At 43.7% G+C, this 72089-nt stretch overlaps 3 protein-coding genes across 6 annotated transcripts in view; 2 read left to right on the forward strand and 1 right to left on the reverse strand.

The window, feature by feature from the left end:
* The first annotated feature begins 18222 nt into the window (after nt 1–18222).
* LOC311147046 (BTB/POZ domain-containing protein 2-like) lies at nt 18223–23308 on the forward strand. The gene is made up of 9 exons (XM_084183654.1): nt 18223–18888; nt 19053–19172; nt 19395–19551; nt 19790–19895; nt 20135–20332; nt 20472–20664; nt 20801–20888; nt 21219–21365; nt 21569–23308. The coding sequence occupies exons 1-9, from the start codon at nt 18248–18250 to the stop codon at nt 21728–21730; spliced, it is 1812 nt and encodes a 603-aa protein (XP_084039780.1). The 5' UTR covers nt 18223–18247; the 3' UTR covers nt 21731–23308.
* Nucleotides 23309–25509: 2201 nt separating this feature from the next.
* LOC311147043 (elongation factor 2b-like) lies at nt 25510–48788 on the reverse strand. Its single transcript, XM_084183650.1, has 14 exons — nt 48657–48788; nt 38384–38598; nt 36882–37063; nt 34939–35150; nt 34534–34712; nt 33145–33250; nt 32744–32996; nt 32365–32560; nt 32124–32247; nt 31673–31915; nt 30282–30635; nt 29884–30066; nt 29611–29743; nt 25510–26105 (listed from the first exon to the last, which is right to left on the reverse strand). The coding sequence occupies exons 1-14, from the start codon at nt 48657–48659 to the stop codon at nt 25912–25914; spliced, it is 2577 nt and encodes an 858-aa protein (XP_084039776.1). The 5' UTR covers nt 48660–48788; the 3' UTR covers nt 25510–25911.
* Nucleotides 48789–69166: 20378 nt separating this feature from the next.
* The window catches only part of LOC311147049 (cyclic AMP-responsive element-binding protein 3-like protein 3-A), a 17236-nt gene continuing 14313 nt past the window's right edge, over nt 69167–72089 (forward strand). The window contains exons 1-3 of one of the 4 annotated variants that reach the window (XM_084183659.1): nt 69167–69358; nt 70334–70462; nt 70562–70654. In XM_084183659.1, the coding sequence (XP_084039785.1) occupies nt 70568–70654 (87 nt within the window). In that variant the 5' untranslated portion in view covers nt 69167–69358; nt 70334–70462; nt 70562–70567. The other 3 variants (XM_084183660.1, XM_084183657.1, XM_084183658.1) reach the window with 3 other exon arrangements.

A 72089-nucleotide genomic window follows, 5' to 3' on the forward strand; every position in this document is an offset into this window, starting at 1 on the left:
GGGCATGAGGGAAGCCCTACAATCAGGGGCGCAACTTTCACTGGGGAATGGGGAACATGTCCCCCCCCATTTCTAAAACCAAAGTTGCGCCCCTGCCTACAATATTACGTTTTTCTAAGTAGTGAGAACGCAAGGGAGCAGGCAATGTTGAAAGACATTTTGTACTTTTCTTTAATTTAGTTTTGTAATTTGATAATACAAGCAGACAACAAGAAAATTGTGTTTGAAAAAGGTCACGTTTTTGCTGTGAGACAATGGGGTAACCTAGGTAGGCCTAACCATAGGTTGTTTCCCCCACAGGCGGGATTGAAAACAATGTCGAAAAGGGGATAATGTTAACTAACTTAGCTAGGTAGTTGGTTGGTTGGAGAAAAAAAGTACATTCGTTCTACTTACCACTATGTTTAGCCAACTGTACAACGTTTTTTACAATAGCTTGCAAAGTAAAAATTATCAGCTAACAGTAGGCTACATCGATGTTTTACAGTATCTATGTCTGTAGAACTATAGTCTGAAACTAGGGTCCGGGGACCCCTGGGGGTTCACAAGGGGGTCCCAGGCGATCTTTATACAGGGCCTATAGAATCAAAACAGGATAAATCATAATTAATCCACTACAAACTTCACCTTCATTTTCTCTCCTCAGTTCCTCCACCTGGCTCTGTGTTGGTTTTCATGGCTATAAGAGATGCTTCTTGGACTGAAATTGCAAATAAAAATATGAACTTATGTTATGGAAATAGATGAATAACAATCACTTTTTTTCATAGAAGAGCCTACCCATTGGGCACACACTGGTTAAAACAACATCGTTTCCATATCGTTTCAATAAAATTAAGTTGAACCAACGTGGAATAGATGTTTAATTGACGTCTGTGCCCAGTGTGTACCTTGATTCCTTCTCTTAAGCTCCTCCACCTGGCTCTCACTGTCTTTCAGTCTGGTCTCCATGGTAGTCAGGTCTGACATAGCTTGTCTCATCTCGACTCTCTGCTCCGCCATCATAGCGCTCATGTCTCTCAGCACAGTGGGGATGTCAGGCTGGCAGGTTTGTAGAGAGCGTGTCGAGGCATCAGTTAATTATCTCAGGTTTTCTATCTCTATATCATTCCCACTGCCTCGATCTTCAGTGTCTTTCTGAACCTGTGCCCCAGACACATAAGAGCACAGCATCGTCAGCAGAACCACAGTAATCTCTATTCTCTTCTTGAAGAGTTCTGTTTGGGTCTTAGTTCGCTCCTTTATATACCCTCGCCTGTTGAACCATTACCAGGTGATATCACTGACAAGTGCAGGAGATATGAGAAGATGGAGAGGTATATTAGTTTACGAGATTCAAAGTAAGAGATGTATTATGTTGCGGCAGTACATCGCTCATATTGACACTTGCACATAATACTGTATGGCGCAATTATGACGATCGTACTCACTCCACAAAATTGTGTCAGAGGGTTAATTAGTTGTCTTTGTCTTTATTACAGTAAATACATACAGTATTTGCTCAAAATAGACAAAGTGCATTCATTATATAAATTAATGTTGCTGTGCCTGGTGAGTAGATGGCAAGGCTTTGTGTGTACAGGCTTGTTTTTGCTTATCACAAAACTCAAAAGATTATAATAATTGATCTCCACAGGTGAAAACAAATTAAATAGTAATTATTTGTGAAACCAAGTAGTATTCTGTTGCTGAGTATGTCATATCATCGTCCTCATTAATTAATTAATTAATTAGCCTGGATCGGTCCCTATCAAAGGCCCTTTTGTCAAGACCTGATTAAAAATTATGTCCATAAATGATCTTGTCCTACTCACATCGTGAACAGCAGGTTGCCACTGAAGGTGCTCTAGCGGTTATAGTATGGAAACTACATCTCCCACCTCCAGCAGCAGATAATCGCACCAGTATCTTGAGCAGCATGTGCCATAAGTATATGCTGTCTATTCTTCATCAGAGCAGCTGCTGTGCCAGGTGACCCAAGCCCAGCAGCATAGAACTTCAACAGCTATGCATTGTAGATTAATTAACTGACTCCATTGAGATGCCCAATGTGTTAGCATTATAGCATACCTGTGTTTGAGTTATAGGCATTGCCAATATTTGTCCGTAGACCAGAGTTTTTACATATATATATATATATATATATATATATATATATATATATATATATATATATATATATATATATGTATGTATATATATATATATATATGTATGTATGTATGTATGTATCTTCTTTTGTTGTTGTACTTTTACCCCTTTTTCTCCCCAATTTCAGGATATCAAATAACATTTTATTTGTCACATGCGCCGAATACAACAGATGTAGACCTTACAGTGAAATGCTTACTTACAAGCCCTTAACCAACAATGCAGTTAAGAAAAAATAAAGTGTTAAGCAAAAAATAGATTAGAAAAATAACAAATAATTAAAGAGCAGCAGTAAAATAACAGTAGCGAGGCTATATACAGGGGGTACCGGTACAGAGTCAATGTGCGGGGGCATAGGTTAGTCCAGGTAATTGAGGTAATATGTACATGTAGGTAGAGGTAAAGTGACTATGCATAGATAATAAACAGAAAGGAGCAGCAGCATAAAAGAGGGGGTGGGGGGACAATGCAAATAGTCCGGGAAGCCATTTGATTAGCTGTTCAGGAGTCTTATGGCTAGGGGGTAGAAGCTGTTAAGAAGCCTTTTGGACCTAGACTTGGCGCTCCGGTACCGCTTGCCGTGCGGTAGCAGAAAGAACAGTCTATGACTAGGGTGGCTGGAGTCTTTGGCAATTTTTAGGGCCTTCCTCTGACACCGCCTGGTATAGAGGTCATGGATGGCAGCAAGCTTGGCCCCAGTGATGTACTGGGCCGTACGCACTACCCTCTGTAGTGCCTTGCGGTCGGAGGCCGAGCAGATGCCATACCAGGTGGTGATGCAACCAGTGATTGTACGTTGGCTAATAGGACTGATGGTAGAGGCAGATTACTTGTTTCAAAACAAGTACATTTTCAATTGACTGAGTACAACAAACATATTCACAAAGTCTCTTGTTCACTGCACCAAATCAATCCTACAATTGGCATACATATTACATCTAAGTATCTGCTTTTCACAATGCATTATTCACATCCCTTTTGATATGATTTTCTTGTGATTTGTTAAAATACATACAAAATATTACTTAATCAATTAGGTCAAAACTGATAACTAGTAAAACAAATTGTATAGTGTATACCAAAAGTAAATTGTCTAGTTGACATATGCACAGTGTACAAACCATTATGAACACCTGGGAAAACGTAAGAAAATTCTTAAGAAAAAAAAAAAGAAGTTCATAAAACTGCATAAAACACCCACATACACACTCCCACATACCCCTGCAATTCCTCAACAATACCTTAAGATTTAATGATTTTAATGGTTTAAAATAATAAATAATGAAACTTTCAGATGAAGTTTGTGAGTGAATTAAACATGTTCAATTGCTTGCATTAGCTTATTCTCTCACTGCCCTGAGTTTAAGACAAGGGTTTAGCTATCTTGGAATTAAGAACAAATCCAATAACTTTATTTTCAAGAATCTAGTTTCTTCTTATGTTTCTCTTTAAGCAAAAAGTTAAGACATTTCCAATAACCTTTTTGAGGAATAGCAACTTTGCTTAACTTTCTTTATAAGTCTATAGTTAAGGAAAAATTGGCAGCCAAGAAGAAATTCACAAAACCTTAAGAAGGTTTTGTGAATCTCGGCCCAGCTCTTTCCATTTCATACTGTAGACTGACCAGGTGCATCCAGGTGAAAGCTATGATCTCTCATTGATGTCACTTGTTAAATCCACTTATATCAGTGTAGCTGAAGGGGAGGAGACTGGTTAAAGAAGGATTTCTAAGCCTTGAGACAATTGAGACTTGGATTGTGTATGTGTGCCATTCAGAGGGTGAATGGGCAAGACAAAGGATTTAAGTGCCTTTGAACGGGGTATGGTAGTAGGTGCCAGGCGCACCGTTTTGTGTCAAGAATGACAACGCTGCTGGGTTTTTCACACTGAACAGTTTCACATGTGTATCAAGAATGGTCCACCACCCAAAGGACATCCAGCCAACTTGACACAACTGTGGGAAGCATTGGAGTCAACATGGGCCAGCATCCCTGTTGAACGCTTTCGACATATTGTAGAGTCAAATCAAATGAAATTGTATTTGTCACATGCGCCGAATGCAACAGGTGTAGACCTTACGGTGAAATGCTTACTGACAAGCCCTTAACCAACAATGCAGTTTTAAGAAAATGTTTACTAAATAAACTAAAGTAAAAAAAGTAACACAATAAAATAACAATAATGAGGCTATATGCAGGGGGTACCGGTACCGAGTCAATGTGCGGGGGTACAGGTCCATTCCCCGACGAACTGAGGCTGTTCTGAGGGCAAAAGGGGGAGGGGGAGGGGGGTGGGAGGTGGGAATGCAACCTCCTCTACATCTGTGCTGACCAAGCCATCACCAGCCAAAACTGAAAATGCTTGCTGGAGCTTTAATATGTTCTGCATTTTATTTCGGAGCAGCACAGAGGCACCCAGGTGAAAGCGTGTTGGCTCGGCCTCACACTGCCCAAGAGCAGCAAGGGCCTCTTCAAAAATCCCCAGCTCTCGCTGGCAATACAAAAGGCCATTTTGTAGGTCTGCCTGTATAAGGTGCCTCTCCTCCGCTGCCCTAAGGCACATGTTATGCAGCATCACTGCACGCTGCTTTGCCCGGAGCAGACTGTCCCCCAAGCTGTTGGACACCTGGGACCAGACTGGATGGTGTTGCTGGAGAACATCCTCATACTCCAGTCTTGGGGGGAGTTGAGGTGATTTGTTCCTTCAATTGTAGGTGTTGATCTGCTGTTTTATTCTCTCCGATGTCCGCTTGATTTTTCTGGAGAGCCGCACAGCAATGGTTTGTCCATCAGAATAAAATAAATAAAAAAAATGGTAAAGAAAATCTTCAAGTTTGATTGATAGAAATCTTTCATATAGTTCAAAGCACTGGGTGAATGAGACTTAGATAACAACAGCAGTGATATGCCAGGGTGTGATGCAGTGTTCAACAACACTGAATTGGCTGCAGTACCTGCATACTTTCTGACCAGGCCACAATAGAAAGAGTGCTCCAGGACAAGCCTATGGATTGTGGCCAGCAGACAGTGAGTCTTCATAGTCTGCAAACTTTCCAAAATTGCTGCACAGTGTTGAAGAGACCAGATACAATCAGGTTTCTCTTCTCCATGGCCTTCAACCTTTTCTCCAGGCTGAAAACGTGAACATTTATGTTAGAAGGTTTAAAACCTATATTGGCCAGCCCCAATACAGTGGGACAAATATGATGGAAACAACATCCTAAAAAAGCTATTTACTTCTCAAGCTGAGTAGTCAACTGAGCGTTCCTATCATCGGTGATTGACGGGGACATCATGTCAGACATATAAAATATTATACAAACATATAAGCGAAAATATAACAGTATGAAAGCATCTCAGCATAAGACTAACCTGTTAGGAAGGGAAAATCCATTTGAGTGTAGAGTGGATTACGCAGCGTGAAGTGCTGGCACACAGGTCAGAAGACTTCATGTAGAATAGATTAAGCACGGGAGGGGGAACTCATGTTTCTGGGATATGTAGTGGAAAGGGGAAGGTGACAGCAGGATGTGGTGATACTAGGCAAGTATTAGATGGTACATTATAACAATTGCAACAATAATCATCCATTAGCCAAGATGCCCAAAATATTCCTGTCCCATGCTTTTTGAAGCCCAAACATGCTTGTTGAAGCCCAAACGTGTCATCACCTGTCTCTGGAGGCATTTCACACTACTTAATGTCCATGCGAAGTACAACTTCCTACCCATAACCGTCTTTAGATTCCCTATAAGAAAATAATTGAGTGTAAGCAAAGTAACTCCACTAGTCATGCATTATGATACAGTAGATAAGTATGTGTCCTATGTATCAGATCATTTAAATGTAATTAATATTATATTTAGAATAAATCAAACTTAGTTGTCGTTGTCTTGTTTTTCTTTACAGATGTAATCTTTTAGAAGAAAAAGAGCCACGCTGGTTTACAGAGACCTGACTAGAGGCGTGATAGCACCTACACCCTTGCCATCAACTTGGATCGGTGAGAAAGTTGCTCTGTTCAGTTCTGTTCAACTTAATTTAACCAGGATAGTCCACTCAGTAACAATTGTCACTACTCTCTAGGGCAGGGGTGTCAAACGTACGGCCCGCGGGCTGGATCAGGCCCGCAAATGGGTTTAATCCGGCCCGCGAGATGATAAAAAAAAAAAAAAAATACACTTTTTTTTTTTTTTTTTTTTGGAAAGTATAAAAATGCGCTGCAATTTTTCAATAAAATAAACTGCTGTTCCAATTGCGTCCACTGGATGGCGCAATAGCAATTGTGTTAAGCAAGCAAACTGTTTATACCGGGGCAGAGCAAGTAGGTCAAGCACGTGCAGCCAATGAGCTACTTTGTTTTGCCCGCGATATTTATTACGGCTTCTACTTTTAACATTATGTGCTTTGGCACCCTCATTGCCCCAATATGTCTCTGTCAAAAAAGAGAAAAGTGGACGCAGAGTGTTCCAAGAAAAATGGTCATCCTATTTAATCACGGAATTGAATGGGAAAGCTGTATGTTTGGTGTGTTCAGAGCATGTTGCAGTGCTGAAAGAATATAACCTTCGTCGCCACTATGTGAGTCTTCATGCCGACAAATATGACAACTTTCAAGGACAGCGGAGATGAGAGAAGGTGAATGAACTGTTGGCGGGTCTGAAGAAACAGCAGTCTGTGTTTACTCACAGCCGAGACATCAGTGACGCTGCAGTGAAAGCTAGCTACCTCATTGCTAATGAAATCGCAGTGGCTTCAAAACCATTTAGTGAGGGTGAATTTGTAAAAACATGCATGATGAAGGCAGCGGAGATTGTGTGCCCTGAAAAGCGGCAGGCTTTTGCAAATATCAGCCTGACAAGAAACACAGTTGCAGACAGGATTTCCGATCTTTCAGTGGATTTGGACAGCCAGTTGAAGCAAAAAGTAAAGTCATTTATTGCGTTTTCGGTTGCAATTGATGAAAGCACGGACATTACAGATGTTGCACAACTGGCCATTTTTTCATCCGCGGAGTTGATGACACATTGACCGTCACCGAGGAGTTCGTGGAGTTGGTGCCGATGACAGATACAACGACAGCAGCTGATATTTTTACCGCACTCGTCGGCGCGCTGGACAGGGTCGGAGTGGACTGGTCCCGCGCTGTCAGCCTGGCTACAGATGGTGCGCCCTCAATGATCGGGAAAAAAGCAGGCGTTGTGACAAAGTTCAGAGAGAAAGTGCAATCTGCAAATGGAGGACGTGATTTTTTGACTTTTCACTGTATTTTGCACCAGGAGGCTTTGTGTTGCAAGTCATTAAAGATGGATAACGTCATGAAGGTGGTCATCCAAACTGTTAATTTCATCCGATCCAGAAGCCTGAATCACCGTCAGTTTGACAGCCTTCTCAGAGAGAAAGACCACATCTATGGCCTGCCATACCACACTGAGGTAAGATGGTTAAGCCGAGGTGCTGTGCTGAGGCGTTTCTTTGATTTACGAGAAGAAATTGAACAGTTCATGGAAGAAAAGGGCAAACCAGTGTTAGAATTTCATTCCGCAGAATGGATGCCGGACCTTGCATTTATGGTGGATGTTACAGAGCACCTGAATAACTTGAACAAACAGCTGCAAGGGCGCAACAAAGTTGTCACGCAGTATTATGACAGCATACGTTCTTTCAAGTTGAAGCTGTCATTGTGGGAGACGCAACTTGCCGGTGGTGATGCAGCTCACTTCCCCTGTCTGAAAAATGTGTGCGCGACCCAACATGTGGCAGACATGAAGCGGTTCAAAGATAAAATAACGGGACTGTTACGGGAGTTTGAGCAACGCTTTCAGATTTATGTTTATATGTTTTTATGTTGATGTGCTATTGTTTTTAATTGATTTTATTTTATTTGTATATTTAACCTATTCTTGACTCTGTGGTTCTTGCACTTGTTTGGGGAACAGGATTTCATAATTTGTATCTACATTTCTGCCTGAGAAATGACACCCTGATATAGTTCTGTGATCTGTGATATACTTCTGTGAATCACTGAGGCATTGTGTGTTTGTGTGTTCTTTGTCCTCAGAACTTTCAAATAACTTGAGGTGTTTTATGATTAATAGTGATGTTGTGCTTTTGGACACTGTCCTCAGGCTCCAGCTTTATGTTTATATGTTTTTATGTTGATGTGCTATTGTTTTTAATTGTTTTTATTTTATTTGTATATTTAACCTATTCTTGACTCTGTGGTTCTTGCACTTGTTTGGGGAACAGGATTACATTATTTTTTATCTACATTTCTGCCTGAGAAATGACACCCTGATATAGTTCTGTGATCTGTGAAACAGTTCTGTTAATCACTGAGGCATTGTGTGTTTGTGTGTTCTTTTTCTTTAGAATTTTCAAATAAACTTGACGTGTTTTATGATTAATAGTGATGTTGTGCTTGTACTATTTTGGACACACTGTCCTCAGGCTCCAGCTTTATGTTGTATGTTGATCGTATTAAAACAAAGAAAACAATCTGAAGTTGTTGTTTTTAAGTTATATATACAATGATTTTTCCGGTCCGGCCCACTTGGGAATAGATTTTCCTCCATGTGGCCCCTGAGCTAAAATGAGTTTGACACCCCTGCTCTAGGGTCAGATGGCTTTCATGATTAAGGAAGTCAAGGTTTATGGGTGGGGTGGGTTGTGGGGGCTAGTACCTTTCTGTTCAGCTTCCCACCCATGGGCCAGACTACACTCAATCATAGGACTGACAGAAGACAGAAGTCTTCAGTCTAGACTTGAAGGTCGAGACTGAGTCTGATTCTCTCACATCGGCAAACCATTCCATAAAGAGGAGCTCTGTAGGAGAAAGCCTCCAGCTACTGAAGCCCTTCTTCCAATTCATCTGATTGAATTAGCAGAAAAGGATCATTACATATTAACAAAAATGATGAGTAAAACACATGGAATCTAACCTGGAATGCTGTTTAGCAGCACCATCAACTCCTCCTTTGCCTCGGTTTCCACCTTCAGGAATTTCTGCCGACGGAGTTATATTGCTGGTACTATAACATATGAAGGTAAACATACATTTCATAGATTATTTAAAATACATCAGCGTTTTGTTTAGCAAAATGATACCAACACAATCCTGAACAATGGGTCGTCTCAATACTTAACTGATTTCCAGTTATACATGTATACCTTGCTTCTCCCTGACCAAGTACTTTTCCAACAATTGTTTACAGACAGATTATTTCACTTATAATTCACTGTATCACATTTCCAGTGGGTCAGAAGTTTACATTGACTGTGCCTTTAAACAGCTTGGAAAATTCCAGAAAATGATGTCATGGCTTTAGAACAGGGGTGTCAAACGTGCGGGCCGGATCAGGCCCGCAAACGGGTTTAATCCGGCCCGCGAGATGATTATTATTTTTATTTTTTTAAACAAAAACATTTTGGGGGGGGAAAGTATAAAAATGCGCTGCAATTTTTCTATAAAATAAACTGCTGTTCCAATTGCGTCCACTGGATGGCGCAATAGCAATTGTGTTAAGCAAGCAAACTGTTTATACCGGGGCAGAGCAAGTAGGTCAAGCATGTGCAGCCAATGAGCTACTTTGTTTTGCCCGCGATATTTATTACGGCTTCTACTTTTAACATTATGTGCTTTGGCACCCTCATTGCCCCAATATGTCTCTGTCAAAAAAGAGAAAAGTGGACGCAGAGTGCAGAGTGTTCCAAGAAAAATGGTAATCCTATTAATCACGGAATTGAATGGGAAAGCTGTATGTTTGGTGTGTTCAGAGCATGTTGCAGTGCTGAAAGAATATAACCTTCGTCGCCACTATGTGAGTCTTCATGCCGACAAATATGACAACTTTCAAGGACAGCGGAGATGAGAGAAGGTGAATGAACTGTTGGCGGGTCTGAAGAAACAGCAGTCTGTGATTACTCACAGCCGAGACATCAGTGACGCTGCAGTGAAAGCTAGCTACCTCATTGCTAATGAAATCGCAGTGGCTTCAAAACCATTTAGTGAGGGTGAATTTGTAAAAACATGCATGATGAAGGCAGCGGAGATTGTGTGCCCTGAAAAGCGGCAGGCTTTTGCAAATATCAGCCTGACAAGAAACACAGTTGCAGACAGGATTTCCGATCTTTCAGTGGATTTGGACAGCCAGTTGAAGCAAAAAGTAAAGTCATTTATTGCGTTTTCGGTTGCAATTGATGAAAGCACGGACATTACAGATGTTGCACAACTGGCCATTTTTTCATCCGCGGAGTTGATGACACATTGACCGTCACCGAGGAGTTCGTGGAGTTGGTGCCGATGACAGATACAACGACAGCAGCTGATATTTTTACCGCACTCGTCGGCGCGCTGGACAGGGTCGGAGTGGACTGGTCCCGCGCTGTCAGCCTGGCTACAGATGGTGCGCCCTCAATGATCGGGAAAAAAGCAGGCGTTGTGACAAAGTTCAGAGAGAAAGTGCAATCTGCAAATGGAGGACGTGATTTTTTGACCTTTCACTGTATTTTGCACCAGGAGGCTTTGTGTTGCAAGTCATTAAAGATGGATAACGTCATGAAGGTGGTCATCCAAACTGTTAATTTCATCCGATCCAGAAGCCTGAATCACCGTCAGTTTGACAGCCTTCTCAGAGAGAAAGACCACATCTATGGCCTGCCATACCACACTGAGGTAAGATGGTTAAGCCGAGGTGCTGTGCTGAGGCGTTTCTTTGATTTACGAGAAGAAATTGAACAGTTCATGGAAGAAAAGGGCAAACCAGTGTTAGAATTTCATTCCGCAGAATGGATGCCGGACCTTGCATTTATGGTGGATGTTACAGAGCACCTGAATAACTTGAACAAACAGCTGCAAGGGCGCAACAAAGTTGTCACGCAGTATTATGACAGCATACGTTCTTTCAAGTTGAAGCTGTCATTGTGGGAGACGCAACTTGCCGGTGGTGATGCAGCTCACTTCCCCTGTCTGAAAAATGTGTGCGCGACCCAACATGTGGCAGACATGAAGCGGTTCAAAGATAAAATAACGGGACTGTTACAGGAGTTTGAGCAACGCTTTCAGATTTATGTTTATATGTTTTTATGTTGATGTGCTATTGTTTTTAATTGATTTTATTTTATTTGTATATTTAACCTATTATTGACTCTGTGGTTCTTGCACTTGTTTGGGGAACAGGATTTCATTATTTTTATCTACATTTCTGCCTGAGAAATGACACCCTGATATAGTTCTGTGATCTGTGATATACTTCTGTGAATCACTGAGGCATTGTGTGTTTGTGTGTTCTTTGTCCTCAGAACTTTCAAATAACTTGAGGTGTTTTATGATTAATAGTGATGTTGTGCTTTTGGACACTGTCCTCAGGCTCCAGCTTTATGTTTATATGTTTTTATGTTGATGTGCTATTGTTTTTAATTGATTTTATTTTATTTGTATATTTAACCTATTCTTGACTCTGTGGTTCTTGTACTTGTTTGGGGAACAGGATTTCATTATTTTTATCTACATTTCTGCCTGAGAAATGACACCCTGATATAGTTCTGTGATCTGTGAAACAGTTCTGTTAATCACTGAGGCATTGTGTGTTTGTGTGTTCTTTTTCTTTAGAATTTTCAAATAAACTTGACGTGTTTTATGATTAATAGTGATGTTGTGCTTGTACTATTTTGGACACACTGTCCTCAGGCTCCAGCTTTATGTTGTATGTTGATCGTATTAAAACAAAGAAAACAATCTGAAGTTGTTGTTTTTAAGTTATATATACAATGATTTTTCCGGTCCGGCCCACTTGGGAATAGATTTTCCTCCATGTGGCCCCTGAGCTAAAATGAGTTTGACACCCCTGCTTTAGAAGCTTCTGATAGGCTAATTGACATAATTCAATTTGAGGTGTACCTGTGGATGTATTTCAAGGCCTGAAAAGGAAAGCTGCAAACTCTAGGAGCTCAGATGCAATAATTTAATATCCTAATAACCAACGTTTCAAGGCCTACCTTCAAACTCAGTGCCTCTTTGCTTGACATCATGGGAAACTCAAAAGAAATCAGCCAAGACCTCAGAATTTTTTTTGTAGACCTCCACAAGTCTGGTTCGTCCTTGGGAGCAATTTCCAAACGCCTGAAGGTACCACGTTCATCTGTACAAAAAATAGTATGCAAGTATAAACACCATGGGACCACGCAGCCATCATACCGCTCAGGAAGGAGACGCGTTCTGTCTCCTAGAGTTGGACGTACTTTGGTGTGAAAAGTGCAAATCAATCCCAGAACAACAGCAAAGGACCTTGTGAAGATGCTGGAGGAATCAGATACAAAAGTATCTATATCCACAGTAAAACGAGTCCTACATCGACATAACCTGAATAGCTCAGCAAGGAAGAAGCCACTGCTCCAAAAACACCATAAAAACGCCAGACTACGGTTTGCATCTGCACATGGGGACAAAGATCGTACTTTTTGGAGAAATGTCCTCTGGTCTGATGAAACAAAAATAGAACTGTTTGGCCATAATGACCATCGTTATGTTTGGAGGAAAAAGGGGGAAGGATTGCAAGCTGAAGAACACCATCCCAACCGTGAAGCACGGGGGTGGCAACATCATGTTGTGGGGGTGCTTTGCTGCAGGAGGGACTGGTGCACTTCACAAAATAGATGGCATCATGAGGAAGGAAAATTATGTGGATATATTGAAGCAACATCTCAAGATATCAGTCAGGAAGTTAAAGCTTGGTCGCAAATGGGTCTTCCAAATTGGCAATGACCCCAAGCATACTTCCAAAGTTGTGGCAAAATGGCTTAAGGACAACAAAGTCAAGGTATTGGAGTGGCCATCACAAAGCCCTGACCTCAATCCTATAGAAAATGTGTGGGCATAACTTACAAACCTGACTCAGTTACACCAGCTCTGTCAGGAGGAATGGGCCAAAATTCACCCAACTTATTGTCGGAAGCTTGTGGAAGGCTACCCGAAACGTTTGACCCAAGTTAAACAATTTAAAGGCAATGCTACCAAATACTAATTGAGTGTATGTAAACTTCTGACCCACTGGGAATGTGATGAAAGAAATAAAAGCTGAAATACATAATTCTCTCTACTATTATTCTGACATTTCACATTGTTAAAATGAAGTGGTGATCCTAACTGACCTAAAACAGGGAATTTTTACTAGGATTAAATGTCAGGAATTGTGAAAAACAGAGTTTAAATGTATTTGGCTAAGGTGTATGTAAACTTCCGACTTCAACTGTACATTATCTACATTTTTGACTGGGATTACATTTTTTTTGCCAGAAGTTGAAAGGTTTGTTGACAACATAAAATACATTACCTTCCATAACTCCAACTGGTGGACAATGTTGGGAGTGCTGTGTGTTCTCACAGCACAGGTGGCACAGAAATATTTATCTGAGCCACAATCCCCACAGCGTCATAGCTCAGCCTCCTCCAAAACTCTACACAGACTGCAGATGGCGTTGGGTGGAGGACATTCCTGCTCCTCTGCAGGCATGTGGAGTAGCTCCCTCAACCCCTTCCAGGCCTCAACATCCGCTGTCTTCCTTTTTTTTATGCTGGTGGAGGAGGTGCATCACTACAGCTGGGCACAACTTCTGCTGCAGAGGGAACCGGCTCTGTTCTCCCAGTACTCCCTAGAGCAGGGGTGTCAAACTCATTTTAGCTCAGGGGCCACATGGAGGAAAATCTATTCCCAAGTGGGCCGGACCGGAAAAATCATGGTATATATAACTTAAAAACAACAACTTCAGATTGTTTTCTTTGTTTTAATACGATCAACATACAACATAAAGCTGGAGCCTGAGGACAGTGTGTCCAAAATAGTACAAGCACAACATCACTATTAATCATAAAACACGTCAAGTTTATTTGAAAATTCTAAAGAAAAAGAACACACAAACACACAATGCCTCAGTGATTAACAGAACTGTTTCACAGATCACAGAACTATATCAGGGTGTCATTTCTCAGGCAGAAATGTAGATACAAATAATGAAATCCTGTTCCCCAAACAAGTGCAAGAACCACAGAGTCAAGAATAGGTTAAATATACAAATAAAATAAAATCAATTAAAAACAATAGCACATCAACATAAAAACATATAAACATAAAGCTGGAGCCCGAGGACAGTGTCCAAAAGCACAACATCACTATTAATCATAAAACACCTCAAGTTATTTGAAAGTTCTGAGGACAAAGAACACACAAACACACAATGCCTCAGTGATTCACAGAAGTATATCACAGATCACAGAACTATATCAGGGTGTCATTTCTCAGGCAGAAATGTAGATAAAAATAATGAAATCCTGTTCCCCAAACAAGTGCAAGAACCACAGAGTCAAGAATAGGTTAAATATACAAATAAAATAAAAACAATTAAAAACAATAGCACATCAACATAAAAACATATAAACATAAAGCTGGAGCCTGAGGACAGTGTCCAAAAGCACAACATCACTATTAATCATAAAACACCTCAAGTTATTTGAAAGTTCTGAGGACAAAGAACACACAAACACACAATGCCTCAGTGATTCACAGAAGTATATCACAGATCACAGAACTATATCAGGGTGTCATTTCTCAGGCAGAAATGTAGATACAAATTATGAAATCCTGTTCCCCAAACAAGTGCAAGAACCACAGAGTCAAGAATAGGTTAAATATACAAATAAAATCAATTAAAAACAATAGCACATCAACATAAAAACATATAAACATAAATCTGAAAGCGTTGCTCAAACTCCCGTAACAGTCCCGTTATTTTATCTTTGAACCGCTTCATGTCTGCCACATGTTGGGTCGCGCACACATTTTTCAGACAGGGGAAGTGAGCTGCATCACCACCGGCAAGTTGCGTCTCCCACAATGACAGCTTCAACTTGAAAGAACGTATGCTGTCATAATACTGCGTGACAACTTTGTTGCGCCCTTGCAGCTGTTTGTTCAAGTTATTCAGGTGCTCTGTAACATCCACCATAAATGCAAGGTCCGGCATCCATTCTGCGGAATGAAATTCTAACACTGGTTTGCCCTTTTCTTCCATGAACTGTTCAATTTCTTCTCGTAAATCAAAGAAACGCCTCAGCACAGCACCTCGGCTTAACCATCTTACCTCAGTGTGGTATGGCAGGCCATAGATGTGGTCTTTCTCTCTGAGAAGGCTGTCAAACTGACGGTGATTCAGGCTTCTGGATCGGATGAAATTAACAGTTTGGATGACCACCTTCATGACGTTATCCATCTTTAATGACTTGCAACACAAAGCCTCCTGGTGCAAAATACAGTGAAAAGTCAAAAAATCACGTCCTCCATTTGCAGATTGCACTTTCTCTCTGAACTTTGTCACAACGCCTGCTTTTTTCCCGATCATTGAGGGCGCACCATCTGTAGCCAGGCTGACAGCGCGGGACCAGTCCACTCCGACCCTGTCCAGCGCGCCGACGAGTGCGGTAAAAATATCAGCTGCTGTCGTTGTATCTGTCATCGGCACCAACTCCACGAACTCCTCGGTGACGGTCAATGTGTCATCAACTCCGCGGATGAAAAAATGGCCAGTTGTGCAACATCTGTAATGTCCGTGCTTTCATCAATTGCAACCGAAAACGCAATAAATGACTTTACTTTTTGCTTCAACTGGCTGTCCAAATCCACTGAAAGATCGGAAATCCTGTCTGCAACTGTGTTTCTTGTCAGGCTGATATTTGCAAAAGCCTGCCGCTTTTCAGGGCACACAATCTCCGCTGCCTTCATCATGCATGTTTTTACAAATTCACCCTCACTAAATGGTTTTGAAGCCACTGCGATTTCATTAGCAATGAGGTAGCTAGCTTTCACTGCAGCGTCACTGATGTCTCGGCTGTGAGTAAACACAGACTGCTGTTTCTTCAGACCCGCCAACAGTTCATTCACCTTCTCTCATCTCCGCTGTCCTTGAAAGTTGTCATATTTGTCGGCATGAAGACTCACATAGTGGCGACGAAGGTTATATTCTTTCAGCACTGCAACATGCTCTGAACACACCAAACATACAGCTTTCCCATTCAATTCCGTGATTAAATAGGATGACCATTTTTCTTGGAACACTCTGCGTCCACTTTTCTCTTTTTTGACAGAGACATATTGGGGCAATGAGGGTGCCAAAGCACATAATGTTAAAAGTAGAAGCCGTAATAAATATCGCGGGCAAAACAAAGTAGCTCATTGGCTGCACGTGCTTGACCTACTTGCTCTGCCCCGGTATAAACAGTTTGCTTGCTTAACACAATTGCTATTGCGCCATCCAGTGGACGCAATTGGAACAGCAGTTTATTTTATTGAAAAATTGCAGCGCATTTTTATACTTTCCAAAAAAAAAAAAAAAAAACGTGTATTTTTTATTTATTTTTTTATCATCTCGCGGGCCGGATTAAACCCGTTTGCGGGCCTGATCCAGCCCGCGGGCCGTACGTTTGACACCCCTGCCCTAGAGAGTAGTGACAATTGTTACTGAGTGGACTATCCTGGTTAAATTAAGTTGAACAGAACTGAACAGAGCAACTTTCTCACCGATCCAAGTTGATGGCAGGGGTGTAGGTGCTATCACGCCTCTAGTCAGGTCTCTGTAAACCAGCGTGGCTCTTTTTCTTCTAAAAGATTACATCTGTAAAGAAAAACAAGACAACGACAACTAAGTTTGATTTATTCTAAATATAATATTAATTACATTTAAATGATCTGATACATAGGACACATACTTATCTACTGTATCATAATGCATGACTAGTGGAGTTACTTTGCTTACACTCAATTATTTTCTTATAGGGAATCTAAAGACGGTTATGGGTAGGAAGTTGTACTTCGCATGGACATTAAGTAGTGTGAAATGCCTCCAGAGACAGGTGATGACACGTTTGGGCTTCAACAAGCATGTTTGGGCTTCAAAAAGCATGGGACAGGAATATTTTGGGCATCTTGGCTAATGGATGATTATTGTTGCAATTGTTATAATGTACCATCTAATACTTGCCTAGTCCAGTGGTTCTCAACCTTTTTTTGTCATTGTAGGCGCAACCACATCTTGCTCTGCCCATAGTGCCCCCAAAGTACCCCCTCATATGCATTTTAAATGTAGGCATATCATATGAAAAGAGTACCCACTTTGGATATTGGTTCCTGGTTATATGAATGGTGTAAGCATTGGCCATTACATTAGCTTTGTAAATCAGATTTAAAAAATAATGCAATTACGTACCTTCGACGAAAGGAAAGGACGTCAGAAGATCTTCTTCTAGTTTTAGTTCCAGCACAATAAAATTGTAATTACCGCCACCAACATATACGGGGTGTAATAACAGCCGTGATTGATGCTTTTTGCCTTCTCGGAAATTACGATATGAAATGTTTATTTGAACCTTCTGACCAACTAGTGGGTCAGGCGGCGCCCCACTGTCTGATCCATATCGCGTGATTTCTGATGATTTTTCTCGATGGGGTGCCAGATCAGAGGCAGTAGGGATGACCAGGGATGTTCTCTTGATAAGTATGTGGATTAGACAATGTTTCTGCCCTGCTAACCATTCAAATGTAACGAGTACTTTTGAGTGTCAGGGAAAATGTATGCATAATTTTCTTTAGGTAAAGTAAAAGTAGTCAAAAATATAAACAGTAAAGTTCAGATACCCAAAAAAAGGACTTAAGTACTACTTTCAAGTATTTTTACTTAAGTACTTTACACCAATGTAAATATGACATTATTACACCCCCCTCCCTCCTCAGATCATTGGCCACCCCAGAATATAGCCTCTGTCCCGGCCTGCGCTACTGGCAGGCCCAGCGGCGCTACATTGGCCAAACCGGCCGCGCCACTAGCAGTTCAAGGTAGAAAGAATGCTGTAGAGTGGATAATGCCAGATATTGGATAATCTAGGGTCAGTTTTACATTTCCCCCCCACATTCTGTGTCTACGGGCACCTTGTCTGGAGCCTCTGTTTCACCCGCCTGTAGGGAATACATAGAGTAGGAGGAATGAGTACGTTTCTAATATGTATTCCGTATAACCACATTTTGTTTAGGTCCGTGCTATCCGGGATCCTTGGGATGTCTCCCCCCCCCCCATTGAAGTTTACATTTAAAATGGTGAAGGTAAGGGTTAGCGTTAGGACCGTTTTGTTTGTCTACGTCACGCAACTCCCACAATCTGTCAGATTCAAGATGGCTGCCGGGGATAACAGCGGCAGGCCTCCCTGCCTAAATTTATCAGGCCCAGGGCCTTTAGGAAATGGTCAGCCCAGCAACAGTGCTTATTCAATGCCTACGTCCAACGGCGGGCCTGCTGGTGCGGCAGGAGGGGCTCAGGGGGCTGCAAGGCGCCCCAACCCGCAGTCGGGGCCTGGCGGAGGTGAAAGCGCCGGTGTTGTTGCTGGAATTCCACATAACGCGAATCAGCAAGCGCTAGTTCAAAGCGCTTCGGCAGGAGAGATGGCGACCTCCGCTACGAACATGACAGCGACTGCGGCATCGAATGCGTCCGCTGCGAGTATACCAGCGACCCATTCCTCGTTATCGTCAGCACCAGCGGCCGCTGCTGTTTTGGTGTACCGGGAGCCCGTGTACAACTGGCAGGCTACGAAAAGCACCATAAAGGAACGGTTTGCTTTCCTGTTCGATAACGAGGTTCTGAGTGACGTTCATTTTCTGGTGGGGAAAGGTATGGGAGTGCAGCGAATACCCGCACACAGGTAAGAACGAACGTGTCTTTCCCTTATTATAACTATAGTTTGTCAACAAAGGATGGTTAGTAGAAGGTTCAGAAATTCGTTTTGTGTTTGTTAATCCAAGCGACTTTGATGCATAGTGGTGAAAGGCATTGTTTTGACGTCTTTTCGCTTTTTGTTTTGGTTAGATTCGTTCTTGCTGTGGGCAGCGCAGTCTTCGATGCCATGTTCAACGGGGGTATGGCGACCACCTCAACGGAAATCGAGCTGCCAGATGTCGAACCTGCAGCCTTTCTGGCATTACTGAAGTAAGAAATGCCTTCTGGTTTAGAGATGTTCCTATCATAATAGGCCAGATATACTCACATCCAAAGTGTTTTGCACAAAAAGTGTATTGGCATTATATAGTATGCAGAATGCAGCCTTACACTGACCTGGTATTGAACCCAGGTCATTTGTGCCACAAGACTGTTAGTCCACTGAGTGTATAGGTCCCCTGCTATCAGTCATCTAATCTTGTACCCCTCCAGGTTCCTGTACTCTGATGAGGTCCAGATAGGGCCTGAGACGGTGATGACCACTCTGTACACGGCTAAGAAGTATGCAGTGCCAGCCCTGGAGGCCCACTGTGTGGAGTTCCTCAAGAAGAACCTGCGGGCAGACAATGCCTTCATGCTGCTCACTCAGGTATTACTGTAATGTCTGTCTGGGGTGCAGTGTCTAAACAAGTCAATCACCAGTGTCTGATTGTGTGGCCTGACCCAGTATCAAAATTACTCCACTACAGTCTCTCTGATTGTCTCAAAACAATAGCACTCGTCAGTCCCAAAGCAGGATTAGTATAGATTCTTGGTCAGTTTATGTAAGTAAACTACTGTTTACTGGGTGTGAGTCTCTGATCGATGTACAACCGTGTGTGTTTCAGGCTCGACTGTTCGATGAGCCCCAGCTTGCCAGCCTGTGTCTAGAGAACATCGATAAGAACACTGGAGATGCACTCGCCGCTGAAGGCTTCACTGACATAGATCTGGGTATTGTAGTTCACTCTGGATTTTGTAGTTCACTCTTCATATTGAAATGCATTCTTGAAATGCTCATGGCAATGTTTCCGTGTATCATGACGACTTCTCTTTCCCTCCTTTTCACTCTCTCACCCCTTCTATCTTTGTCATCCCTTCTTTCCTTCTCTTCTACCCCTCTCTCTGTCTTCTTATCCTCTTCTCTCTTTCCATCTTGTCCACTCCCTCCATCTTTCTACATCCTCTTTCAGATACATTGGTGGCTGTGCTGGAGAGGGACACTCTGGGGGTGAGGGAGGTGCGTCTGTTTGTGGCGGCGGTGCGCTGGGCAGAGGCAGAGGCCCACCGGCAGCAGCTACAGCCCACCCCAGAGAACAAACGCAGGGTCCTGGGCAAGGCCCTCGCCCTGATCCGCTTCCCACTCATGACTATCGAGGAGTTTGCTGCAGGTAACACACACTGTTAGTAATTTTTTGCACTATCAGAATACAGAACCTTTGCCATCCCCTGCAGGAGTTATGTGTATGTCTCTTTCTCACTACCTCACGCTGACGTGTCCTCCTTTCCCCGCTGTGTGTCTCCAACCAGGGCCGGCCCAGTCTAGTATCCTGACAGACAGGGAGGTGGTGAGTCTGTTCCTTCACTTCACAGTGAACCCAAAGCCCCACGTAGAGTTCATCGACCGGCCTCGCTGCTGCCTCCGGGGGAAGGAGTGCAGCATCACACGCTTCGGACAGGTGGAGAGCCGCTGGGGCTACAGCGGAACCAGTGACCGCATACGGTGAGAACACACCGACCCAAATTGAACTATGACCCACGCATACACACACACAGGGATACTAATTTAATTAGAAAAATATTGCCTCAGGACATCATCTATCCCTCCTAGCCTCACCTATCCTCTCCTCCTCTCCCAGATTTTCAGTGAACAGGAGGATCTTTGTGGTGGGCTTTGGCCTCTACGGCTCCATACACGGCCCCACAGACTACCAAGTCAACATCCAGGTAATGTCCACCTCAACTAACCAAATCAGTCAATCAATCACATTTAATTTGTATAGACCGAATACATTGGAACAAATAGACTCCCTTCTCCTCCCTCTCAGATATTTGTCTCTCCTAAATCATTGAAGAGAGTATATATGTTCCTGTGTATACGTGTATGTCAACTGTGTGTTGGGGCAGAATGTGTGACGTCTGTGTCCCAAATGGCAACCTGATCCCTTTATAATGCACTGCTTTTGACCAGGGCCCATAGTAGTGCACTATAAAGAGAATAAGGTGCAATTTGGGACTCAGACGATGTTTCTATAATGTGTCCCTCTCTCGTCCCAGATCATTCATACAGACAGTAACACAGTGCTGGGTCAGAACGACACAGGCTTCAGCTGCGACGGCTCGTCCAACACCTTCAGAGTCATGTTCAAGGAGCCGGTGGAGATCCTGCCCAACGTTAACTACACAGCCTGCGCCACACTCAAGGTACAGCCTTTACTGGTTTTGATGGTGTTATTTCCTCACTGGATAGCTGTGGTCCTGTTCTGGCTATGTGAGTAACCACAGTGACGCTTTTGGTATCTCTCTCTTTATTCCCTCTTCCTTCACTCTGTCCTCTTCCTATCTCCATCCCTCCCTCTCTTGTTCCCCTCTTTTCTCATTTCTCCCTCCCTCCCTTTCTCTCTCAGGGTCCTGACTCTCACTACGGGACCAAGGGCATGCGTAAGGTGACCCACGAGTCGTCCTCAACCGGCATCAAGACCTGCTTCACCTTCTGCTACGCTGCGGGCAACAACAACGGCACCTCTGTAGAGGACGGACAGATCCCCGAGGTCATCTTTTACACATAGTCCCCTCTGACCTGACCTTACCACCTCAGAGGGCTCGGGGATCACGGGACTGCTGAGAGACTCTGGCCCTGTTTGAATATGTATCAAATGCCTATCTTCACCCTGTGGACCTTCCTTGGTGATGTACAGTATATCTGATCGTAGGTGATTGTTGAATGTACTGTAGTATGGTGGAAGCCTTGCTTTCACACACCCAGACCTGTCAGTGGTGAGGGCACAGAGGTTGGGAGAAGGCATTTGTCAACTATTCAAACATGGTCTTTTTCTTTCTCTCAACTCCCCCTTCCGTTACCCACCGACTGTGGAGAGGAGCCTGTTTGATGTTGGGGGAGGGGGGGAGTAAATTCTGAGTCAGCTTGTTTAACTGTTACTATGACAATCATCTTGTCTGCTGAGGGAGAGAAAGGGAGGACTGGGCCTCCATACTCTGGCTTCCAGAGTCCTGGGGTTAAGCCCCAGAATGGACTCGGGGAAGAGTCTTAAACTGGTCAGAACTATTTGCATGGGAAAAGGAGGAACGCTTGACATGTATTTAAGTACCACCCCCTGTCTGCCTGTAGCCAAAAGCATACGAAGGAATGAGATGTATCCAGGGGCTCTAATGTATGTACAGACTGTTACACTACCAATCAGAAAGGTTTGTTCAAATAGGATCCATCTCTTAGGTCAGTGCTGATCAGTGACCCACCATACTTCACTGGCTCCATTCCAGTCCCTATACCTTTCCCCTTGACCTTCAGGGTGCACAAATATGAATGGACTGGATAAATGTAGTGGAAGTTCTCTACTCAGCCTATTGAAGGGCTGGTGGGAGCAATCACCAGCTTATACTTTTCCTATCTCTTCAGATCTGTACCACAGAAGGGAATAAGAGACTGGAATGGAATTGGGCCTCTTTGTCCATTCCACACTGGAGTTGTGATGGAAATAACCCAGTCTCTCCCAGCTCCAATGGGGAGTCACAGCACAGGGTCATGTGACAGTCTGGAGTTACACAATAGAGACTAGTGGCCAAAAAGCTGTATTAGCATGGCTTCCACCATTTTTAATGTAGTCAACTGGGTGGGACTTCCAACTTCATTGGCTGATCCTTCCTGGTGACCCTGTTGGAGTCATGTCCAACCGGATCATCAGGAGGGATCAGCCAATCGTGAAGAAGAATATTGACTACTTCAAAATGGCGATAGCATGGGCAGCGCCATTGAGGCTGTCATAGACGCTATAATGGCACAGATAAAGATGAGTCCTATCTATGAATTACACTAACAAAACGTGGGGAAATATCTGCACTCTCCACTACCTGATATTTTATAAAGACATTTCAACCATCAGGTCTCCATAATGAAATGTCTTCTCCCAGGATATTCAGCACTCAAACAAAGCTTTTGGATTTGTTTGTTCTGCCTGTTTCAACATGGATTTACAATAGCTCTTATTCATCTTAACAGCCTTGTCTTGAAATGTCCAGGTGGAAAAAGTATTTCCTTTCACAACAGAAGTTAATGGGTTGTATATTATACTGGCATTTAACATTAATGTAGTTTGAATTCACAATGGATTAAAAGACGTTGAAAAGTTTGTGGGATTGTCCCTTTAATTATTTCCATGTTCATTCAGATTGTATCAGGTGGAAGACACAAGGATACAGGATGTTCAGCACCTGGTAAGGCTTTGTAACAACTCTAGCCATTAAATGATTTACAAGTGCTTATACATAAACCTAGGGCTAGATTCTATCAGATCAGCGTTAGCCGACATCCGGATAGTGGTTGTTTTTGGCGGTGGAACTGTTTTAGACCTGTCAAATGGTGCGCGAGCGTTGCAAAATAAATGTACGTTTTTCAATCGTTGCATTCAAAGTGCTCGCGCATGTCTGCGTAGCCAGGCTCTAAAATATAACATGGTTCTATTTGTGACGCTTGACGAGCTGCAAGTCCCGCCTCTCCCATCTCCTCATTGGTTTTTAGGAGCATATACACACGTGGGTGATTGAAAGATGAACTGAGGTCCACACTCCAGTCCAGTTGGTGGTGGTAATGCACCTTAAAGCTGGTTGCCAACCACCATATAAAGTCCAAAGAAGACTGAAGGAGGATAGATTACTAGAAACTAACTCTGTTTACCCTTTTATATGTGGATTAATTGTTGGAGTAGAGGACCTTGTGCATGTCAGGTAAAATAACAACCCAATGTTTATATCCCAGGACAAATTAGGTAGAAACAGCAAGCTAGCTAAATTGCAATGAATGTTTAATGCTTTTCGACCTGTCCCCAAATTAATATAATTGGTTCAGAGTTCGTTTTGATATTTCATCCTGCCTGTCCTGATCGTGGATAGACAAAATCAACATGCGCGCACCCGGGCTAGTCAGCATGTTACCGTATCGCACACTGCCATTGGATGCAACGAATCCACACCAGATTTCATATCCCATGCAGCCGCGTTACAATTCAAACTCGAATGCGCGATGTTCTATTGTCAACGCCTTATTAGACTGAGGCTAAAAATCTCCCCATTCAAATTAACATGAAAACATGCCTTCGCTTGGCATTATTTCTATATCGAGACCCTACACTTTCTATTGCCATTTTTTACTTTAACGGGGTAGGGATACGGGAGTAGTTTGTTACAAGAGCTCACTGATTTGTCAGCTAATACCGTAGTTAACACTCGAATTGATTGAAACGAGGCCTTAGAGATCTATTCAAATCGGTCAGTGCTAACCCAAATCCTTAGGACGTCCCTACCCTAAATGAAGATCTGCTTAACGCGATTGACAATTAAAGGCAATGTTCTTTTGGTCGCGGAGACTGCGTTCACGGTTAATGCTGCATAGGTCGGCTCAATCTGAAATTACCTTCACAATTTACCTCGGCTCTTCCACGAAACTGATTGAATCCAGCCCTTAGTTAAAGCTTCAATCAGCCGTAGAAACAAAGCGTGCTGTGCCGGTTTCAGTAAAAATAGGGCTGGAGAAATGTGACCACTATGGATGCAAGGAATGACCATCCAGGATATGATAATAATAATAATAATATGCCTTTTAGCAGACGCTTTTATCCAAAGCGACTTACAGTCATGCGTGCATACATTTTTTTTTGTGTATGGGTGGTCCCGGGGATCGAACCCACTACCTTGGCGTTACAAGCGCCGTGCTCTACCAGCGGAGCTACAGAGGACCACATAGTTTTAACCATGTTAAGGCTATATAGTTTGTTTACAACCATTGGGAGGAAACAAGCTTATTTTGGGTTCTGATGGGGTACAACAGTTCAACTAAGCTCATGAGGCATTTATAAGTTTGATTCTTGAAGAATATATGGTACATAAAGTCCAAAAATGTTGTCCAAAAATGGATGTAACAGCGGCAGTTTGTCCCTTTAATCCTTTTTGTTCCTGAAACCGAAGTTGTCAACACAATAAGTCTCGGGCTGCTTTCTTTGCCTTTATCATGTGTTCATCAATGCAAGATGTAAAGTCTATAAAGTATAGGAATTCAGTGAACCAGAAATGGTGCAAACAGTTCTGCATAGACTAGCACTAATTAATGAACATGGGTGTCTGTGAAGATATGGAAATCAAATCACCATAAAAAGTAATTGATTGTATATGACAACTTTTGTTGCAACAAAATTATACCATTTATCAAACGTAATCTCTGGCAGTCCCGATCCACCATTTGAGAATCACTGTTCTACGAGTCAAATCAACTGACAAGTAATATTTTTTTATACAAATGTTAGATCACCATTCAACCGCCAATGAACAGAAGTCCACCCCAAGTACAATCTTTATTATGATTTACAGTTTTATCCTTGGTTTGTTTTCACCAAGTTTCCATTTAGGCAAGCGCCACTGCATCAGTACAGTCCCATCCCTCACTCGTACAGTGGTGGAATAGAAGGAATTAAGGGGGGGGGGGGGGGGGGGGGGGGAATGTTCAGACATCCACTAAATTCCAAACCAACCCCTAGTCCATTCCCTTGGGCACTGTGTAGATGGGAAAGAGACGGATAGGTATACCATAAGCAATATACTTATAGCTCCACGTTACCCTCTGATAGGCTAGGTGAAATCTGAAATCTTGCTTATTGCTTATGCCTAGCCAACAACTTTTAAAATGTAGTGCCTAGAGGGGGTCATAGTGGCTAGGGACCCATTTGGGATTCAGAACCAGCGTTTACAATTTGTCCAGGTAGTTGTCTAGGGCGGGGATGCCCTCTTTGAGCCCCTTGCGTTTCCTGGTCTCTGCCACCACAATGGCGGTCTTGGTGGTAGGGTCTTGGGGGTCCCCCTGGAGGATCTGCCAGTGGTCAAACACACACTGGGGGAAGGCCTGGCCGCCCGTGTTGGAGCGCAGGTCAGCTGTGAAACCTGGGAGAGGAGAGCGAGGGGGGTGAAGACAATAGGTTTAAAGCTTGAGGTCTATCTGCCAGTAGTGGTTGAACACAGTCTTGTATAACTAACCTTGTGGGGACACACAATTCAGTCCCATTCAAAATCCTATTTTCCCTAACCCGTACCCTAACTCCTTACCTTAACCCAAAAACTAACCCTAGCTCCCAACCCTAAACCTAATTCTAACCCCTAGAAATAGCATTTGACCTTGTGTGGGGACTAACAAAATGTCCCCAGTTGGTCAAATTATTGTTTGTTTACTATTCTTGTCAGGACTTCTAGTCCCCACAAGTATAGTTGAACAGGTCCACACACCCGGGAAACTCTGGGTCCTAATTAGAAAACACAGACCCTGCAGAAGGAAATGATCATCTCCAGGTGCGTTTAACCCTCAAGCTACCGACTGGGGTCATTTTGACCCCAGAGGCATATTTTTGATCATAGCCGAAGGTGGTTAATTCAATTCTTCATCACTTGTCAATCAACTTGTTCTTAACAAAACTAAATTCATTGTTTAGTGTTTTTGTATCAATATGGACAAAATACAACAAAAAAATCTTACAAAAAACATCATTTGGGGTCATTTTGACCCAGCTAAAAAAAATACCTAATTCCACCTATAGTAATTTGATTAATACTACCTTTATTTTAATCTAGGTTTCTCTGGAGACAAGTTATCCATACTACCAGAGGGTGGAGGGAGACCTGTATCAGTTGACCAGATAGACAGATCTGCAGAGATAAAGTTCCCTGTGTACTTGCCTAAGATTGTGTTTTCTATACCACATATCGTATGACAAGTGTACGAAACCGAAATTAGCTTATTTTTGTGCATAAAAGTCTGCCAATGGTATAAATTCTTGATAGAACTGCAATACAGAACTCAGATATATTACAGCTCTATGTAGATTCAGTGTGTATTCTCCGATAAGTAGTTATTCTAGGGCAAATAAAAATAAATAAAGGTATTTATTTCAATCCAGGTTTATTTTACATTTTAGTCATTTAGCAGAAGCTCTTATCCAGAGCGACTTACAGTTAGTGAGTGCATACATTTTCATACTGGCCCCCCGTGGGAATCAAACCCACAACCCTGGCGTTGCAAGTGCCATGCTCTACCAACTGAGCTACAGGATGTAACATAATATTAAAGATTAACATAGAGGATGAAGGGGGACCCGCGTCAGTGATTTTGACCAGATAGACAGATCACCTTCAGAGATGGAGCACCTTATGTACACGCTAGGGATGTGCAGCTTTCCTTTTCAAGATGATTCGATACATGGGCTCCGGAACAAGAACAATACGTTTTAGTTTTAAACAACTCGGTTTGTCCTCCCGAGTGGCGCAGTTGTCTAAGGCACTGCATCGCAGTGCTAGCTGTGCCACTAGAGATCCTGGTTCGAATCCAGGCTCTGTCGTAGCCGGCCGCGACCGGGAGACCCATGGGGCGGCGCACAATTGGCCCAGCGTCGTCCAGGGTAGGGGAGGGAATGGCCGGCAGGGATGTAGCTCAGTTGGTAGAGCATGGCGTTTGCAACGCCAGGGTTGTGGGTTCCATTCCCACGGGAATGAAAAAATATAATGTATGCACTCACTAACTGTAAGTCGCTCTGGATAAGAGCGTCTGCTAAATGACTAAAATGTAAAATGTAATTAGAGAGCGAATCGATGTGACTCGGTTCGATGCGATGCGCTAACATTTGTTGCATAAACACATTCATTTTCCATTCTAAATTAAAATCTGCTGCTGATGGAGCTCAGGAGCTGGGCCTCTCTGAAGTTAATCTGTCTGAGCTGACGTGTGTGTGTGTCAGGGTTTCCGTTATGAAAATGTGGCACTGGACATTTGACCGGCAACATTAAATTTACCAGACATTTGAGAAATTTACCGGTGCTCAAAATGACAGAAATCACATTTAGAATATGGGTCATTAATATTAACAGAACATGCAAGTCGAGGATGTAACAATGTGCGGTCCTTCTTGCCGAATTCTGATGTGCACTTTGAACACGTTAGAATAACTACACATTTACTATTCCTCAGCCAACAAGACGAGCAACAAACAACAAAATCAGTAGCCTATGTCAATCTACTACAGTAGAAAAATGTAGGCTACCTATTCTATTGGTCAGCTTGTCAAGAAAGAAAGCCTATTCCAAACAGACTCTGGGACAGTTGATCCCAAATTCACACAACCAGTAGGCCTAGACTACCCCCCCCCCCCCCCCCCCCCCCAAAAAAAATGAAAAAGCAATGAGTCTGATGCAACAGATCAGGACGTTTAGCTTAAAATGTTGATAAACTATTATTTCTTCACATTATAAGCGCAGCAATGCGCACAAGGCAGTCGGCTACACGCGGATGTTCGTTCCATAATGCAATTAGCGGGAAAACACCATTGTCAAAAAGGGCACTGCACATGCAAGCGATTTCATGTGACAGATGAAAATATCAGTTAGAAAGACAGGAGATCTCATAGGCTACTTTGAACAAGTGGTGTGTGACGCGCTGATGAAGCCTGCCTTCCGTTGTCGTTTGATGCCGCGTTCAAAACAACTGGGAACTCGGAAATCTCTGACTTCCGACTTCAGTGCGTTCAAGACAACAGGGGGAAAAAACTAGCTCCGACCAGGAAAAATATTTTTGTACGGTCATCCAACTTGGAATTCCAACTTGGGAACTCTGGCCTCTTTCTAGAGTTCCGACTTTCCGACCTGATGATCACTAACGTCATGATTTGACCTTGTATTTTTCAGAGTTCCCAGTTGCCTTAAATCAGCACCACAAAATGCTGCAGCAGCAGCTCATACGTGGTCTGACAGATTTTCCACTCAAAGGCTGGGTATCTATATGCGTGTGATAAATAAGATCCATAATATATACTGTACATGCGGCAATTTAAATTTCACCAAATTATGCAAATGAATCTATTGACCGATAAGCATGACCAGTCAAATGTATTTACGTCGACTGGTATGTCCATCAATGAACAGGCTAAAAAGTATTATTTTACAATGGGATTTTTTCTTCTGTTCCCGGTAAATTGGTCGGCGCCAATTTTATTTATCGGCTTTTCTATTTATTTTAATCTGAAAAAAGTTGGCTATTACTGGTTAATGGAAACCCTGGTGTGTGTGTGTAAATGACGTGGGTCTATGATGTATGTACTATATAGGCACTAGGGGTGTAATGGTAAATAAGTTGATATGTTGCTGTGATTCCAATAGTTTCTTGGGGTACCCCAGTTGGTAATCGTTGTATGTAAAGTAAGTTGGTAGCTTGAGAGTTAACAGTGAAATGTTCAGAAGGTTGTGTCAAGGCAAATGGGTCAACTCTATACATTACAGTTTACATTACCCATCAAATAAGAATAAATGTTCTACACAGGGTTGGGGTCAGTTCCATTTCAATTCCGTCAAGTAAACTGAAATTCAAATTTTCCCTGGTAAGCCCCAGATAAAGTTAACTCTCACTCACCAAATGACTCGTTGACAGGCAGGTAGGCCTTGACGATGAACATGGGCGTGCCCATCACTTGGGACTCCTCGAACACGTGACCTCGCTTCCTGTTCAGCACGCCGTAGATCCCGCCCACTACCTGCTCTGGGCACTGCAGAGACAGGAAACAGGAAATACATGGCTCCGACACTTGATTCCAAATAACCCCCAATAGCCTAGCATACAATTTAATGTAAGAGTGGTCGAGTTCAAGTGTCAAAGTAGTCGCACACCGTACGTATGCACACACACCTGGATTTCGACCAGGTAGACAGGCTCCATGAGTCGTGGCTGGGCAGTGAGCTGGCAGGCGTACAGCACTCTGCGGGCGGTAGGGATGATCTGTCCGCCACCGCGGTGAATGGCGTCCGTGTGCAGGGTCACGTCGTGGATGTCAAAGCGGATCGCACGCATGTTCTCCTCGCACAGCACACCCTGTAGGAGGGAAGAAGGAACAACACTTCACAACTCAGGATAGAAAAAAATACTATGCAATCTTGGCATGGCCTAAACTGCAGATTCAAGTCTACTTACAAACTGAAGTCATGAATGCAGATTTGAACTGCAATGCTTCAATGAGCTTTGGCAAGGAAAATTATTGACGGTGCCTTAGTTGGTTGTCAAGCTTAACTAACTAAACCGAAACCCACCTCCTTGACGGCCCACTGGAAGCCGGCCACCACGCTGTCCTTTATCTCATTCAGGTACTGGACTCCCTTGGTCACGTCCATCAGCAGGTTGGGCCCGGTGCCGTCGGGGCCGAAGCACCAGATCTTACGGGCCTCCGACACGTCCCACTCGTACTTGTCGGCCAGGAAGCGGGCGCGGATCTTGAGTTCCTGCCGGGGGCTGACGTCACCCTTCTCGATGTCCTCAGCCAGGCCGTCGGGGAATGGTTTCGCCCGCATGTACAGGCGGTTGTGCTTGTTGGGGGACTTCGACAGGCACATCACTTCAGACTCCTCAGACACAGTTTCCCTGTAGGACACCACTGGGTCTGATTTCTGTTAGGGGGAGGAGTTGTGAATCAAGTTAGGACTAGGGATGGGCATTTTAAATAATTTCACTGATCCAATAATATATTGACATTTCTTCAGATAACCAGATAGTCCCCCCAAAATTAAAAAGTTTAAACTTGGGAACTGGCTTGCTGCCCAGCCTGCGCGACTTGGAAGAGGTGCCGCGTTGCTTGCTTGCAGATGTGCGGGGAATGGGCAGTGGCTCATGAGTTTGATATGAGAGCGAGAGTAGCCATACAGATAGCTTATCTATCGTCCCATCTGGTAGTGCCCGTCTTGACTGCATCAAATCAATTTAAAAGAAGCTAGCCAGTTATGTTAGCCAGCTAGCTAGCTACAGAGGCCATTTTTCTGCGCTTCCCCATCCTTGTCTACAACTCCATTTTAAACAGCCTACCTGATGGTTGCTCGTTGTAGTCTACTCCTTCTCATTTAACTAACTTAATTGATTAGATTTCCCACTTTGCTTGCTACCCATGGAGCCACTGAGTGTATAGACAGCGCCACTTTGTTTGGCCGACAATAACAAACGCATTAAATCCGAGGCTACGGTATGTTTTTTTATGGGGCACACGTCCTAAAAGCTACATTCAAACGTTTATTTTATTGAATTAAGATTTTCAAATGTCATGGTATATCCTTGTGTGTAGCAATGTCACAATTATTTAGACAAAGCCTTTTTATTGTTAAAATAGACCTTTGATTTCCCCCCTCCCCAAAAAATGAATACTCTCGCAAGTATTAGAATATTAACGTCCGTTTGGATATTCGAATAACCATGCCCATACCTAGTTAGGACAGTGCATTCGTCTACATAGACATATTTCCATAACGGTAGTCTTGCTATGTCCTGTAATGTCTACAGAGTAAAGACACGCACTTCCTATTGCAGATTCTCTTTGTTAGGCAGTGGAAAACAAATCACCTTCTCGATGTAGTGTACCATTGTATTGTACTTGGAGAAAGCACATTGTTCAGTAACACCTTATCTCATACGTAGTCTGTTCCTTCCCCTCCCTCACCTTCAGTGGAATGCCGGCGTGGTCCTCCTCCAGATCTTTGAGACAGATCTCCAGATGGAGCTCTCCGGCTCCAGCGATGATGTGCTCACCAGACTCCTCGATGATACACTGCACCATGGGGTCAGACTTAGCCAGACGCTTCAGGCCCTCCACCAGCTTGGGCAGGTCAGCAGGGTTCTTGGCCTCCACAGCCACTCTCACCACGGGGCTAACGCTGAACTTCATCACACGCATGTTGTGGGCCTGTTGGACGAGCATACATGACGTGAGAAATATTCATCTATTGTTCATCCAAAATGGCACCCTATTCCCTATATAGTGCACTACTTTTGACCAGAGCAAAAGTCTAGGAGTGCAAAATAAATTGAATGAAAATCCTTCTTTGTCATTAAAAGTCATTGTGGCCTTCAGAGATTTCCTATACTATAATGTGATGAGATGTACAAGCCACCTGTTCAAAGGTGGTGATGGTCCCTGTCTTAATCAGATACTGGTCCACTCCAACCAGACCAACAATGTTCCCACATGGCACATCCTCAATGGGCTCCACGTAACGCCCCATCATCAGAATGGTCCTACGGAGGGAGGGAGGAAGAACAGATTGAGGGGAGGAGAGAATATACAATACTTAAAAGTTTGAAGTCACACATGTATCTGCCGCTCTAAATGGTACTCCACACACACACACACACCTCTGGATGGGTTTGATGTAGAGGTCTTCCTTCTTCCCGGGGGTGAAGTTTGGTCCCATGATGCGCACCTTCAGGCCGGTGGCCACGCAGCCAGAGAAGACACGGCCGAAGGCGTAGAAGCGACCCTTATCTGTGGTGGGCACCATCTTAGAGATGTACATCATCAGAGGTGCCTTGGGGTCGCAGTTCTTGATACCTGAGAGGAAAACGGTAAGTATGATATTAGACTTTATATTAATTAGGAAACGTGTTGGGTCTAAATTGTCCTCCTGACAGAAAGCCATCCTTTGCTAGTTGACATGGACAGGCACAGTGTACTTTTATCTGTCCCCGGTCAGTTGTTCAGGGTCTCGGTGTGTGCACGTGCGCCTGTCCTCACCCATGGCGGCCTCGTCGTCTCCTGGTCCCTCGTAAAGCAGCTCACAGCGGTACTTCTGGGCGGTGACGGGGGAGGGCAGGTGGATGGTGATCATCTGAAGCAGAGCCTCTCCGGCTGGGAGCCAGCGACGCATTACTGCCTTCAGTAGGGGCTTGCCCTCCTTCTCCTTGTCCTCTGTGTCCAGCTTGATGTCCAGCTTCTCTATCAGCTTGGCCGTCTCCTCCTTCTTGAAGTTCATGACGGCATCGAATACCTGGAGGGAGGGAGAACGGGGGAGGGGAAGACAGACAGTTGCTTTTCATCCTTTAAAAAAAAACATTTATAAATTAATATTGGTCAATGCATTGCATAAATTAAATCAATGAATCAAAACACTTTAGGGGCGTCATGTCCGGTCTCACCTTGAAGATTGGGTCCAGCACGAGCTGAGAGAAGGTGCGGGGCAGCTTCTTACCGTCGGGGCCAGTGGCAGTCTTACTGAACTTCCCAGTGGCTGGGTCAAAAAACCTGCCAGTTGTATAAAACAAAAAAAACACACGCTTTAATATTCTCATTGACAGTTCAGTCATTTAGCAGACGCTCTTATCCAGAGCGGTGCATATTTCAACAAAACGTGCATTCAGTGCATTCAACTCAAGTTCCAAGCATGGTTGAGGTCCATTCCAATTGAAGTCTCTATTCAGGAAGTGAAGTTTACTTCATGAATTAACCGACTTCAATTTCACAGACCTCGATCCTGTTTGATAACAAAGCTGAGTAAAACCTTCTTCAAAAATAGCTGCCATCTGCAAAATTAGTGCTATTAAGAGTCAAGAAAAAAGACAAGTGCAACAGTTAACTACATTTCATGTCACTAGGACAGCCAGGAACTCGCAAGCATTTACATACAGGACGATACAATCAGCTGTAACAAGTCAACAGCCAAAAACAGGACATTTTTGCAACATGTCAGATTGTTTGCCAGCATAAGAGAAGAGTGCGCACCTGCGATTTAGGCTCCCAAATGTGTTTACTTTGTCTTCAACCCTTTGGTCTTCCTCAGGTCTCCATACAGAGAAAAACCCTGTACATATAGGGGGCTGCCCGTGTCACGTCACATACCTGCAAACACTTTTCAATATTGCCACGCCCTCACCTGTGTGCGTGTGATTGAGAAAGCGAGAGAGAACAGGCACACTTAATTTATTCAGTCCGAAGTGTCGGGGTTGGCGGCATCGTCCCCCTTGGAACCATTTCATTGGTCCTAAGGTTCAAGCTACACCTACCCAACACGACAGGCGTTCTAAATCAAGTGCACCCAGAGAGAGAGATAAAGTGCATTCCAGATACACATTTTCAGTGCAGCTCTGTAGAAATTATAGGATTACTTCATCACATTCGTGTGATTCCTGAGATGTTACACTTCAAGACATTGTATAGATCTGACAATCTGTACAGACACCAGAGAATGTCTATCTGGAATGCAATCAGAGTAAGTGTGTACCAGTCTACCTGCAATTTCTACATGGTGTTCTTCCACCTCTGGGCATACCTGTGTAGCTCTTGCCTCACTATTCTCTGTCGGATGCATAGACCCGTCTGTCCACAGATTCTTCATCAAGTCCTCCATCTTCTTACACCTCTGTGTGTGTGTGTGTGTGTGTGTGTGTGTGTTTACACATGTACAGTATGTGTGTGTGTGTGTGAGAGTACTACGCAAGTACATACAGTGTGTGTATGTAAAGTAAATGTGTATGCATGTACAATGTGTGTGTAGTGGTATTTATATATGCGTGAGTGTGTGAGCGTACCTCTCTCCCCACAGCTTCTTCATCATGTCCTCCACCTTCTTACACCGCTCTGCTGGTCCCAACTGTGTGTCTTTGCCGGCAGAAAACTTGGCCACGTACATCTCAGCAAACTGCTTGAGGGTGAAGGCCCAGCCGTGGAGACCAGACCCAAACCCTACGGTACCGATCACAGGGTCAATCTGAGGGACGACAAGAGGACCATGTCGTTGTCTTAGGCCAAACATGTTTCCCTTTGATCACATCAGAGTTTGGGGACAAGTCCCATTTAAATCATTCAGTTGAACTGGACATGGATTTCCTCCATAGCGGTGCAACTCCACTCCTGAAATGGCTGGAATTTAGAAGGAATTCACTCCAACTGATCACTACTTAGATTTATGCTTGTCAGGTGTGTGTCCCTCTCACCATAATGGCGCCCATTGGTCCTGCTTCATCCTCTCCATAGGTGGCGATGATGACGTTGACGTTCTCCACGATGCGCTGGAAGGTCTGGAACAGATCCTCCGGCTCCAGCTGCAGCTCCAGCAGGGCACGGTCCATCTTGTTCATCATCAGCACCGGCTTGATGCGCTCAGCAATGGCCTGCCTCAACACAGTCTCTGTCTGCACACACACACCTGAAAAGGGGAGGGAGAATGAAGGTGTTATATTAAAATCCAAAGACAGAAATTGAGTGGGCAAGAAAGACTGCACTGAGAGAAAGAGGAGACCGGGACAATGAGTGAGAGTGAGAGTAGGAGTTAGAGTGAGAGAGAGGAAGCAAGAGAAAGGACATTGAGAAAGACCTGAGCGAGAAAGAAGGACACTGAGAAAGGACAATGGGACACTCTTTTGGGCAAAAGTCCGTCCTCCACCCTCTCTCCTCCGTAACCCGGAAACCGATAGATAAGTGGTCGAGGAGATGTCAATTCGTTAGTAAGCGAACAGAAGTGTCCTCCCCTCCTCGATAGCCACCTTTCATCAAGGATAGTCATGTGTATCCTAGGGCCCTATAGAATAGGTTATTTGTTCCCCAAATCCCATTCTCACTTTTGTTTTAACAGGTTTCCGCCATTCAGTTTGTGATATATATATATATAATAGAAAAACAACAACATTTAATGTCCACAATGCTTAAACCACATCTGGAGACCACTTGAGGTCTGGGAAAATCTAAGACATTTGGATTTTGGGGTGTAGTTATTACCCTTTCATTCAACTGTGCACCAGCCTGTTTTTGGGGGGCGTTAGCGATGTTTCTGTAGCGCTCATGTGATTGCAAAGTTTGCAAAACTAATGGCTACTGGAATGATGCAAATCATGATATTCTGCAAGGTAGGCATAAACTACTTTGTAGTTAACAGCTAATTGTGAAGGTTTTTGGGAACCTCTCCATCTACCAGAAGACGTCGTCATTACATTAGCATCGTCGCTAACGGCTACACAAAGTGGTAGACAAACACGCGCACACAGACAGGGGCATTCCTGTGCCATTGCCTCTTCAGAAAGTTGAAGGAAAATATGAATCACTGATGCATTTTGATAATCTTGGGCAAATTAATGTATATTCTAAATTCAACATTTAGTTGATTTCTTACTAGTTCAATATATTTTGGAATATTGTTGAATTCCGTTTTAATGTCTGGATTCAGTGATTCCATCCGTGTTCTATGCGACATGGATTTTAAAGGGCCATAATATCCTACCAGAGTCCTTTGCGGAATAGTTTTGAATCGGCTTTTGTTTTGTCGGAGAAGTAATGTGTGCACGTTAAAAAACAATAAGCTACTTATCCATTTATCTATAAAATGTCTTAATTCGTTTTTATCACTTTACTAATTTATTTTGGGATCCACCCCTGTAAAAGTAATTTGGCTTATGACGCGCGAGTGGGGAAGGAGATTCATTTCATACAAGCGCATTTTCGTCCACGTTCTCTCTTCTCGCTGCCTCGACTACCTTTGACTTTTTTTCAAAAGGAGGCGAGAGAGGACGCAGGAGTTGAGCAAATCCAATTCAGAAAAGGAAAATTAGTTAGTAGGCGAACGGAAGTATCCTCACCTCCTTGATCGCCTCCTCGATCGCCGAGGAATCACAAGAATATCCTACCAGAGTCCTTTCGTGGAAAAGTTTTGAAATCTGCAACACCCCCTTTGAATCAGCTGTTGTTTAGGAGTAAAGTACGCACATATTTAAAAATGATATGCTACCTATCCTTTTATCTATAAAATGTCGCACAACTAGCTAAAATGCTTTTTACTACTTTACACGTTTACATTTGGGATTCCACCCCGTAAAACGTCATTTGCAATTGAGAATCTCCCAGTGAGAAATGAGAGCGAGAGAAACCAAGACAGGAGAAAGTCTACCTGAGACACAGTCGACCACCACCAGCGCTCCGTCTGTGACCCTGAGGGCGGCTGTGACCTCGGAGGAGAAGTCCACGTGGCCCGGGGAGTCGATCAGGTTGATGAGGAAGCCAAGCCCATCTTTAGTCTGCTTGATGAAGGCCATGTCGTTCTCCTCCAGCTCGTAGTACATAGAGATGGCCCTGAGAGGAGTGAGGGAGAGGATAGGTGAATGGTAGGTGTTCCAACGTTGTTGTTAAATTATATATATTATTTCTTTTATATAGTGTCTGAAACCAAGCGTCCCTGTCAGCCGTGGGATGCAGACAGACAGGGATAGTAGGAAACTAGTTGATGTGTGCAGGGGGAACGACAGAACAGCACTGAACAAGCTGCACTGTAACTTATCCTGCATTGTTGTTTGTTATCCAAATCTCCAAAGTTTTCTACCTCTAATTTGGCATCTTCAGCTCAGGCATAAGTATATGCAGGGTTTTTTCAGCCATACACTTATTGATTTCACTTATTGGCCTCATGGTGAAATCCCTGAGCGGTTTCCTTCCTCTCCAGCAACGGAGTTAGGAAGGATGCCTGGATCTTTGTAGTGACTGGGTGTATTGATACACCATCCAAAGTGTAATTAATAACTTCATCATGCTCAAAGGGATATTCAATGCCTGCTTTTTATTTTACCCATCTACCAATAGGTGCCCTTTTTTGCTAGGCATTGGAAAACCTCTGGTCTTTGTGGTTGAATCTGTGTTTGAAATTCACTGCTCGACTGAGGGATCTTTCAGATAATTCTTTGTGTGGGGTACAGAGATGAGGTAGTCATTAAAAAAATTATGTTAAACACTACTGCACACAGAGTCCATGCAACTTACTAAGAAAATGTTTACTCCTGAACCTATTTAGGCTTACCATAACAAAGGGTTGAATTCTTGACTCAAGACATTTCAGCTTTTCATTTGTAAACATTTCTAAAAACACAATTCCACTTCGACATTAAGGGGTATTGTGTAGTGACAATCTCAATTGAATCAATTTTAAATTCAGGCTGTAAAAATTGGTCAAAGGTCAAGGGGTTCTCAAGTTCGAGAAACTACTTTAAAATAATGTACATTTATTCAGATGAAGGCCAACAGGTCGTAATGTCAATGATTTTAAAATAAAGTACTTTATTTTTATTTTTTTTATGTAAGAGTGTGAGCTGCTGCACCCCCCCCCAGCAACATCCAACCTACCAATTCCTATACTGTAGACGAAAGATCCAAACACACACTCCTGGGTTGTATTCCCGTGTAGCTCAGTTGGTAGAGCATGGCGCTTGCAACGCCAGGGTTGTGGGTTCGGTTCCCACGGGGGACCAGTATGAAGAAAAAAAATGCATGCACTCACTAACTGTAAGTCGCTCTGGATAAGAACGTCTGCTAAATGACTAAAATGTCAAATGTATTCACTACAAATGAAACAGAGGCAAACGGGCCCAAACTGGGACGGACTACATGAACTGTACTACTTACGTGGACTTGATGGTAATACAGCGCTCCTGCTCGTCTTTGCGTGTGTCTGTGAAGCGGGTCTCTCCGGCGCGAGACCCCGCGATGATCCCAGCTTTAGACACCAGGGAGTCCGTCAGCGTGGACTTGCCGTGATCCACGTGAGCGATCACAGACATGTTACGGATGTTGGACTTCTTGTCCATGATCGCACGGATCTGGTCCACTGTAAAGTTCACCTGAAGAGCAAAGATCAAATCAATCAGGACATTATTGTAAAATAATATGTTCTCGTCTTGATGACTAGCCTGGCTAAATAAAAGGGTCAATTAATTCATTTGGGGGCGAACCCTAACTCACTTATGTCAAATGCTCACTTAGTCTTTCATTGACATGCATGACTACGGGACTTTTTACACTAATTTGATTACACAAACTACGTCCAGGAGAGATACTTGCGTAGTGTAAAGACACAGATCTAGATTCAAATCTCTTTAAGAGATGTCTCCCACACTACCTCCAGAGGTAATGTGGGAGACATCGTCACCACACACCCTCATCTGAGGAGTAGTGTCAAGACAATTGCTCTCCCACATCACATGTCCCTGGAAGAATTACCTTAATACCAGTAGACAGCATTTTTGCTCTGTTAGCCAAATAGAAAATGAAAGGCTTTAAAAAAATAATCTCACTAGACATATTTTACTCATGTAAATTCACCCTAAGTGAAAATGAGTGGACGTTAAGATTCACTTTTTTATTTGTACTGTGCATATGCGTTTGACATTTCTTAACAGCAGCAACCCTGGTCTAAACCCCCCCCAAAACAACAATTAAAAGGCAACGCAGAAAGTGAAATTATCTTTGATGGACTGTCGATCCTATAGCAGCATACATTTTATTTGATAACCACAATCAGATTTGAAAAAAATATGTGAACCCCTTCAGTCAAAAGCTTGTGGCACCTCCATTAGCAGCGATAACTTAGACTATAGCCAGTAATCAGTCTCTAACATCGGTTTTGAAGGATTTTTGCCCACTCCTCCTTACAGAACTCAGCCAATTGTGTGAGGTTTGAGGGGTGTCTGGCATGAACTGCCCGCTTCAGGTCCTGCCACAGCATCTCGATTGGATTTAGGTCAGGACATTGACTTGGCCAATCCAAAACACAAATCTTCTTTCTCCTGAGCCATTCTTTGGTAGATTTGCTTGAATGCTTTGGGTCGTTGTCTTGTTGGAAGACCCATTTTCGGCACAGCTTTAGCTCCCTGACGTTGTGTTCAAGAATCTCCTGGCATACCTCAGAATTCATGGTTCCCTTAATGATGTGGAGTCGTCCAGGTCTAGAGGAAGAAAAGCAGCCCCAGATCTTGACATTCCCACCACCATGCTTGACTGTTGGGATAAGGTTATTTTGGTGGTAGGCAGTGTTGGGTTTTCGCCAAAAATAGCGGTGTTTATTGTGACCATAAAGGTCCATTTTGAACTCATCGGTCCAGAGAATGGACTTCCAGAAACCTTCAGGTTTGTCCAGGTGATCCCTGGCAAAGTTTAGACTGGCAGCTTGGTTCTTTTTTGACAGCAGAGGCTTCCTCCTCGCAACCCTCCCATGAATGGCATTTAGATTCAGTGTTCTTATTGTTGAAGCATGCACAGTTACCTGAGATGCAGCAAGGGAGGTCTGCAAATCTCTAGATGTTATGTTTGGGTTGGCTTTTACCTGATTTATTATTGATATTTTGGAAGGGCGTCCACTTCCAGGCCGAGTTGCTGTCATGTTAAATGCTCTCCATTTGTAAATTATATGCCACACAGTGGACTGATGGCGCTCAAATCTTTTTGAGATGATTTTATAGCCTTCCCCAGACTGATGTGCTTTCACTACCCTCGTCCTGATGTCCTCTGAGATCTCCTTTCCTCTCGGCATGGTGCGCTTTGCATTCACCTGGATGGGTAACACCAAACTGACCAGGTTTCTTATCTCTATTTATCAGAGTCCCACCCAAACTCTTTCCTAATGATCTCTCCTTTGATTGGTTCATTTGGTAGCTAATTATTTACCCACCTGATTCTACTTACCTACCTGATTTAACCAATGCAACTTGGGGTTCACTTATTTTAGCACCTGCACTAAATCCTTTTTTTTTTTTATGTTATATTCTATAACATGTATGATTTCCTCTACACCAACATATGGTATTGGTAAATATAAACCTGTTATGTCATATCAAAAAGACTGGTTATGATTTAAATGAAGATTTCATGGTTAAAAAAAAACAAAAGGAAAAAAACAGTAATTGCACAAGAGGTTCACATACTTTCAAGCAGCTAACTGTAAAGTAATGAGTGAACTTTTTAGAAAAATCATGGGACAGTCTTTGGTCTTATGCTATTTTATGCCAATCATATCGCTGCTTGTAGCCTAGAACTGATGCCTTGTGGTCTTATGCTGCCATCTATTGGTAATATTTAGCAATTAATTTACAGCAGACCGTAAAGACAATGGAGAGGCAACATAGAAATAAAGTAGATTTTTCGTATTAATTCCAGCGATCAGTTTCAAATCTGCCGGGTCTGTAGTGACGCCTCAAGCGCTGCGATGCAGTGCCTTAGACCTCTGTGCCACTCGGAAGGACCCTGCCCCACCTATCCTACACCAATTGCTGGACTTTCAGAGGTTACTAGGTCACACCCAGTTTAAATCACATGCAAAAAAATATATTTTTTAAAGTGGCTTGTTTATCAGGTGTTTTGCCTTGCAATAATAAATACCATCATTTAAAAAAAACAACGAATACTTACAGGTTTTTATAAAACAATAAATCCTATTTAATACTAGTATTTACTAGAATAATATTATTACTAAACCCTAGAATTAGGGTTATGGCTAAGGTTACTGTCTGTACAGGGTTAGAGTTAAGGCTAAAATAAGTTCTACATAACTAAGGGGTTTACCTAGGGTTAAGTTGAGGTTTTCTGGCAAAAAAAACTATGGTTTATAGCTCTAGCTCTAGTTCCTCCCTGTGGCCATTTGCGGGTACTACATACCTCATTCACGACACTCGCTGGGCTCATAATCTGAGGTAGCAAGTCATCAGATCTACAAATCAATGAGCTAGACCCAGCCAGTTGGTTTGCAACTCAGTGAACCTGCGCAACACACTCAATTCGATGCCTATGAACGAACAGATTGACGCATATCAAATTACAACGCTGCCATTTAAAAACAACAAAAAGTGTCAATTTATTTTATTTCTTAATGAAAAAAATTATGGCAGTTTAAAATTGGCCACATCTTGAAGATGATGACAGGGACACCCGTTTTGTTGAGGTTTTACACCTTTTTCGGAATAAATATGATTAACTATGACCAGAAAATGTTTAACTTTTGATGGGTAGGTGCCAGCCATCTCTGGCACCATGGGTCACCACAATGTGATATCACTCACCAAGTAGCCGTAAAAATGTTAATATTAAAGTAGAACTGACAGCATTTTAGCAACAGGAAATTCTTAAAATCTGTTCATATACACCCACAAGAAGAATTACACTTTTTTTTTTTTTTTTTTTTTTTTTACATTTTCTGACGCACGAGCGCTGATTGCATTTGGAAAATATTCAGACCACTTGACTTTTTCCACATTTTGTTAGCGTTAGCCTTATTCTAAAATGAATTTAAAAAATGTCCTCAATCTACACACAATACCCCATAATGGCAAAGTGAACAGGTTTAGAAATGTCTGCATTTACAAATAAAAAAACAGGAATAACTTATTTACATAAGTATTCAGACCCTTGAGATTTCTACAACTTGATTGGAGTCCACCTGTGGTAAATTCAATTGATTGGACATGATTTGGAAAAGGCACACACCTGTCTATATAGAAGGTCACACAGTTCACAGTGCATGTCAGAGCAAAAACCAAGCCATGAGGTCGAAGGAATTGTCCGTAGAGTTCAGAGACAGGATTGTGTCGAGGCACAGATCTGGGGAAGGGTATCAAAAATAGTCTGCAGCCAGGAACGCAGTGGCCTCCATCATTCTTAACTGGAAGAAGTTTGGAACAACCAAGACTCTTCCAAGAGCTAGCCGCCCAGACAAACTGAGCAATCGGGGGAGAAGGGCTTTGGTCAGAGACGTGACCAAGAACCTGATGGTCACTCTGACAGAGCTTCAGAGTTCCTCTGTGGAGATGGGAGAACCTTCCAGAAGGACAACCATCTCTGCAGCACTCCACCAATCAGGCCTTTATGGTAGAGTGGCCAGATGGAAGCCATTCCTCAGTAAAAGGCACATGACAGCCCACTTGGAGTTTGCCAAAAGGCACCTAAACGACTCTTAGACCACGAGAAACAAGATTCTCTGGTCTGATTAAACCAAGACTGAACTCTTTGGCCTGAATGCCAAGAATCACATCTGGAGGAAACCTGCCACCATCCCTACGGTGAAGCATGGCGGTGGCAGCATCATGCTGTGGGGATGTTTTTCAGCGGCAGGGACTAGGAAACTAGTGAGGATCGAGGGAAAGATGAACGGAGCAAAGGACAGAGAGATCCTTAATGAAAAACCTGCTCCAGAGCGCTCAGGACCTCAGACTGCAGCAAAGGTTCACCTTCCAACAGGAGAACGACCCTAAGCACAAAGCCAAGACAACGCAGGAGTGGCTTCGGGACAAGTCTCTGAATGTTCTCGAGTGGCCCAGCCAGAGCCCGGACTTGTACCCAATCGAATATCTCTGGAGTGACCTGAAAATAGCTGTGCAGTGACACTCCCCGTCAAACCTAACAGAGCTTGAGAGGATCTGCAGAGAAACTCCCCAAATACTAGTGTGCCAAGCTTGTAGCGTCATACCTAAGAAGACGAGGCTGTAATCGCTGCCAAGGGTGCTTCAACAAAGTACTGAGTAAAGAGTCTGAATACTTATGTAAATGTGATAGTTAAAAAAAAAAGATTAATACATTTCCAAAGATTTCAAAAAACTAGTTTTTGCTTTGTCATTATGGGGTACAGTGCCTTGCAAACATATTCATCCCACTTGGAGTTTATCCTATTTTGTTGCATTACAACCTGTACTTTAAATTGATTTTTATTTGGATTTCATGTAATGGACATGGTCAAAATTGGTGAAGTGAAACAAATAACTTGTTTAACAAAATTCTAAAAAATAAATAACTGAAAAGTGGTGCGTGCATATGTATTCACCCCCTTTGCTATGAAGTCCCTAAATAAGATCTGGTGCAACCAATTACCTTCAGAAGTCACATATTTAGTTAAATAAAGTCCACCTGTGTGCGCAATCTAAGTGTCACATGATCTGAATATATATATATATATAAATAAATATATATATATATAAATAAATAAATAAAACACACACACCAGTTCTGAAAGGCCCCAGAGTCTGCAACACCACTTATCAAGAAGCACCACCAAGCAAGCGGCACCATGAAGACCAAGAAGCTCTCCAAACAGGTCAGGGACAAAGTTGTGGAGAAGTACAGATCAGGGTTGGGTTATAAAAAAAATATCCGAAACTTTGAACATCCCACGGAGCACCATTAAATCCATTATTAAAAATGGAAAGAATATAGCACCACAACAAACCTGCCAAGAGAGGGCCTCCCACCAAAACTCACAGACCAGGCAAGGAGGGCATTAATCAGAGGCAACAAAGCGACCAAAGATAACCCTGAAGGAGCTGCAAAGCACCACAGCGGAGATTGGAGTATCTGTCCATAGGACTGCTTTAAGCCGTACACTCCACAGAGCTTGGCTTTACGGAACAGTTGCCAGAAAAAAAGCCATTGCTTAAAGAAAAAAAATAAGCAAACACGTTTGGTGTTCGCCAAAAGGCATGTGGGAGACTCCCCAAACATATGGAAGAAGGTACTCTGGTCAGATGAGACTCAAATTGAGCTTTTTGGCCATCAAGGAAAACGCTATGTCTGGCGCAAACCCAACATCTCTCATCACCCCGAGAACACCATGTTTTTCCCCCCCCATCGGCAGGGACTGGGAAACTGGTCAGAATTGAAGGAATGATGGATGGCGCTAAATACAGGGAAATTCTTGAGGGAAACCTGTTTCAGTCTTCCAGAGATTTGAGACTGGGACAGAGGTTCACCTTCCAGCAGGACAATGACCCTAACCATACTGCTAAAACAACTTGAATGGTTTAAGGGGAAACATTTAAATGTATTGGAATGGCCTTGTCAAAGCCCAGATCTCAATCCAATTGACAATCTGTGGTATGACATAAAGATTGCTGTACACCAGCGGAACCCATCCAATTTGAAGGAGCTGGAGCAGTTTTGCCTTGAAGAATGGGCAAAAATCCCAGTGCCTGGATGTGCGAAGCTTATAGACTCTATAGAGACATACCACAAGAGACTAAAATGGAAAATGTAATCCATTTTAGAATAAGGCTGTAATGTAACAAAATGTGGAAAAAGTCAAGGGGTCTGAATACTTCCCAAATGCAGTGTACATATGGTCATTTTCAAGTTGTCATAAGATTTTTGTGGAATTACATATAGTAAGGCATCTGTACAAATTCTATAGCAATATAGAGCGGGAAAGTGGCCGTGTGTTCGGACAATTAATAGACACTGCAGTAAATAAATAAAAACATCTGCCTTGTCCAGGACCGGAGTCTACGCAGACATGCTACAGCCAATCAGAGCTACAGTAGGCCTATATGTAAATAATCAATTTGCCACACGGGCATGCCATCATTCACTTTGAACTGAACTGTGCGTTTACAGGCAGTAGCCACAGCTAGACTTTAGATAATTGGAACACATTCGCCAAAAGCCACAATAAACACCTGAATGGATTTGTGCAAATATGTAAATACCAAGGGATTCCTCTTACATTTGGGAACGTCACAGTCCTATTGATCAAACAACCATGAAAAGGTAGGCTCTCTCCCCCTCCCTTTCTTATACACATCAACAAGATCAACAACTAATGCTAGCCAGAGCGAGATGAGCTATAAAAAATATTGCGAGGCAACCCTCAAACTTTTTCAGCTAGTTGGCCGTCAAAATTGCACTGATAAACGATGGGAAATAGTAGCCTGCTCGTCTTTCTGCAGCTTGCCCCAACCCATGTTTTCACAACTGAATGGGAACTTGCGCACAGGCCATACTGAAAAAACAATTACTTCGGTGGCCATTGTTTTATTAGAAAAAATATATAGCCCTTTATAATGTCCACTTATGTACATAGGATGCTATATATAGCATTTTAACATTAAAAAACAAGATAAATAATATTTGTCCAGGCTTTGGTGCTATGCTTGCAGATGTGCATAATATACTGTGAACCTAATCAAAAAGTATTTAACTCCAAAGAACAAAAACATAGCTATAGGTTGTAACATTTTTTATGCACATTGATCACCGGTGCGGTTGAATGCAGCATTGCTGTATGGTGCACTCAAAATGTATTGTAATTGAGTAGCCAACCTAGGCTACTGCTCAAATGTTGCTGTAATAGGCTTGCATGGTGTTTTGTTGCAGGTTGTTGTTTTTTGGTTATTCATTGTCAAGCTTTAAAAACCGAAGCCAGACTGCAACATTTTAGTAGCCTAGCTAGGACTGTGGCATGTGTCTGTACACTTTCCTTCTGCTGCGCGCTGTAAACGGGACACACGGAAGCAGCACAATTGAAGTTGAATTCACCAATGTGAGCGCATCAGGCTGTAATTAGATGACAACTGTTAACTCATTTATACTCGCTTCTGTGTCCTAGTGAGCCCGCAGGCCTTGTGTTTGACACGCGCGCTAGCATATTAGCCACGTTATGACAGACTTGTGATCATTGCCCTTGCTAGTTTGATTGTATTGACATTCCCAACCTAGTTAGTTGTCTGTTTTTGTTCAAAATATTGAGTCATTGAAACAAACGGTGCATGCCGAATGGGTGAAGGCAGCAAAAGATGTACCAGGCCAGCTGTGATTTATAACCTGATAGCAATATTTTTTGGACTACCAAGAAATGTATTGGTGAATTATATTAATCATGCATTGAACTGCATCCATCTATTCTGCCAACAATGCCTTACTGTACATAATGGAATTTTGAGTCCAATAGAACCAACCTATTTTTAAAACCTCTTATAAAGTTGGTTTTGAAGCATAAACTGGGAATTTAATATTTTTGACTGATATTATGATTGTCTGTTTCATATCTGCAAAGTAGTTAAAACACTGTCAGTTCCACTTTAAGTTACCTGAGGTTAGTTTTGGCATGGGTCCCCAGATCCTCAAAAAGTTATACAGCTGCACCATCGAGAGCATCCTGACCATTTGCATCACCACCTGGTATGGCAACTGCTCGGCATCCGACCGTAAGGCGCTACAGAGGGTAGTGCGTACGGCCCAGTACACCACTGTGGCCAAGCTTCCTGCCATCCAGGACCTATATACTAGGCGGTGTCAGAGGAAGGCCCAAAAAATTGTCAAAGACTCCAGTAACCCAAGTCATACTATTCTCTCTCTCCTACCGCACTGCAAGCGGTACCGGAGCGCCAAGTTTAGGTCCAAATGGCTCCTTAACAGCTTCTACCCCCAAGCCATAAGACTGCTGAACAATTAATCAAATGGCCACCCGGACTATTTACATTGACCCCCCCTTTGTTTTTACACTGCTGCTACTCGCTGTTTATTATCTATGCACAGTCACTTTACCCCTACCTACATGTACAAATTACCTTGACTAACCTGTATCCCCGCACATTGACTTGGTACTGGTACCCCCTGTATATAGCCTCGTTGTTGTTATTTTATTTAGTAAATATTTTCTTCACCTCTTATTTCTTGAACTGCATTGTTGGTTAAGGGCTTGTAAGTAAGCATTTCACGGTAAGGTCTACACCTGTTGTATTCCACGCATGTGACAAATACAATTTGATTTGAAGCCTACAAGGCAGTGGAGGCTGCAGAAGGGAGGACGGCTCATAATGGCTGGAAAGGAGCGAATGGAATGGCATTCAAACGCATGGAACCCATGTGTTTAATGCATTTGATCCAATTCCACCAATTGCGCTCCAGCCATTACCACGAGCCCGTTCTCCCCAATGAAGGTGCCACCAACCTCCTATGCTACAAGGTTTACGCGGGTAGATCTCATTGTAGTCCCGTGTATCTCAGTTGGTAGAGGTTAGCGCTTGCAACGCCAGGGTTGTGGGTTCGATTCCCACGGGGGACCAGTATGAAAAAATGTATGCACTCACTAACTGTAAATCGCCCTGGATAAGAGCGTCTGCTAAATGACTAAACATTTAAATTGCTAACAATAGCGAAGCTGGCATTGTGACGCAGAACAATTGGTTGGCATTAGAACGTTCGGAAGGCGAGTTGGTGCTAATAGATGGGAGGGTGAAACATTCCCTAAAATTAGGTCTGTTTTTTCACGATTACTTCAAAACTACGGCAAGGAGCTGGGACATACGGTTTTATGAAACTGGGCTCCATGGCGGATGCAATAAACTCATTTTAATCAGAAAACGTTAACATGTCATGTGTCCAGCCTACTATAATATAAGTCGTGAAGCACTACAGGGAATTGACAATTGTGCACAACTGCATCACTTGCTGGCTTACCTTTTAGCAATCCAGCACATACCCGTAGCTAGCCAATGTATCTAAAACAAAGTCATGACCTACATGCCACCTTTGACCAAATAACTGACGTTTTACTGCTAGGTGGCCAATTTACAAAACTTGAACATTATGTGCTAGCTAACGTACGTTATACATTTACAATTAGACACGGGACACAGTTAACGTTAGTTACCGTTACCAACTGTTTTGAATACCGATGCAATGACACTTGTGAACAGTGACTAAAGTTACTGTGGTCAAAAACACCAAAGTCCTGTCCTTCCAAAAGCACTGCGGGTGATAGCTAGTTAGTTACTGTATGTAGCGGCCCAGTTATACAAGACAGACTTTACCTCTAAAGATGGCTAACTTGATAAAAACCAACATGACCGCTGCGTAGATTCAGACAACCCTCATATTCCTCAAACGAAATTATTCTGAGAAATTGGAAGCTTTCAAATCACTATCTCAAATTGAGATTTATTTCGCGTTGTCCGCCGCGGTTTTCTAAACGTCGTCATGCCGTTCTCACAGATGGAACATCCATCTTCGGTTCGGAGGCTGCTTCACCCGGCCAGGTTAATTTCAACTGCTCACCGACAACGGAGAAGGACTAACTCTTTACCCACTGACAACACAGAATCTCCGGTTCACCGAATCATAGTAAAACACTTCAAACTCGACTTACCATTTTGCCTGATGTTCGTAGATGAACTTGTTGGTAAAATGAACACTGAGAATACACCGCCTATCTCGTCCAAGGATAGGCAGGAAAAACAGCGCTTATGACAGCCTACGCTGCATTGTATCACGTTCTTCTGATAAGCGTAGTGGAGAAGCCCCTCTCTGCAGCACACGGAACAGGGCGGGGTCGGTTATGGGCGGGTTCGGCCGGGCCGACCCCACCCACCACACGTTTTCATTTGCGGAGGCTTTACAGACAGACAAGCAATGGGAAGAGCGGCGCTCGAAAAGCTCAGTGGGTTCGCCTGGGCATCATCAGTACAAAAACGTTTTGGAACGTTGATAGAAATGTGATGAATTGATCTGACATGATTCATTAGATTCAGATAGAAATATATAATGTGAACAAACATGCCTCTCTGAACGTTGCGAATGTTGTGTCCGTCCTCCGGCTGAACGCGGCTCTGGTACCCGCTTGTCACTACCTATGTGAAAGTAGCCACACTAATGATTACCAACAATAGTGAAATTGGTGGTTTGCCTTCAAAATAAAAGTCCCTCATTGAAGGTGATGCAAACGGATACAAATAGTGGAATTGTGCCATATTTGAACAAGATAATGATAAACAAAGTTGGAATGTTGTTACATAATTAAAAATTAAATACAATAATTCCTTATTATGACAATAAACAGAAAAAGCTGTTGAAATCCCACTGTGGATGTATTAGACTCAGAGCATGCGCAGACCAGCTGGCTGATGTGTTTACGAACATATTCAATCTCTACCTATCCCAGTCTGCTGTCCCCACATGCTTCAAGATGGCCACTATTGTTCCTGTACCCAAGAAAGCAAAGGTAACTGAACTAAATGACTATCGCCCCGTAGCACTCACCTCTGTCATCATGAAGTGCTTTGAGAGACTAGTCAAGGATTATATCACCTCTACCTTACCTGTCACCCTAGACCCACTTCAATTTGCTTACCGCCCCAATAGATCCACAGACGATGCAATCGCCATCACACTGCACACTGCCCTATCTCATCTGGACAAGAGGAATACCTAAGTAAGAATGCTGTTCATTGACTATAGCTCAGCATTCAACACCATAATATCCTCCAAGCTCATCATTAAGCTTGAGGCCCTGGGTCTGAACCCCGCCCTGTGCAACTGGGTCCTGGACTTCCTGACGGGCCGCCCCCAGGTTGTAAAGTTAGGAAACAACACCTCCTGATCCTCAACACTGGGGCCCCACAAGGGTGCGTGCTCAGCCCCCTCCTGTACTCCCTGTTCACACATGACTGCGTGGCCAAGCACGCCTCCAACTCAATCATCGAGTTTGCAGACGACACAACAGTAGTAGGCTTGATTACCATCAATGACGAGACAGCCTACAGGGAGGAGGTGAGGGCTCTGGGAGTGTGGTGCCAGGAAAATAACCTCTCACTCAATGTCAACAAAACAAAGGAGATGATCGTGGACTTCAGGAAACAGCAGAGGGTGCACCCCCCTATCCACATTGATGGGACCGCAGTGGAGAAGGTGGAAAGCTTCAAGTTGCCGAGGCGGCGAAAGTCCCGAATTAGGTTGGGGTCCAGAACGTCCCCAGCCGGAACTCAGCTCCTCTCCTCAGAACCATACCCCTCCCAGTCCACCAGGTAACAGAGCCGTCGCCGACGGAACCTGGAGTCCAGCAGGTCCCTCACCGCATACGCTGGACTCCCGTCAATGTCCAAGGGCGGAGGGGGAGTACCCCGGGGGACAGCATCTGCCAGAGGACCAGGAACCACCGGCCTGAGGAGAGACACATGAAAAGTGGGTGAGGCACGGTAGTGAGGGGGAAGGAGCAGCCGGTACGATACCTCATTTATCCACCGGAGGACCTTAAAACGGCCCCACAAACCGGAGGCTCAGTTTCTTGCAGGGCAGGCGGAGAGGGAGGATTTTTGTGGACAGCCAGACACGATCACCAGGCTGGAATACGGGGGCCTCACTGCGGTGGCGGTTGGCATGGTCCTTCTGCCGATGAATGGCCCTCTGGAGATGGACATGGGCGGTGTCCCAGACCTGTCCGGCCCTACGGAACCAGCCTTCCACACTCGGGAGGTGAATTTGGGGCCACGGTCCGAGACGATGTCCTCTGGAAGTCCATAATGCCGGAAGACCTGTTGGAACAGGACCTCAGCGACCTGGAGAGCAGAAGGAAGACCAGTTAGTGGCAAAAACAGCATGATTTGGAGAACCGACCTACGACCACCAGCACTGTGGTGAAGCCGTCAGAACGTGGGAGGTCGATGACAAAGTCTATGGACAGGTGTGACCAAGGTCACTGAGGCACTGGGAGAGGAACTAGTTTGCCTGTCGGGGCGTTCCGAGGTCTCTTCGTTTGGGCACATACGGAACAGTAGTTGATATAGAGGGAGCATTAGTAGCCAAGGTGGGCCACCAGTATTTTTGTGAGGGAGAATGTAGGGTGCGTGTCATACCGGAGTGCCCTGCCATAAGGGTGGTGTGCGCCCAGATCAGCAGGCGGTCACTGACCCTGGTGGGTACATACACGCGCCCTGGAGGGGCGTTGGCAGGCGCTGGGTCCTCCTGAGCCGCCAGGCGGATGTCTTTGTCCACATCCCAAACGACAGGTGCCACGATGAGAGACGGAGGCAGGATAGGACCCCCAGATCCTTCCTTTCTCCGGTATGATGCATTCTGGAGAGTGCGTCGGCTTTCACATTCTGGGATCCTGGGCGGCAGGACAGAATAAACTGAAAGCGAGTAAGAAATTGGGCCCACCTGGCTTGACGAGAGTTCATCCGTTTCGCTGCCCGTATGTGCTCCAAATTCCGGTGGTCAGTGAGAATCCCGAATGGATGGACTGCGCCCTCCAGCCAGTGTCCCCATTCCTCCAGAGTGAGGACCACCGCCAACAGCTCCCTGTCTCCAACTCCATACTTCCTCTCTGCGGGGGTAGGCTTTTTCGAGAAAAGGGCACAGGGATACATTTTCTCTGGCTTACCTTGCCGCTGAGAGAGGATCCCACCCACACCCTCCACAGATGCGTCCACCTCCAGGATGAAAGGACGAGCTGGATCTGGGTGTTTTAGGAAGGGCGCTGTGGTGAACCTCTCCTTCAGCCTTTTGAAGGCAGCGTCAGCCTCAGGGTTCCAGGCCAGCTTCTGAGGCCCTCCTTTAAGGAGAGAGATGAGCGGGCGGCTATGGAGCTGAAGGACCTGATGAAACGCCGGTAGAAATTTGCGATGCCCAGGAAGCTCTGTAGGCCCTTGATGGTGGTGGGGACTGGCCATGACCTGACGGCGTCCGTCTTCGTTCTTTCCATGAACACCCCCTGAGGACTGATCCTGTATCCCAGGAAGGAGATGGCCTGTTGGTGGAATTCGCATTTCTCCCCCTTCACCAACAGGCTGTGTTCTCGGAGTGGAGTAGGACCGCTCTGACGTCCCTGACGTGCTCCTCGAACGTAGCTGAGTAGATCAGGATATCGTCGATGTACACCACCACCTGTCTACTCAGCATGTCTCAGAACACGTCATTGACGAAGAACTGGAACACGGAAGGTGCGTTGGCGAGGCCGTAGGGCATGACGCAGTATTCATAGTGGCCTGATGTAGTGCTGAAGGCCGTCTTCCACTCGTCTCCTTCCTGGATTCGGATCAAGTTGTAGGCACTCCTCAGGTCCAACTTGGTAAAGTACCGGGCCCCTCACAGATGCTCGATGGCCAACGGAACCAGAGGGAGGGGGTACCACGAAGAAGAAGCTGGCGGAGGCAGGAGAGGTAGAGCGTCTGATGAACCCCTGTTTCAGGGTCTCCGCCTCATACTTCTCCATGGCCTCAGTCTCCGCTATGGAGACGGAGTAAATGCGACTCTTCGGGGGGTGTTGTCCATCCAGCAGGTCAATGGCCCAGTCCCAGGGCCTGTGAGGAGGGAGACACTTAGTCTTGGAGGCAGAGAAGACATCAGAGAGATCTGCATACTCACGTGGAATGTTGGGCTGTAGGGCGGACTCCGGACTCTCCACTGACGTGGAACAACAAACCACCAGCAGGCAGGTCCTCCGGCATGAGGGGGACCAGGCTGTGATCCTCTTGGTGATCCAATTGATGGTGGGGTTGTGTAGTCTGAGCTAGGGCAATCCCAAGATGATCCGGTGAAGGGGTGACGTGACGATGTGGAAGGACAGCTCCTTGTGGTGCTCCGGTAGTGTGGGAATGGTGATGGTGATGGGGAGAGTGACGTACGTAATGGTGCCTGATCCAAGTGGTTTATTGTCCAGCGAGGTGACGTGTAGCGGAGAAGGCAGTGGCACGGTGGGCAACCCCCATTCAGAGACCAGCTCCCTATCTATAAGGTTCCCCGCTATAAGGTTCCCCGCTGATCCGGAATCTAGAGAAGGAAGAACCATTCACCGTTAGGGGAACTAAAAACAATGGTTTGGTGACAGGTGATGACGGAACACTCACGGAGCGGCGACGGGAGTCATACCGCCTAGATAGGGAGCTGCCAGGAGATCTGTGGTCCGTGGTGGTGTAGGGGGTGCTGCCCACCTCCATGGGTGAGGACTCGGAGGCAGTGCGGCTTCCATAGCTCAGATGGGGTGAGCGTCAAGGCTCTGGGAGTTGTTGGGAACGCCGTCGGTCTCTCAACAGGTCGTAAAGACGAATGGACGTGGCGATGAGGGTATCAAGGTCCATTTCGTCGTCCCGACATGCGAGTTTCGTCATAATATCCTCCAGTAAGCCTCTCCTGAAGGCTGTGTGCAGAGCACGCTCATTCCAGCCGGAAATGCCGCCACCGTGCGAAAGCTCAGGGCGTACTCGCACGTGGCCCCCACTCCCTGTTGTAGCCGGAGGAGACGCTCACCCCTGTCCTTTCCCTCCGTGGGATGATCGAACAACGCCCTGAACCAAGCGAGGAAGGTGGAGTAGGGAAGCGCCGCGGCCTCACCTCCTTCCCAGACTGCCGTGGCCCAATCCAGCGCCTTTCCCTTCAGTAGCGAAATCACCAGCACTATCCTGGCTTGGTCCGATGGAGATGCCCCACGCTGACACGCCAGATACAGTGAAACCTGTAGCCGGAAGCCTCTACATTTCGTTGTTTTCCCATCATAGCGCTCCGGCAGGGCGAGGGGTCCCTCAGATGTTGGTGATAGCCCGTGAGGAGGTGGACTGGGTGCACTCGCCGCTCCCTTAGGTAGAACCGGAGCGATGGTCAGTTTATGCAGCGTTTGGAGCACTTCCTGCATGGCGGCATTCAGCTGGGCAATCTGCTGCTGGTGCTGGTCGAGGCGCTGGGAAACTCCAGGAAGATTACCTGCTGCATCCATCTTCGTGATTGGTGTGTGATTCTGTGACGAGTACTGAGGATACGAAGAGGCAGGACGCAAATGCAGGAATCAACAATGTAAAGGTTTACTAAACACTGAGCAAGAGAACAACAAAGAGCATGACAAGACACTAACAATCACACACAACACAACACTGAATAGTCCAGGGCTATATAGGGGTGTTGATGAGATGATGAGGTGCAAGTGCGATGCAGGTGATTAGGGTGCGTTGGGTTTCCATTCCGGTGTTGCCGAGGTGGTGCGCTCAGACCGGTGGCTCAGTAGACCGGCGAATCAGAGCACCCGAGGGGAGCAACGGGAGGAGACGTGACACATCACTAGCACATTAGAGGCTGCTGCCTATAGACATAGACTAGAAATCACTGGCCACTTTAAGAAATGGAACACTAGTCAATTTAATAATGTTTACATATCTTGCATTACTCATCTTATATGTATACAGTATACTGTATTCTATAATATTCTACTGTATCATAGTCCATGCCGCTCTGTCGTTGCTCGTCCATATATGTATATATTCTTAATTCCATTTCTTACTTAGATTGCGTGTATTGGGTATATGTTGTGAAATTGTTAGATATTACTTGTTAGATATTACTGCGCTGTCTGAGCTAGAAAGACAAGCATTTCGCTACACCCGCAATAACATCTGCTAAACATGTGTACGTGACAAATACAATTTGATTTGATTTGATTTGACTGCATAATTGCATTGGGGGCATACTTACCCTAAAACTTCAATTAAATGTGGTCTCAAATAGCAGCCTGTCCCTTTTAGCTGGGCAATGGCACACATTTCAGCAAATAAAGGCCTGTTTCAAATATACGACAGGTCAAATAAAATTACATTTTATTTATCACATGCACCAAATAAAACTGGTGTAGACTTTACAGTGAAATGCTTGCTTACGAACCTTTCTCAACAGAGTAAAAAATATATTTATACAAAATAAAATAATAACTAACACAAGGAATAAAATATTGAGCTATATAGAGTGAACAGTCTATTGCTTGGGTGTCTGGAGTCTTTGGCAATTTCTTGGGCCAGTCAAGATGCTCTCGATGGTGCAGCTGTATCACTTTTTGAGGATCTGAGGGCCCATACCAAATATTTTCAGCCTCCTGAGTCTAAATGAATTGTTTACGAGGTTACCATGAATTACCATTAATTGTTTAAGAGGTTTAATGTTTGATTTGTTACATTAAATAATTCAGTAATGACGCAACAAAAATGATGGCAATCATCCGTTTTCATCGCCAGTAAGAAACTGCTAGCCATTTGCTAATAACAGCTGGGAACTGCTAGCTAACTGGCAAATATAAAAACAGTCACCAACTTCAGGGGTACAGACCCACAGAAATCGGTCAATCGCCTCCTAGTGGCGAAAGTCAGAACTGCCGTAAATGCGAGAATAATTATTCTGTCATGGAAAATATTTTTATTTTTATTTTTAAATGGAGGCATAATAAGACAAATTAAACGGGGCACAGTGTGTAAATGATAACACATTAGTGGAGGAAATGAAGAAATTGATTAAAATGCTGAAAGTGAATGCTGGAATTAAACAATTAACTATGCAAATGAGCAAAAGCTGTGTGCATTAAAGAAATAGATGCCTGGCTCAAATAGAAGCCTGTCTCTAATAAGCACCTGTTGTATTCAGTGATTTAAGCAAATAAACACCTGGGCTATTAATTGAAGTTAAAAGAATGTGGCTCATTTCAGTGTTTTCAGAGTCCTGCAGTGAGAGCTATTACGTTAATATTTGTGTAAACTCTACATAGTTGTGTTCTGTGGGTGTCACTGAGTAGGCTGATATCCCATTTCATGGGTGCACAATCCATAGGAAGGGCTGTAGAATTCAATATGATTGTTCAATGCACGTAATAGACTGACTGGGACATGAGTAAGACATTTAAGCATGTTAACCCCCGCAAGGCTGCCTGCCCAGACGGCATCCCTAGCCGCGTACTCAGAGCATGCGCAAACCAGCTGGCTGGTGTGTCTATGGACATATTCAATCTTTCCCTTTCCTAGTCTGCTGTTCCCACATGCTTCAAGATGGCCACCATTGTTCCTGTACCCAAGAAAGCAAAGGTAACTGAACTAAATGACTATCGCCCCGTAGCACTCACTTCTGTCATCATGAAGTGCTTTGAGAGACTAGTCAAGGATCATATCACCTCTACCTTACCTGTCACCCTAGACCCACTTCAATTTGCTTACCGCCCCAATAGATCCACAGACGATGCAATCGCCATCACACTGCACACTGCCCTATCCCATCTGGACAAGAGGAATACCTACGTAAGAATGCTGTTCATTGACTATAGCTCAGCATTCAACACCATAGTATCCTCCAAGCTCATCATTAAGCTTGAGGCCCTGGGTCTGAACCCCGCCCTGTGCAACTGGGTCCTGGACTTCCTGGCGGGCCACCCCCAGGTGGTGAATGTAGGAAACAACATCTCCACTTCACTGATCCTCAGCCCCTGTTCACCCATGACTGCATGGCCAAGCACGCCTTCAACTCAATCATCAAGTTTGCAGATGACACAACAGTAGTAGGCTTGATTACCAACAATGACGAGACAGCCTACAGGGAGGAGGTGAGGGCTCTGGGAGTGTGGTGCCAGGAAAATAACCTCTCACTCAACATCAACAAAACAAAGGAGATGATCGTGGACTTCAGGAAACAGCAGAGGGTGCACCCCCCTATCCACATCGAAGGTGGAAAGCTTAAAGTTCCTTGGCGTAAACATCACTGACAAAGTGAAATGGTCCACCCACGCAGACAGTGTGGTGAAGAAGGTGCAACAGAGCCTCTTCAACCTCAGGAGGCTGAAGAAATTTGGCTTGGAACCTAAAACCATCACAAACTTTTACAGATGCACAATTGAGAGCATCCTGTCGGGCTGTATCACCGCCTGGTACGGCAACTGCACCGCCCGCAACCGCAGGGCTCTCCAGAGGGTGGTGCGGTCTGCCGAACACATTACCGGGGGCAAACTACCCGCCCTCCAAGACACATACAGCACCCGATGTCACAGGAAGGCCAAAAAGATCACCAAGGACATCAACCACCCGAGCCACTGCCTGTTCACCCCGCTATCATCCAGAAGTCGAGGTCAGTACAGGTGCATCAAAGCTGGGACCGAGAGAATGAAACACCCGCAATAACATCTGCTAAACACGTGTATGTGACAAATACAATTTGATTTGATTTGATTTGATGGTGATGCAACTATGCAGTTTAATGGAATTTGAACAGTTTTTTTCTGTTTATTGTCAACATAATTAATTATTGTATAAGATTTCAAATTTTACAACAACATTCCAACCTTGTTTATCATTATCTAGTCCAGATATGGCATGATTCCACTATTTGTATCCGTTTGCGTCACTTTTAATGTAGGACTTTTATTTTGAAACCACACCGCAAATTCCACACATGGAGAATGACAGCCACCGGAGACCATGGACCAACAGGGTAAACAAACATTTTCGACGTGTGAAAAGTGAATGCTATAACTCCATCATGCATAAAAAGTATTTACAGTCAACAGAAATTAATAACACCAAAATCGATTTGTGAACAAAGATTTGTATTGTTAGCTTGAGTGGCAAAAATAACAGTTACATGATGCACTGACTGCTGAAGTATCACCATGAACGCTACGTTGCGTCGGGTGGAATGTGAATACACCTCAACCACAGCCGACTGCCCTGTTCAGTGTGCTGCGGTGAAGGGTACTTGGAGCAATGTGACGTACTTTTACCAGGCTATGACATGTAATACAGGCACGAATCCACAAGGAGGCACTATTAGTCCAAGAATATTTTGTCAATTCACATAGTTTCCAGTTATTGGATGGAACACAATCTGTCTCACTCCAATATAATATTTTGCATGGTAGATTGTAAAAATGGTCTACCCTCCAAAATCTTTATAAAGATTGGCACACACAGAAACAGCCAAAGCATAAATACAAGACTATGATTAAATCCTACTACACCGGCTCTGACGCTCGTCTGATGTGGCAGGGCTTGCAAACTATTACGGACTACAAAGGGAAGCCCAGCCGCGAGCTTCCCAGTGACACAAGCCTACCAGACGAGCTAAAGGACTTCTATGCTCGCTTCAAGGCAAGCAACACTGAAGCATGCATGAGAGCACCAGCTGTTCCGGATGACTGTGTGATCACGCTTGCCTTGGCTGATGTGAGTAAGATCTTTAAACAGGTCAACATTCACAAGGCCGCAGGGCCAGACGGATTACCAGGACGTGCACTCCGAGCATGCGCTGACCAACTAGCAAGTGTCTTCACTGACATTTTCAACCTGTCCCTGGCCGAGTCTGTAATACCTACATGTTTCAAGCAGACCACCAAAGTCCCTGTGCCCAAAAACACCAAGGTAACCTGCCTAAATGACTACCGACCCGTAGCACTCACGTCTGTAGCCATGAAGTGCTTTGAAAGGCTGGTCATGGCTCACATCAACACCACCATCCCAGAAACCCTAGACCCACTCCAATTTGCATGCCGCCCCAACAGATCCACAGATAACGCAATCTCTATTGCACTTCACATTGCCCTTTCCCACCTGGACAAAAGGAACACCTATGTGAGAATGCTGTTAGTTGACTACAGCTCAGCGTCCAACACCATAGTGCCCTCAAAGCTCATCACTAAGCTAAGGACCCTAGGACTAAACACCTCCCTCTGCAACTGGATCCTGGACACCCCCCAGATGGTAAGGGTAGGCAACAACACATCTGCCACGCTGATACTCAACACGGGGGCCCCTCAGGGGTGCGTGCTTAGTCCCCTCCTGTACTCCCTGTTCACCCATGACTGCATGGCCAAGCACGACTCCAACATGATCATTAAGTTTGCCGACGACACAACGGTGGTAGGCCTGATCACCGACAATGATGACACAGCCTATAGGGAGGAGGTCAGAGACCTGGCAGTGTGGTGCCAGGACAACAACCTCTCCCTCAACATGAGCAAGACAAAGGAGCTGATCGTGGACTACAGGAAAAGGAGGGCCGAACACGACCCCATTCACATTGAAGGGTTGTAGTGGAGCAGGTTGAGAGCTTCAAGTTCCTTCGTGTCCACATCACCAAAAACTATCATGGTCCCAACACACCAAGACAGTCGTGAATAGGGCACGACAACGCCTATTCCCCCTCTGGAGACTGAAAAGATTTGGCATGGGTCCTCAGATCCTCAAAAAGTTATACAGCTGCACCATCGAGAGCATCCTGACTGGTTGCATCACCGCCTGGTATGGCAACTTCTCGGCCTCTGAACACAAGGCTTACGGCCCAGTACATCACTGAGACCAAGCTTCCTGCCATCCAGGACCTCTATACCAGGCGGTGTCAGAGGATGGCCCTAAAAATTGCCAAAGACTCCAGCCACCCTGGTCATAGACTGTTCTCTCTGCTACAGCATGGCAAGCAGTACTGGAGTGCCAAGTCTAGGTTCAAAAGGCTTCTGAACAGCTTCCACCCCCAAGCCATAAGACTGCTGAACAGCTAATCAAATGGCTACTTGCTAATCAAATTGACCTATTTGCATTGTATATACAGTTGAAGTCGGAAGTTTACATACACCTTAGCCAAATACATTTAAACTCTGTTTTTCACAATTCCTGACATTTAATACTAGTAAAAATTCCCTGTCTTAGGTCAGTTAGGATCACCACTTTATTTTAAGAATGTGAAATGTCAGAATAATAGTAGAGAATTATTTATTTCAGCTTTTATTTATTTCATCACATTCCCAGTGGGTCAGAAGTTTACACTCAATTAGTATTTGGTAGCATTGCCTTAAATTTTTTAAACTTTGGTCAAATGTTTCGTGTAGCCTTCCACAAGCTTCCCACAATAAGTTGGGTGAATTTTGGCCCATTCCTCCTGACAGAGCTGGTGTAACTGAGTCAGGTTTGTAGGCCTCCTTGCTCCCACACGCTTTTTCAGTTCTGCCCACACATTTTCTATAGAATTGAGGTCAGGGCTTTGTGATGGCCACTCCAATACCTTGACTTTGTTTGCCTTAAGCCATTTTGCCACAACTTTGGAAGTATGCTTGGGGTCATTGTCCATTTGGAAGACCCATTTGCGACCAAGCTTTAACTTCCTGACTGATGTCTTGAGATGTTGCTTCAATATATCCACATAATTTTCCTTCCTCATGATGCCATCTATTTTGTGAAGTGCACCAGTCCCTCCTGCAGCAAAGCACCCCCACAGCATGATGCTGCCACACCCGTGCTTCACAGTTGGGATGGTGTTCTTCGGTTTGCAAGCCGACCCCTTTTTCCTCCAAACATAACGATGGTCATTATGGGCAAACAGTTCTATTTTTGTTTCATCAGACCAGAGGACATTTCTCCAAAAAGTACGATCTTTGTCCCCATGTGCAGTTGCAAACGTAGTCTGACTTTTTTATGGCTGTTTTGGAGCAGTGGCTTCTTCCTTGCTGAGCGGCCTTTCAGTTTATGTCTATATAGGACTCGTTCTACTGTGGATATAGGTCCTTTGCTGTTGTTCTGGGATTGATTTGCACTTTTCACACCAAAGTACGTTCATCTCTAGGAGACAGAACTCGTCACCTTCCTGAGCGGTATGACGGCTGCGTGGTCCCATGGTGTTTATACTTGCGTACTATTGTTTGTAAAGATGAACGTGGTACCTTCAGGCATTTGGAAATTGCTCCCAAGGATGAACCAGACTTGTGGAGGTCTACACATTTTTTTCTGAGGTCTTGGCTGATTTCTTTTGATTTTCCCATGATGTCAAGCAAAGAGGCACTGATTTTGAAGGTAGGCCTTGAAATACATCCACAGGTACACCTCCAATTGACTCAGATTATGTCAATTAGCCTATTAGAAGCTTCTAAAGCCATGACATAATTTTCTGGAATTTTCCAAGTTGTTTAAAGGCACAGTCAACTTAGTGTTTGTAAACTTCTGACCCACTGCAATTGTGATACAGTGAATAATAAGTGAAATAATCTGTCTGTAAACAATTGTTGGAAAAATTAGATGTCCTAACCGACTTGCCAAAACTATAGTTTGTTAACAAGAAATTTGTGGAGTGGTTGAAAAATGAGTTTTAATGACTCCAACCTAAGTGTATGTAAACTTCCGACTTCAACTGTATACACTACCAGTCAAAAGTTTGGACAAACCTACTCATTCAAGGGTTTTTCTTTATTTTTACAATTTTTTACATTGTAGAATAATAGTGCTGACATCAAAACTATGAAATAACACATATGGAATCATGTAGTAGCCAAAAAAGTGTTAAACAAATAAAAATATATTTTATATTTGAGATTCTTCAAATAGCCACCCTTTGCCTTGATGACAGCTTTGCACACTCTTGAGTGAACATGTAGTTCATCTGAAACATTCTTACGAGAGTTAAAAAACAACATGTATTTCGTTTTGCCTGTATTAAGCACAAGTTTTCAATCAATAAGGGATTCCTGCATAGCTATAAAATCTGACTGTAGTTTTGACACAGCTCGATCAACAGTCGGGGCAATAGCATACATAATAGTATCATCCGCATATATACTGAACAAAAATATAAAGGCAACATGCAACAATTTCAAAGATTTTGCTGAGTTACAGTTCATATAAGGAAATCAGTCAACTGAAATAAATTCATTAGGCCCTAATCTGTGGATTTCACATGACTGGGAATACAGATATGCATCTGTTGGTCACCTTTAAAAAAAAAAGTAGGGGCGTGGATCAGAAAAACAGTCAGTGTCTGGTGTGACCATCATTTGCCTCATGCAGCGCGATTGTGGCCTGTGGAATGTTGTCCCACTCCTCTTCAATGGCTGTGCGAAGTTGCTGGATATTGGCGGGAACTGGAACACACTGTTGTACACGTCACTCCAGAGGATCCCAAACATGCTAAATGGGTGACATGTCTGGTGAGTATGCAGGCCATGGAAGAACTGGGACATTTTCAGCTTCCAGGAATTGTGTACAGCTTCCAGGAATTGTGTATAGATCCTTGTGACATGGGGCCGTGCATTATCATGCTGAAACATGAGGTGATGGTGGCGGATGAATGGCACGACAATGGGCCTCAGGATCTCGTCACGGTATCTCTGTGCATTCAAATTGCCATCGATAAAATGCATTTGTGTTCGTTGTCATTGACATCAGCAAACCGCTCACCCACACGACGCCATACATGTGGTCTGCAGTTGTGAGGCCTGTTGGACGTACTGCCAAATTCTCTAAAACGACGTTGGAGGTGGCTTATGGTAGAGAAATGAACATTAAATTATCTTGCAACAGACATTCCTGCAGTCAGCATAACAGTTCCACGCTCCCTCAAAACTTGAGTCATCTGTGGTGTTGTGTGACAAAACTGCACATTTTAGAGTGGCCTTTTATTGTCCCCAGCACAAAGTGCACCTGTGTAATGATCATGCTGTTTAATCAGCTTCATGATATGCCACACCTGTCAGGTGGATGAATTATCTTGGCAAAGGAGAAATGCTCACTAACAGGGACGTAAACAAATTTGTGCACAACATTTGAGAGAAATAAGCTTTTTGTGCGTATGGAAGATTTATGGAATCTTTTATTTCATCTCATGAAACATGGGACCAACACTTTACATGTTGCTTTTCTATTTTTGTTCAGTATAAATTAAGTAAAAAACAACAACAGATTGACCAATGGTGTTTATATAAATAGTGAAGAGAACAGGTCCCGAAATCGACCCCTGTGGTACACCTTTATGTACATCAAGGAATTCAGACTTAACCCCATCAATCACGATGGCCTGAGTTCTGTCACTAAGATAATCATTAAACCATGAACAGGCGTCAGAGCTCAGGCCTATTGAGGACAACCTATTCAATAGAATAGCATGATCAACAGTATCAAAAGCTTTGGACAGGTCCACAAACAAAGCAGCACATTCATTTTTAGTGTCTAAAGCACTGACAAGATCATTAACAACTAAAGTGGTTGCTTTAATAGTTCTATGCCGAGGCCTAAACCCTGATTGGTTTACAGTCAAAATACATTTCTCAGATAAAAAAGAGCAAAGTTGTCCATGTACCAAGGATTCAAGAATCTTAGCTAGACAAGGAAGCCTTGAAATGGGGCGATAATTATTAAGATCACTACTATCCCCGCCCTTATGGAGTGGCAGCACAAGAGCTGATTTCCATACTTTTTGAATTTTTCCTGATAACAAAGTTAAATAAAAAATGTGGGCCAACAAAGATGGGCGCTGTACACTTAAGCAGACTGGGATCCAATTGGTCGCCCCTGTGGATTTCTTGTTGTCTATTGCTAGCAAAGCATCCAGGACGTTTATTTTCTCTAAATAGCCTAAAAGAAAAGCTTTGACTACAAATTTTCTGATCATTCAGCAGGTTTCCCCTATCAGCATCCAGCCCATTATCATTGTGAATTGGCTTAGAAGTTCTTTCAAAGAGATAGCCCGCTGAAATAAAATGCTGATTAAATGCATCAATGATGGCATTTTTTTCCGTTATGAGGCCAGTGTCTGAATTAATTTGCTGTGGCAGAGAGGAGGAAGTAGAATCCTTTAGGGATTTGACAGTTTTCCAGAATTATGCTGGGTTCCCATTACAATCCGAAAGAGCGGTTACATAATAATCAGATTTAGCCTTTCTGTTTTGTCTTGCACAAGGATTTCTCAGTTGCTTAAAAACCTGCCAATCCGGGCCTAGGCCTGTGTTCCTGGCCTTGACAGAAGCATCATCTCTTTTATGAATGACTTCTGATAATTCCGGAGTGTACCTGGTATTCGATCTACCTTTAACCTTTCATTTTTTAAGGGAGCATGATTATCCACAATAGTATTGAAGAAATCTGAAAAAAGGCTTTGGCAATCAAATCTCCAGAACAGAAGTGCCTGGAGCTAAGGGCTAGGAGCTAGGGGCTAGGAGCTAGGAGCTAGGGGCTAGGAGCTAGGGGCTAGGAGCTAAGGGCTAGGAGCTAGGGGCTAGGAGCTAAGGGCTAGGAGCTAGGGGCTAGGAGCTAGGGGCTAGGAGCTAGGGGCTAGGAGCTAAGGGCTAGGAGCTAAGGGCACAGACACACACACACACACACACACACACACACACACACACACACACACACATGTGCATCCAAATGAAATCTTAAAAGGGCAAATAATATAAAGTCATGTTGCTGTAATAGTTGCATGTAGTAAAGCAATTGCTTTGAGCACTATTAAGTGCTGTGACCATTGACTCATTATCATCCACAATCACTTTCATTTATTTGCCCTGAAATGCATATAACAAGTAATTCCTTCCATCACAACAAGAATGTTATATTGGGGTAGACATACTTATCACAGAAGACTGAAGATAAGATCCAGCTCTTAGATTGTATGGTGCAATGAAAAAGTGGGATGCTTAGGAACACACATACTCCCAGTGACTCAGGGGGAGGGTGAAACGGTACATATGGCTGCCTAACAGTAGTCTAAAGCAGGGGTACTCAAATACTATTTGAGAAGGTCCGGTGACATGAAGGTCCGGACAGATATTTTCATTCATCGGCGTAGTAACAAACCCCCACCTCGTGACCCATGCGACCCCAAACTGTTTAAACTGTTCAGACTCCTCTTGTTGGTGGAGAGAAAATCATTTCCTGCAATTCTACACATTTCGCCAAGGGGCGGAGAGAAAATTTAGCTGTTTTAAAGCGAATTTCCTGCAATTCTACATATTTTGCCATGTCTTATGTGTGTTATGATACCTGAGTGACTCAACAAAATCAATGGAGGCCCCCTGGGGGTTGAGGCCGCTGGTCACATAAACTGGCCGTGATAACTACAAGATTTAGCTGGTTAGCCTAATTTACCTACCTAGCTAACATGGGCTAGTTGTTCAAATGGAATTTGACATGTTATAAATAGCTCTCTAAGGTCTGCCAGTGAATGTGATAACAAGAAGAAAACTGCAGATGAACTACTAAATTTAGAAATTGTGCATTCTACTATTACAACTCTCAACAGCAGAAGGTTGAAAGACCGACTGAGTCCCCTCCCCCACGGCCCATATTGATCCCGCCCTAGGTCCGGATCCGTTCCGCGGTCCGTCTATGGAGTATTGCTGGTCTAATGTTACATCCTGTCCTTGTCTCCTCTCCTTCATCTTTACTGATCTGACAACACAGCACAGGTTAAAATAATATGGTGAATGCCCACCAGGTGGGATTTTTCCACCTATCCAGTTATTTCATATCAGTGTAGATGGAAGAGTCGGGGAGAGGAAGGTACTCCACGATTGAGATACACCCATAAAATGGCACATAGGCTACAAGTGTATTTACAGCACCACTACATGATAGGAAGAGAACCTGTGATGTCATGGCTTAGTTCAGTTGGTTACGACAATACAGAACAGCAAGGCAGTAATGGTTGTGTCTGTTTGATTCCTGTAGTGTCTGCATCAGAACTCTTACTGTAAAGTCATTCTGGACTGGATCTAAATACCAATACATGTATTAGTACATTGGTGATGTATTCTAACCCTCATATACTGTACATTAATACAGTGGAATTATTTGTATAGCTACTCTTTATTGCTCTGACCTGGTTGTGCAATATATCTGTGTACTTTGGAGCTCTCAATTTCCCAGATAGAACAACAATAAAGATACGAGATTTCAGCTAGCATACTGTCATTCTGTGTCCCATTTCATAGATAAGTGTGCTTTAATGGAGCAAGAAATACACTTTGAGAGAGGGAGGGTGAGCGAGGGAGAGAGAGAGAGAAATGTTATACAGTAAATAGTTATTGCATGTTGTTGATTACATGTAGTCATTACAGGGAAATCCTGAAACTCCATGGGCCCAAAGAGCTCCACGTTGTGCCTGTGAGGCACTGGTTGTGGTTTCACGTACACAAGGGCCCGTATTCATAAAGCATCTCAGAGTAGGAGTGCTGATCGAGGATATCTTTTTTTCTTTTTAGATTAATTATGAACGGACAGGGGGAACTGATCCTAGATCAGTACTCCTACTCTGAGACGCTTTATGGATATGGGCCCAGAGCAGCAACTATCAAACAGGGGGTCTTGGACTGAATGTATTGGATTGATGTAGTTTTACAAATTGTATCACCAGGGTCAGATTTGTTTTTAATAGTCTCAGTGGGTGTTTGAGAGGAGGATGAAAACCCCTGCAGTGGTGGACGGCACTATTAAAGAAGGAAGCCTGAAAGCAGAGAGACTTAATCTAAACACACTGTGCAATTCTTACTGTCAAGTGCTTGGGTAGTTGGGTTTGCTAGAGGGCCTTGGATAGGGAGTACGACTCATCCAATTGATTCTCAGACCTTGCCATAGCCACTTGGGAGGAATAGAATGTGATGTGTTAACTAGTTGAAGAGCTGGCTTTTCAGAGAACTGGCTTTAGAGACCTACGTACTTGACAGACATTGACTTTATACTCTTGAGATGTTAGCATGACAGTGTACGCAGTGGTGTCAATCATACTGTATAAGAGAGGTTAATTAATATTGAATCTTCCTGACCTGCAAACCATCCCATTATCTGTGACTGTCTGTTGACTGTGTTCGCCAGCAAGGTACCCACTTGAACGGTTTCCATGCTTGTGAGGAAATATCGAAGTACATGTGGCTTGTTGTGTGGTAGTCCTATGTAGGAGAAGTATTTGACCCCTCTTGGATTGAGAACTTGGTTTAAATGCATGTATATATATATATATATATATATATATATATATATATATATATATATATACGTTACAGCCTTATTCTAAAATTGATTAAATGGTTTGTTTTTTTACTCATCAATCTATACACAATACCCAATAATGACAAATCAAAAACAGTTTTTAAAAATGGAAATATTATATTTACTTAAGTATTCAGACCCTTTACTCAGTACTTTGTTGAAGCACCTTTGGCAGCGATTACAGCCTCAAGTCTTCTTGGGTATGAAGCTACAAGCTTGGCACACCTGTATTTGGGGAGTTTCTCCCACTCTTCTCTGCAGATCCTCTCAAGCTCTGTTAGGTTGGATGGGGAGCGTCGCTGCACAGCTATTTTCAGCTCTCTCCAGAGATGTTCGATCGGGTTCAAGTCCGGGTTCTGGCTGGGCCACTCAAGGACATTCAGAGACTTGTCCCGAAGCCACTCCTGCATTGTCTTGGCTGTGTGCTTAGGGTCGTTGTCCTGTTGGAAGGTGAACCTTCGCCCCAATCTGAGGTCCTGAGCACTCTGGAGCAGGATTTCATCAAGAACGCCTCTGTACTTTGCTCCGTTCATCTTTCCGTCGATCCTGACTAGTCTCCCAGTCCCGCTGAAAAACATCCCCACAGCATGATGCTGCCACCACCATGATTCACCGTAAGGATGGTGCCAGGTTTCCTCCAGACGTGATGCTTGGCATTCAGGCCAAAGAGTTCAATCTTGGTTTCATCAGACCTGAGAATCTTGTTTCTCATGGTCTGAGAGTCCTTTAGGTGCCTTTTGGCAAACTCCAAGCGGGCTGTCATGTGCCTTTTACTGAGGAGTGGCTTCCGTCTGGCCACTCTACCATAAAGGCCTGATTGGTGGAGTGCTGCAGAGATGGTTGTCCTTCTGGAAGGTTCTCCCATCTCCACAGAGGAACTCTGGGGCTCTGTCAGAGTGACCATCAGGTTCTTGGTCACCTCCCTGACCACGGCCCTTCACCCCCGAGTCTTGCTGGTTCCAATCTTCTTCCATTTAAGAATGATGGAGGCCATTGTGTTCTTGGGGACCTTTGGCTTATATAGACAGGTGTGTGCCTTTCCAAATCATGTCCAATCAATTGCATTTACCACAGGTGGACTCCAATGAAGTTATAGAAACATCTCCAGGATGATCAATGGAAACAGGATGCAGCTGAGCTCAATTTCGAGTCTCATAGCAAAGGGTCTGAATACTTATGTAAATAAGGTATTTCTGTTTTTTATTTGTAATACATGTGCAAAAATGTCTAAAAACCTGTTTTCACTTTGTCATTATGGGGTATTGAGTGTAGATTGATGAGGACATTTGCTTTATTTAATCCATTTTAGAATAAGGCTGAAATGTAACAAAATGTGGAAAAAGTCAAGGGGTCTGAATACTTTCCGAATGCACTGTATATCATAATAAAAACAAAGTGTCCTGACTCCTGGCATGAATATCTTCATCATGGTACTGTTGAATATTGGCTCTGGACAACACCCACCTGAAAAAGTCATATTACAGGCAAAAATAACAATATAAACTACTCTCTTGGTCATTAAATCTGATGTTACGTTGTGGTCAGATATCTCTGTTACACTCCCCCACAATTTTCATATCCATGGAAATTTGTGTAATACAATTGCATGGAAACTTCCAGCTACAGTCATTTGGAAAACATGTTCTGAAAGGTACACCTCTGTTTTCTTTGACATTGTTGTGATCTATAATACTGCTTTGATAAAACATTATTTGAGAACATGACATAATGATGTATTCTTTATGGTGGGTATAATTCATTATTAGAGAACATGACATAATGATGTGTTCTTTATGGTGGGTGTAATTCTTAGACACGCACATTAGCAGGCAGATGCCCTCATATACAGAGATAATAGTAAGACACGCTGATAAGGCATCATGTTATGGTTTAATTGAGAAATAGCTGTTATTAACTAAACACAACAATGTGTTGATTTATATGCATAGCTTATTTATTAATCATATATTAAACCAGAAAATAAGTAATGTAATATTTGTAAATAATGGAACAAAAACCCCAATTGGTCACCTCAGTTTGATTGCGTTCTACATGGTACTCTATGATGGATACAGGTACCCCTGTGTCAATTACATTAATAAAATATCTAAAAGATGAAACATAGAAAGGAATGTAGGAGATAACTATTCAGATTAAACAAAACTTTATCATTTAAATTCAAATGTGTGTGCGTGTGCGTGTGTGTGTGTCTGTGTGAGTGTTTGTTGGGGGGATGATTGCATCTTTCACACACACACACACACACACACACACACACACACACACACACACACACACGCAATCTCTATTCTGCTGAGATTTCAAAGGGATTGGAATTTCAACTTTGTCCCATGGAACAGTCTCAGGTGTTCCATATGCGCATACAAAAACACACATACTTAGCTACAGGACACACGAACTGCAATCCCAGCTTGAAATATTTATCAAGTTAGCTATTGGCAACTCTTGATCATTCCTGTTGGATATTTACAACTTCTGGCACCGATCGTGTTGGAATGTTGGAATAATGACCCACATCTCAAACAAGGTAAAGAAAACAAGCTTGTGTGGATTTCAGTTTTTTTGTTGTTGTTGTGTTTTTTAGACAGGTGATTGAATAAGATGTGTGCTTTATCATTCATAGTTTGAAGTGGCTTTCAATGTCAGCTTATTTCACCAAAAAGCATTGTGATCGTATTAAGACTTCAATTTAAAAACATACTCATTTGTGGGTTCTATAATGACATACAGACGTACTGTAAGTTATTGACTTATTGACCTGTATTATATCAACATTTAGTCTTTGAAAGTATATTGTTGTGACTTATTTGAGTCTCCTCAACCCAGGAACCATGCTGTATATGCAGGGGCGCAACTTTCACTGGGGATGGGGGGACGGGGTGACATGCCCCACATTCTGAAATAGCATTTTTGCCCCCCCCCCCCCAGTTTTATCATTAGAATGTGATACAAAAGAAGGCAACGGTGTGCTTTAGGACCATGCGGATAGGCTGTTTGGAGTGTTTATCCGACTGGATAAAATAAATTATATCCCCCCCACTTCTAAAACCAAAGATGCGCCCCTGTGTATATGTATTGGTGTTATGGAGTCAAATAGTCTACTGTATATGTATGTTTATCTATAGGAAGAGTCAGGATTATTAATTGACTCTGGGTGGTCTCAGGATCCATGTTAACAAGTTTATACTTCAATAGAGGTGCCCTGTTCTGTTTGTGTCCACCTGCCTATTTATTTCATTTATTTAACGTCCCATTGAGATCAAAGTCTATTTTGCAAGGGAGCACTGCATTACAAAAGCAACAAACAACACAAAGTACACAATAAGGAGCTAGTGACACAATTACATCAATCAAGGCGGGAGCACAGGAAACACAAACATACAACTATAAAAAACATGCACATTCCTCTGTGTCTATAGCTCCTGTAAAGAGATTCCCTGTGTAGTTTTTGCTGTGTGACCCACCTAAAGTCTTTGGATTTTCTTCTTACCTTCCATGTGAGCAAAACCAATGATTCTGACCGGGATTCAGTCTTCAGTCAGCGATTGACCTAAGAGGGCACAACCAATCAGTGGCTCCCGAGCCACCATTTGTGACACAATTGCTTGATGTTATATCTGAGTTTTTCCTGGTCAGTAACTAGGACCCATAGTTTTTCCTGATCAGTTAATGTAATCATGAAATACTCCTGACCCGAGTTGTAACCAATCAGTGTGTTTCTCCTCTATAGGGAGGAATGGAACTTATAGATCTCCTGCTCTACAAGTCAGATGAAATCCTCAGCTGCCATGGTAACCAGCCCTGGCAAATCACATCACCCGGGGTGAGTGACATCACCATTCCACTTTCTCCTCCGGCCCTTTCCATCAGTAAAAGCACCCTATAGATTCTATATTCATACTCATGGAAAGTCAGTCACAAATCTAACCAATCTGATTATAATATGCTCAACCCCATGTCTCTTTTTGGTCTTGCATGGTCCATGTTGAACCCGTCCATCTGCCAATCATCTTTTCCCATTGCCCAATGACAGTTATTGATTGACAGCAGAGCCATATATTTATATTTCTAAATATACAGTGGGGAAAAAAAGTATTTAGTCAGCCACCAATTGTGCATGTTCTCCCACTTAAAAAGATGAGAGAGGCCTGTAATTTTCATCATAGGTACACGTCAACTATGACAGACAAAATGAGGAGAAAAAATCCAGAAAATCACATTGTAGGATTTTTAATGAATTTATTTGCAAATTATGGTGGAAAATAAGTATTTGGTCAATAACAAAAGTTTCTCAATACTTTGTTATATACCCTTAGTTGGCAATGACACAGGTCAAACGTTTTCTGTAAGTCTTCACAAGGTTTTCACACACTGTTGCTGGTATTTTGGCCCATTCCTCCATGCAGATCTCCTCTAGAGCAGTGATGTTTTGGGGCTGTCGCTGGGCAACACAGACTTTCAACTCCCTCCAAAGATTTTCTATGGGGTTGAGATCTGGAGACTGGCTAGGCCACTCCAGGACCTTGAAATGCTTCTTACGAAGCCACTCCTTCGTTGCCCGGGCGGTGTGTTTGGGATCATTGTCATGTTGAAAGACCCAGCCACGTTTCATCTTCAATGCCCTTGCTGATGGAAGGAGGTTTTCACTCAAAATCTCACGATACATGGCCCCATTCATTCTTTCCTTTACACGGATCAGTTGTCCTGGTCCCTTTGCAGAAAAACAGCCCCAAAGCATGATGTTTCCACCCCCATGCTTCACAGTAGGTATGGTGTTCTTTGGATGCAACTAAGCATTCTTTGTCCTCCAAACACGACGAGTTGAGTTTTTACCAAAAAGTTAGATTTTGGTTTCATCTGACCATATGACATTCTCCCAATCCTCTTCTGGATCATCCAAATGCACTCTAGCAAACTTCAGACGGGCCTGGACATGTACTGGCTTAAGCAGGGGGACACGTCTGCCACTGCAGGATTTGAGTCCCTGGCGGCGTAGTGTGTTACTGATGGTAGGCTTTGTTACTTTGGTCCCAGCTCTCTGCAGGTCATTCACTAGGTCCCCCCGTGTGGTTCTGGGATTTTTGCTCACCATTCTTGTGATCATTTTGACCCCACGGGGTGAGATCTTGCGTGGAGCCCCAGATCGAGGGAGATTATCAGTGGTCTTGTATGTCTTCCATTTCCTAATAATTGCTCCCACAGTTGATTTCTTCAAACCAAGCTGCTTACCTATTGCAGATTCAGTCTTCCCAGCCTGG

Source organism: Coregonus lavaretus (genome assembly GCF_964263955.1).
Source record: "Coregonus lavaretus genome assembly, chromosome: 19".
NCBI lineage: Eukaryota > Metazoa > Chordata > Actinopteri > Salmoniformes > Salmonidae > Coregonus > Coregonus lavaretus.

Bases quoted from the DNA above. Each gene is read 5' to 3' on its own strand.
- LOC311147046 (XM_084183654.1), top strand. From the start codon at position 18,248: ATGTCTCCCCCCCCCCCATTGAAGTTTACATTTAAAATGGTGAAGGTA. The intron at 19,552-19,789 runs GTATTACTGTAA...TGTGTGTTTCAG, and splicing joins CCTTCATGCTGCTCACTCAG to GCTCGACTGTTCGATGAGCC. The intron at 20,665-20,800 runs GTGAGAACACAC...CTCCTCTCCCAG, and splicing joins GGAACCAGTGACCGCATACG to ATTTTCAGTGAACAGGAGGA.
- LOC311147043 (XM_084183650.1), bottom strand. The intron at 32,997-33,144 runs GTGAGACCGGAC...CCCTCCCTCCAG, and splicing joins TGCTGGACCCAATCTTCAAG to GTATTCGATGCCGTCATGAA. The intron at 29,744-29,883 runs GTGTGTGTGCAT...CTGTCTCTGCAG, and splicing joins TCTACCTGGTCGAAATCCAG to TGCCCAGAGCAGGTAGTGGG.